General features: G+C 37.1%; 2 protein-coding genes across 4 annotated transcripts; one reads left to right on the top strand and one right to left on the bottom strand.

Moving 5' to 3' along the window:
• Nucleotides 1–39,094: 39,094 nt before the first annotated feature.
• On the bottom strand, nt 39,095–59,168 carry LOC121375795 (pirin-like). 2 transcript variants are annotated; one of them, XM_041503446.1, is made up of 9 exons: nt 59,084–59,168; nt 58,462–58,559; nt 54,961–55,053; nt 52,410–52,490; nt 50,367–50,573; nt 49,786–49,915; nt 48,642–48,727; nt 44,360–44,426; nt 39,095–41,444 (listed from the first exon to the last, which is right to left on the bottom strand). In XM_041503446.1, the coding sequence occupies exons 2-9, from the start codon at nt 58,549–58,551 to the stop codon at nt 41,323–41,325; spliced, it is 876 nt and encodes a 291-aa protein (XP_041359380.1). In that variant the 5' UTR covers nt 58,552–58,559; nt 59,084–59,168; the 3' UTR covers nt 39,095–41,322. The 2 variants fall into 2 exon arrangements, with proteins under 2 accessions (XP_041359380.1, XP_041359379.1); XM_041503445.1 differs by having other exon boundaries at nt 59,008–59,157.
• Nucleotides 59,169–59,224: 56 nt separating this feature from the next.
• LOC121375649 (F-box only protein 8-like) lies at nt 59,225–71,844 on the top strand. Of its 2 annotated transcripts, none has more exons than XM_041503204.1 (6): nt 59,225–59,316; nt 61,999–62,266; nt 63,972–64,101; nt 65,381–65,499; nt 66,747–66,931; nt 70,751–71,844. In XM_041503204.1, exons 2-6 carry the CDS (start codon nt 62,052–62,054, stop codon nt 70,945–70,947), a joined length of 846 nt encoding a protein of 281 aa, XP_041359138.1. In that variant the 5' UTR covers nt 59,225–59,316; nt 61,999–62,051; the 3' UTR covers nt 70,948–71,844. The 2 variants fall into 2 exon arrangements, with proteins under 2 accessions (XP_041359138.1, XP_041359137.1); XM_041503203.1 differs by having other exon boundaries at nt 59,257–59,363.
• Nucleotides 71,845–72,089: the final 245 nt, after the last annotated feature.

The raw sequence follows: 72,089 nt of genomic DNA, 5'->3' as shown, positions 1-72,089 counted from the left end.
GGGTCAATGTTACAAAAGATCCCCTGTACGAGACTTGTGGAAGTCAGTCAATGCCATCCCCGAGATACAGAGCATTCACTCTTATACAGCCACAGATAAGTCAACCATTGTTTGCCGACAAACGTCTAAGTCTATATTTCAGAAAGCTCATAAATTCCATGGTGAATAAAATAATGTCCTCTACTCTGTATAAACAAGTCATTTTTGTTGGTGATTATATTAATAAACCTATCATCGTTGTTTTATGTATCTATATAAATATGTTTCAATAACGTTTATACATTATTTAAAAAAATATTTTTATTTGATTGAATAAAACTCTTTTTTTTATTAGGTTTAAACTTGACACGGATACAATATTCGAAATATGAGAGCTGAAATAGATGGCATGTTGCTTTTAATATGGCGGACAAAAATGTATCACCCGTAACGTAACACCCGTAACAGTTATCACTGTGCATAATTGACTTAATATCTAGCAAGCAATGAAACCAGGTTCTATTCCAGTAATTACCTAAGGCCACCTACCCATATGATACAAGTTTTATTAAAATTACCCATACACATCACAGGATTTTGATAAAATGTACTTCTTAAAAAAAGATTTGTCCATTTAGTGTAATACCCGTAACGGAAGTTGGTAGGTATTTTAATTAGTACATAGAATTTTAAATCTTAAATATTTTATGGAAGTTGGGAGAGAAACATTTTAACTGTATAAAACTCAAATAATGGGGAGAGTGATACAAATAATATTCTCTGCAACTTCACTTTAAAACATTTACCCCCTTAAAATGTAACACCCGTAACGATGGATTTTACCTATATATATAAACCAATCGCCGACGCTGATCGCAATCGAAATTTATACCAGCCCGAAACCAGTCCTAAAAGTTTAACTGTTGCGGTAAAATGACTCGTTTTGAAAATTACTAGTACACTATCATTGTTTTTTCCATCATATGTTATACAACCTAAACCATATTTTATTTATAGTTTCAGATAGTGCCGCGAAGATATTTCCTCCAATATCGAATCCAAATTGATGTGCAATAGATATATTTTGTAACGACTGTTTACCGACAAAGTGTTCCGTTATGCCGCCTGCGCCGATCAGAATTGCAGAACAGACATGTCAATTTATCGGATGGGATCGTATGTTTCTTTTCCGAGCTTTGTTTACACAACATACACGTGTATGTGATGAATGCTTCGTTTCCAACCCATTACCCCCACAGACTGGAGGCATGCATCGGGCCGAGACGGGACTTTGGTAAACTCCAATTGATTTACTAAACGGTGTTCGAAGAGAAAACATGGCTTCACTTTTCTGGTTCTCAACAAACTGTGTATTGTGATCGAAAACCAACAACAACGTTTTATCAGTGCGATACATTTATCACTCATTGTAACAGTTCAGCTTAAAGGGACATTCCTGAGTTTGCTGCATTGTAAGATGTTTTCGACTAATACAATATTTCCACGATCAAACTTACATATTAAATATAATTTCTTGTTTTGAATATCAGTTTCGGTATTTTTTTTTAAATTAGGAAATAAAATGAAATCTAACCTAATGCAAATATTACAACGTTCAGAAACATGTTTTATATAGAGCCACTAATATTTTATGTAGAAAAATATGACGTAATTAAAATCGTTAAAAAGTCTCAGTTAGTTGATAACATCTTAAAAATTGCAACAAACTCCGGAATGTCCCTTTAAGAAAGGATTTTTTTAATTTTATATCCGGTCTGCAAAGAGACATTTTGCATATACCTGTATATTCGATTTTATTAAACTGCATCCAAGAGAAAACATGGCTTCACTTTTCTGATTCTCAAACTGTGTATTGTAATTGTAAACCAACATGGGTATACAACGTTTTATCAGTGCGTTTCATTATCACGTAATGTAAAAGTTCAGCTTAAAGGGACATTCCTGAGTTTGCTTCAATTTTTAAGATGTTATCGACTAACAGAGACTTTTTGATGACTGTAATTACATATAAAATACATTTTTCTACATAAAATATTAATGGCTGTATATTAAACGTGTTTCTGATCGTTCTAATATTTGTACTAGGTTAAATTTCATTTTATTTTCTAAAAAAGATTTTTTCGTACGTACGAAATTATTTGAAGACAAAATTCAGTTTGGGCTTCTTACAAATATGAAGACGACCAGAAACACATTGAATATACAGACACTAATATTCTAAACAAGAAAATTTATTTAATATGTAAGTTTAATCGTAGAAATATTTTATTAGTCGGAAACATCTTACAATGCAGTAAACTCAGGAATGTCCCTTTAAACTAACTCTGTATATAAAGGACATTTGTTAAGAAAGGATTTGTTTTATTTATACAGTTTGCAAAGAGACATTTTGCATATACCTGTATATTCGATTTCGATTTATTTTTGTTATTACGATTTATACATGTTTTTCTAAACACACACACACACACACACACACACACACACACACACACACACACACACACACACCATACCACCATATTAGTGTATTATTCCTGTGTATAAAGTTTACCTGCAAGTTGTGTTAAAGTGGACCGGCCTCGGTGGCGCAGCACTGGTGAAGCCATCGGGTTACAGGCTGGTAGGTACAGGCAGGTACCGGCTCCCACCCAGAGCGAATTTTAACGACTCAATGGGTAGGTGTAAGGCCACCTCACTCTTTTCTCTCTCACTAACCACTAACCAACTAACAACTAACCCACTGTCCTGAACAGACAGCCCAGATAGCTGAGGTGTATGCTCAGGACAGCGTACTTGAACCTTAATTGGATATAAGCACGAAAATAAGTTGAATTGAAAATGTGTTAAAGTATATTTCTCTTATATAATATATAGCGCGGAATCTAGCTAACCAAAGCTTGGCCGTGGTATGTGCTATCATGTCTGTGGGATGGTGCATCTCAAAGCTCCCTTGCTACTAATAGAAAAATGTAGCAGGTTTCCTCTCTCTCTGAGACCATATGTCAAATTACCAAATGTTTGACATCCAATAGCCGATTATTAATAACTCAGTGCGCTCTAGTGTTGTCATTAAACAAGACAAACTTTAGACAAACTTTAGCTCACTCGGTAGAGCGTTCGCTTCAGGTGCATGGGTCAATCCCAGTAGGTGGACCCATTTTCTGGTTGTTCTTTTCTGTACAAATCAGTGCAAGTATACCAAAGATCGTGATATGTGCTGTGCTGTTTGTAAAATATCCCTGGCTGATAACGGGAAAATTTAGCAGGTGTCCTGTAAGATAGTGTGTCAGAATATACAAAGATATATTGTAAATTAAGATTACAGAATCAAGTCGTAATAAAATCAGAAATTAAAAAAGTGTTCTCAAATGCATAGAACCCATCAAATTGTTGTAAATACCAAAATTAATATTAATGTAAAACGAACATTTTGAAAACCTATATCCCTGTAAAAATGTGAGAATAGTGGACTTTTGTTTACTGGGTCACAAAGATAGTGATTTTTGGAGTTGCAAGAGGGGTGAAATCTCAAGTGATGGATCTCCTTGGGAGTGGCAGTCCTCCTATAGATGAGGCACTAGATAGAGATTCATGGAATCAACGACTATTTTGCCAAAATGCCCACTCGACTCTGCATTGTACAGATTTAGCCCTGACCATGTATTGCGGTTTTGTTGTTCAGGGGCCGGTTATTCAAACATTAGTTAGCTTAATCAGTGGTTAACAGAGATGTTCAAAACCAAGAGCAGAACCAATACCAATAATAATTGAAGATATAGTGATGAGACTTGGTTTAAAACAAAGGTATCCATACATAATCAAACCTAAAGTTTATTTTGTATTTATGCAAAAATAATTACTCGAAAAGAGTAGTCCATGAAGTGGCGATAGCGCGTTTCCTCTCTCAATATCTGTGTGGTCCTTAACCATACGTCACCGGCCTCGGTGGCGTCGTGGCAGGCCATCGGTCTACAGGCTGGTAGGTACTGGGTTCGGATCCCAGTCGAGGCATGGGATTTTTAATCCAGATACCGACTCTAAACCCTGAGTGAGTGCTCCGCAAGGCTCAATGGGTAGGTGTAAACCACTTGCACCGACCAGTGATCCATAACTGGTTCAACAAAGGCCATGGTTTGTGCTATCCTGCCTGTGGGAAGCGCAAATAAAAGATCCCTTGCGGCCTGTCGTAAAAAGAGTAGCCTATGTGGCGACAGCGGGTTTCCTCTGAAAATAGTGTCAGAATGACCATATGTTTGACGTCCAATAGCCGATGATAAGATAAAAAATCAATGTGCTCTAGTGACGTCGTTAAATAAAACAAACTTTACTTTTTAACCATATGTCTGACGCCATATAACCGTAAATACAATATCTTGAGTGCGTCGTTAAATAAAACATTTCACCGGGCCCTGATTTATGTACACTTGACATGCGCAAGGCAGGACACGTCCACTCTTCTGAACACCTACATTCACCACACGTTTGGTAGTGATTCATGAGTGCATCTCTCTTTTTTTGCCCTTCAGATAAAATATTACGATACTAGATATTCCATTGAGAGCTCTTCGTAGACAATAACAACAAAGAGCGAACTATTTGTTTACTCGTAACAATATCCATATTGCAGCTCAATAAACTCGCACTGAGATTATCCCTTAATTGCGACACGGTTCAATGGAAGTACGGTAATAAAGATTATATGTCAACATGCAATCCTTAATAATCTGCTCATCAGGCGATACATTGATAGAATCCATACACCGTAACATGCTCACAATATTTGTTTATCAAAAGATAAGGGTATGCATTGTAGTTTTGTTAGTGCATCTAAAAAAAAAATGTGTAGAATAAAAAGGAGTTTATATCAATTCATACCGAGTTTTGGTTTTTGTATTTAATTATAGTAGTGTAGCCATTGATGTTCAACAGCTACCACTATAGAATACTCCTTTAAATGGAAATGAACATTAGGTTTGCTTTATCATAGGTTTTTATCAGTTTTGAATTATATAAAATAACAGCTGACAAAAGCAACGCGTGGGTTAGGATTTTGCGTCCAAACAACACAAAACATACTGCGCGAACCCACTGAAGAGTGATACATAGTTTAATACCAAGGCTATTACCATAGATGTAACCTTTTATAACTAAATTATTATAGTCATGTGTGGGAAGAAGTTTGTTTTGTTTAACGACACGACTAGACCACATTGATTTATTAAGCATCGGCTGTTGGATGTCAAACATTTGATAATTTTGACATAGTCTTAGAGAGGAAACCCGCTACCTTTTTTCATTAGTAGCAAAGGATCTTTTATATGCACCATCCCACAGACAGTATAGCACATAACACGGCCTTTGATATACCAGTCGTGCTGCACTGGCTGGAGCGAGAAATAGCTCAATGGGTCCACCGACGAAGATCGATCCCAGACCGACCGCGCATCAAGCGAGCGCTTTACTACTGGGCTACGTCCCGCCCCCGTCCTGTGTGGGTTATGTGGATGGGTGGATGGGTGGTTTGTGTATATGTATGTACGTTTTGAAAATGATCTAAATGACAATATTTTATATATAATACGACAAAGGTAATGAAGCGACATATTTATATTCTCCTCATCTCCCGTCTCCATCATGATGATGATCATCATCACCATCATTATCGTCGTCATCATCATCATCATTATCGTCATCATCATCATTATCGACGTCGTCGTCATCATCATCATTATCGTCATCATCATCATCATCATATTCTTCTTTTGAAGCCTCTTCCTTCTTTTTCTTCTTAATAGTATTTCATGTTTATTCGTGGTATATGCTATCCTGTTTGTTGGATGATGTACATAAAATATCACTTGCAACTTATGGAAAAATGTAGCGGATTTCCTCTCTAAGATTATATATGTCAAAATTACCAAAAATTTGACATCCAATAGCTGATGATTAATAAATCAATGTGCTCTAGTGGTGTCGTTAAACAATGTTTTTTTTTAACTTTAATTTTTTTCAAAATGGCAGTAATACAATTTGTAATATGTATCTATATAATAGCATAGAATAGATGTTTAACGACACCCCAGCACGAAAAATACATCGGCTACTGTGTTTCAAACTATTGTAAATGTAAACAAATATAATATGTATCTGTATTTCTACTAAAATGTGTATTTGGTAATCATTCACGATTTTTAACTGATTTTTTATCCCTTGTTTTTTTTTTCTTTTGTCGCGTGCCTAACCTACATAATGTTTGAATGCAACCTACTGAGCTTTTGACATCTATAATTCAAATATAAACTAAGGTAGTTTGGTGTGCCACTCCTGAGTTCGTGCACGACAGACACATTTTAAGTGGCACGACTTTCGACCCAACCTATGACTGTTGTTTATTATGGAATACTCGGTACAGCCGGCACATTGTTAATAAATAAAGACCGGTTATTAGCGCTGAACACAGAATTCAATTAGGCCTTCTCGACAACCTTGCCTTGGTGTTCAACTCTGGGTGATTAAACTTTCCAGCTTTACTCCTTTACGTATGTGCCGCAAATTATATTTCTTTTAGTCTCACACTCGCTGACCAAGATGTCGTGGGTTTCTTCAGATTTTCAGAGTTAATTTTTAATAGTGCCAAGACAGAATCGGGTCATGAAGCTGCCGTCACGAAAGGAAGCATTGTTGAGGAAGTAATTATAATCGTGTTTTATTTCATGCGCAAGTCAAAAGTGTTATTAATAATGAAGAGCCGGATTCGTTGTGTGTGGTGATCGCCATTGTCTCACGCGCTAACTCTCGTCTGAATTATGTATGACCTTATTGATACCGTTCACAAAAGGTAATTAAAATCTAAAATACTTAACTTCCAAGTTGGTATTTAGGTTTTTAAATTATCACAGATATATCGGGTCATTCATAGAAAAACAATGCCCCACTTTGTCAAGTTGAACAGTAGAAAAAGTATGCATCATAGAACACCTGTCGTGGTTGGAGAGACAAGGACTGGGATGTGGAGATGGACAGCGAAATAAGTTGAAAGATAGGATGTGTGGCCAGATCGGGAAGAAATGAGATGGAATTCAAAGGAGTGAAAGGAAAGGGGGAAGTGGGATAAAATAAAAATAAAATAAAATCTAAAATACTTAACTTCCAAGTTGGTATTTAGGTTTTTAAATTATCACCGATATATCGGGTGATTCATATAAAAAAAAGTCTCACTTTGTGAAGTTAAATAGTAGAAAAAGCTATGCATCATAGAACATTGGAAATTTACACAACATCGGTCTATTATGTTGTCTGCTGTTGATACTATTTAAACCCAAATATATATCTTAGTGATGAATATGTTTGTGGGATTTTTTCGTGCTGGGGTGTCGTTAAACGTTAATTCGGTATATTCTTAATATAGTCCGTCAGTAAATGTAAAAAAAGAGCTAATGTTCATATATAATCTTGACAACCATGTTAGTTCCATCTAAATTACAGTACTGATGAGAACAAATGTCGCTGCCACTTTTCCTGAGTGGTCTCAGGATATTTTTTGGCACAAAATAAACATTGGTGAGGAAAAAACCCGAAAATATTTGACCAGAAATTTATGTTCTTTAGTAAGCATACCATGTGACCCCTTAAAATGATCAGGATGATCCAGGCACAAAAGGAATGTGTTTCTAGAGATGCTCGAGCCCCTGTCTGTGAATATTATGCAGTTATATGCTATTAATGTATAATTATTCACTACAAATACCAGTACACAGTCTTAAAAACAATAGCATTTAAATTTCCATTCGGCACAGTTTTATATTAAGATTTGTGTAAGCATGTCAATCATCAGTCACTATCATTTTGAAGCAACGTTCCCCAGTTCAAAGCACATAAATGTACACGAGTGTTTGTTCCTTACATTACTCCTCTTCCTAATCGTGTCCGATTTTAGTGGGCTGTGTGTCATCGGATTTGTCTGAGGCTGAGCTCGGTACAGACAAGACTATGACGTCTACAACATCACCCACCTGAGTACGTCCTTTCTATGTATGTACAGCTGCACTGTGTCAGCTGTAAACCAGCAGCTGCAGCTGCAGTTGATGCTCCCTTGCTTGCTCGGCATTAGCACCAGTTGACCAGCTCCAGAGTATGGGATGACTAGGTCTAGGACCATGTCTTGTGACCAAACACTCGCCAGTACATGCCAGCAGCTGCAGCTGCAGTTGGTGCTTCCGTGCTTGCTCGGCATTAGCACCAGTTGATCAGCTCCAGAGTATGGGATGACTGGGTCTAGGATTATGTCTTGTGACCAAACACTCGCCAGTACATGTGCTCACCTTATACACGTATGCTCCAACAGTGCACCATGGGTAGATGGGAGTTTGTCTACTCCTTCTTCAAACTTTAATAGGTTCTTCGCCTGGTTGATGTGATGTAGTCAAAGACAGAATAGTAAGCATAAGAACTCTTCACAGGACTTGACCACTTCAATGAAGGGTTCTGCTCCTTGATGCAAGAAATGCTGTGCTGTGATGAGGTGTGGCAGGAAGCAGATTATCCATGTAAACCGCCCCCTTACAACAGGTCTCTTCAAGGATACCAAATGACACTCTCTTGTGTGTGTCCAGCTGCATCACAACTGGTTAGAGGATGTGAATTTTGTTGTCGTCTACTATGTATAATTATATTGCCTTAGAGTTGCCAGTGCGCCATTCTCATGTTGCTTCCTTCAGTGAAGATACTTTAGTATAGGTATCAAAGATAACCCTCATTTGGTCATATCCTAAAGCTTTTGAGTCGATGAGCTTGATATTTGATTTGCCAAGAGAACTGCAGTGAATGAAGTTCTTGAAGTTCAACTCCTGCAAGACTGCCATTCCATCGACTATGAGACATCATCCATCCTCTTCGGTGGGTAATGTATTGAAGCTTCTTGTGTTGTTTCACTATCATCGCTCTATACATGATTCTCCAGCAGGAGAATTACTGTGCTTTTGTCAGGTGGATTGATCCATCTGGTTTCATCAATACTCAGTTTGGGTATGCCAATCACTGCTTCTAAGTTAAGTCGGGCGGGACGTAGCGATCGCCTGATTAACATTCAATCTAGGGTCGGTCTCCAACGGTGGGCCCACTGGGTTATTTCTCGTTCCAGCCAATGCTGCATAACTGGTGTAACAGAGGGTGTGGTATATATTATCTTGTCTATGGAATGCTGCATATAACAAAGCCCTTGCTGCTAATCGGAAAGAGTAGCCCATTGCATGTTGGCAATGGGTTTTCTCTGTCATTATTTATGGTTCTTAGCCATATATCCGATGCCATATAACCGTAATTAAAATGTTGTTTAAAAAAACAGCATTCATTCCTTTTCTTGGTCCATAGGTTCGTTAATGAATCTCAAATAGGCACCCGTTCTGTTGACAGAAAATTCTCTGTGACATTTTGGAGGAATGTATCTCACAGGTGCTTGAACATGTGGCCTGTTACAACCTGGATCTCTTGAAAATATTGCATTGTGCCAGCACTGTCTTCATATAATAATGCAACACCGTGTTCCTGAGAAAGGCAGTGGTGCTGTTCAAGATCATGTGCTATTGCATTGTTGGATAGTACAGCCAGTTGTTCGGTCTCTGCAAAGAGGCATGCCAGCTCAGCGCCGGGGTAAAAATAGTAGTCTTCAGGAGATTACTCCTTGACGTTTTAGTAGGTTGGTTATAGTGCTTCATGGCTCCGTGCTCTAGCACTGGCTAGTCAATGTTGCTTCTGTGCACCGTCAAGTTGCCATTAACTCACTCCTGCTAAATGCCTGGGTCTGTGGTTTAGAACGAAAAGCGAAAAACAAGTTTTATTCAAGACATATTAAACTATGGTTATATGGCGTGGGACATATGGTTAAGGACCAAAGAGATAATTAGAGAGGAGGAACCAGTTGCCGTATGGCACGCTGAATCTGGAGAAACACCATGACCTAAGTTACATTTATGTGTACCCACAGGTGTTTCTCGTTTTCAGAGATTCCATCACTAAGGATGCCTGGTGTACAGTGTGGATGGCCTGGCTGACCCTGCATGTATCAGTCAACTCCTCTGCTGCTGACCATAGAGAATAACACACTGCAGAATGATTTTCCAGGAATGCAACCAGAGATCAAAACACAGCGCTTGCAGTGTTATTTGGTATCCTTGAAGAGTCCTGTTGTGAGGGGCCGGTTTACACTGATAATCTGCTTCCTGTCACACCTCGTCCAATCTGATTAAAATTAACTCTACTGGTCTCACCAGTAGATTTAACAGCATTGCGTGGACTCCCATGTCCAGGTGACATTTCATCTATAAATAACAGTTTAAATATCGACCAATTACACTTCACCTTTTATAACGTTATTCCGGAGCATACAAATTCTAAAAATATCGGTCGAGACTATTTATGCAATAGGCGAACTTGTTGGTCTGTTTCAACATTGAAAAAACAGGGGGAAATGCAATAATAAACTCTGGATTGTATACTAGTATAAACAGATTTTATGGCTATACCATCACGAGTTTATTTTTCGTCTTGGAACGAATTTTATATAAAAATTTATATTGAAATTAGTTTCCGGCATACTTCGTAATTCACCCAAATCATTTCGTATACCCTCGGCATAATCCCGAATGTTTTCAAATTCTTTTCAAATCACTGGCATGATTTTGCAAGTAAGGTTTTGATTGGTCGAATGAAAGGTCAACTGGACATGAGCTCCAACGGGCTGCTGTTAGATCCACATGTAATAGTGGAGCTAATTTTAATTAGATCGCACCTCATCATGACTGCGCCTCCAAGCTGTTCTGGTCAAGAATGGCAGGGCACATATCACAGTGTGAAATGCATCAGAGCATAATGCTCACTTCTTGTTCTGCGAGTCAAGGTATTCAGGTTTCAGTGCCCTGTTGTGCAGATACATAGTTGCCACTAGTTCGCTGACTGGTCCAGCCACAAGATCTTTCACTCTTGCCAGCTGATCCAGTGCTGTGACGAAAGTCGTAAGTTCGTGACCTACGAGTATAGCATTGACGATGGGAAGCCCAAACGCCTGTTGGAACATCCACGGACTGTTTTCGATCCTTGCTAACAGATATTGATGATTCTGCTTCATCTTCGTCTGTTAGCAGTGTTTATGGGCCAAACTCTTGAACACCAGGCCTGTCGAACACTATACCATCTACACAACGTCATTGGTCAGTGATCTGCTGTAACTCTCATCACAGACTCTCATCTGTCAAAGCTGATGCAGTGTGGACTCGTTTTTGGCTTTGGATTCATAAACATAAAAAACCAACTATATTTTGACTCTGAAGGCAAAACATACCTTAAAAGTTTATTCACAAATTTTTTTCTTCATATTTTACAAAATAATTTGGATGGACTGAAATGCATTTAAATGCATTTGTTAAAAAGTTTGACTACCCCAAAATTTAATCATATTTTTACGCCAACTAAATTTTATTTTTTCTTACTTTTGCTCTGAAATCACTTCGGGACCAAATAGAAAAACTGGCAACATGTTTTTTTATGTCCTGGATACTATTTAACGAATTTAAATGCATTTACCTAGATTGTATACACAAATATGACAAGATTTAATTGTTTGACATTAACCTATGGACTAATACTCTCGATGTCGTCCACATTTAAGATACATTTAAGAAAGGCTTCGCCTGGTATTTAATCATCTTCCAAAAGGATAGTGTCCCATATAACATTTTAATGGAATTTAATACCTTGAGATTGTAGCTATTAGAACAAACATTGGATTAATTTGTTCACGTTATATATCTGGTTATTAGTAATAAAACCTGTTTAAAAAGTCTGAAAATATAAAGCATTATGCAAATAAACCTGACATCTTTCAGACTCCTTTTGACCCAGTTATTTCCGGTTTTGTTGAGCTCTTGGGGAAAATAAACTGCTTTGTACTACAGTTAAACCCCTCTAAACCGGACACCCTTGGGACCAAGACAAATGTCCAGTTTTAAGAGGGATCCGGTTTAGAGAGGTTACGTTTTGTCCTGCTTTTTAGAACGAGACTCTCTAAGACGCCCTGTTTTTAGGGAATGCTGGTTTACAGAGGGTCCGGTCTTGAGGGGTTTCACTGTAAATTATTGTAGATACAAAGCCATGCTGATCTACGCCAAACACTGAATGCATTGAATTTACGAGTGATGTTCCAATGATCGATTATAATTTTAATCGATTGGGCTCTATCGATATAATGCCCGATTATAAAAATCCATAATCGATTGTCGCGGAAAATGTTTACTTAACTGGGGGGTTTTCTAGTTTAAATGATGCAGTTGATGAAACATTGGTGTTTGTGTTCATGTTCATATAAAGGAAAAACAAATTTAAATAGTTATTAACGGTAAAACTGGCGATTTATAGGGTCTATCATTCTTATGTTCATATAATTCTAACCAATTATGTAATCGAAAATTGATCACTTAGTGGAAACTGATTACAACTGACTATCGATGATGAAATTCCAACGAATCCACAAACCTGGAATTTACAAATATTCATATCCTAAGTAAGAAAATGTAAATCTATTGTAGTTTAATCGTTAAAAGACAGTTTACAATGGCCAAACAATGAGGATATACCTTTCAAAGATTCAAATACTGTTTGTAATCGTCAACTCTAACTTTAAGATGAAATGTGAGTTGCATATATTCTTTTTATTGTACCATATACCGATTTCATTCACTATAAAGTGTATTGGTAATAGATTTTACAATCAACCAGATTCATTTGCTTACATTGATTCGATATTTCGGCGACCTATACTCCATTTGATGAGATGCATCCTAAAAATAAACTTAACGATATTGTCGCAAGGTAAATGACATGCTGAATGACACAACAAAATAATGTCTCAAAATATATAAATTTAACTTGTACCTAAAAGTACTTCATTTAGTCAGCTATTTACAAAACCTCCGTTCATATGTTTTTAACGCTATCTGTTTAAAATGTTTCCAAAACAGGTTATTGTGACGGACGTTAGCTCAAAAGGAACCTACACGGTGTATATTTCAAGTCACGTAATCCGAGCCTCTTTGCTGTGAGAATGTGCCTTTAAAAAATGGTTACATTGACGGATGTACAACTTTCTGGTCAGCAGTTTGTGATTAAGATGCATTCACCTCGTGGACCGAACGTTAATTGCTGTTCGGCAGAAGCTAATAAAACATTTACAGACATCGCAATGATTCGGTTGTGGCAGGTTGCGAACTAGGATTAACAAACCAAAATTTAGTCAATAATGTGTTTAAATTGTTAATCATCGTGGCAGACCGCATGAATAGACCGGGGGGGGGGGGGGGGGGTAGCAGTACACGTACTCACCCTGGTCCAGTACAAGTAAAACATACGTAACACGTTAGTAGAAGTATTTCTTTTTTTGAAAATTCTAGGAAATATAATTGGAAACAACAAGAACGTCATAGATTGCATCTATAGTTTTTCCCACAGGGAACGCCTTTTTTTATACAATGGAATTTACTACAAGTTATTTACTTTTGATCCGATTTTTTTAAAATTGCACACAGAAATAGTTTTTTGTTTGTTTTATTTCAAAAACACTTTTACTTTTCTTCTTGTGTTAAACAAAACTGAAATTATTTACAAAAAAAACCAACAAACGTTTTGTAGGAGGACTATATGTGTTTCATACTAAAGTTCTTCAAAGTATAATGCATTGAATCTCTGTACAAGACAGTATGCTATCAAAAGGTGTTTATGTTTCTTTCTTTACTATTTATTTATTTACTTTTTTACATTTAGTTTTACATATGCATCCACTAAAAAGCAGGCTTTCTACTAGATCTGAGTCCAGCGACATAATACATGTATGCATTCTTGTCCAATTAGAAAATCGTATATATATATATATATGTGTGTGTGTGTATGTGTATGTGTATGTGTATATGTATATGTATATGTATATGTGTGTGTGTGTGTGTGTGTGTGTGTGTGTGTGTGTGTGTGTGAGTGTGTATGTGTGTGTATATGTATATATATATATATGTATGTATGTATGTGCGTGTGTGTGAGTGTGTCTGCGTGTGTCTGCGTATGTGTGCGTATGTGTGCGTATGTATGTATATATATATATATATATATATATATATATATATATATATATATATATATATATATATATATAATGACAAAGCTATTGTTTCTGGTCATTATGGTGTTTTTATAGTTTCTTACACACCCGTTGGTGAGAACACTATGTGTTACTTTTGATAACACATAGTTGTTTACACATGTACGTGTGTTAACAATTTCAAAACATACGACTAACTGCCCCTAGGTGATGACCAGGTCACCAGTGTCATACGTCCATTAAAAAGACAGCACGGTGGAAATCGATTACACTGTGACGTATAGTTAACCTGGCAATCAAGTGCCTGTGACGCCTAAGGCAGGTACAAGTGCAAAGGGTTGTAAATATCTGTTAGTCGATAAAGATGTTAAAATTTGCTCTTTTTTTGAGGATATGTAAGAAATAGAATAATACATTCGTGTCTGTTAGATACCATTTATCTCACAATTCGTTGTTTTACAACGTACCAAACTCGCTTTCGCTCGCTAGATATATTTTAAAACAACCCGTTGTGAGATAAATGGTATCTAACGGCCACTCGTGTATTAGTCTCTGTTTATTACCCCAGCAAGCACTCATAACGGGGAAAATAAAAAAAGCAATTTCTCACTGAGAAATTATCATGCATTGCTCTAACGAACAATACTATTGGGTGGTTTGAAACTTACAAACCAATGACCTTGTCGGTACTAAATATGACGTCATCGCGATCTGGCAAACACTCACAATGACGTCATGTAGTTTAAATAGTTTGCGTTTACGGCTGTCACTTTTTGGTGTAATATTTATAACAAAATGCCATTTTGTTGCAATTCATCATAGATTTTTTTTTACCAGAATAAAGAGAACTTTTGTTTTTGAAAATTATCTATGAACGAGATTAAATTATAAGGTTATAGTAATATTCAGAACAGTGCGTAAAGTGGTTTATATGGTTTCTATATTGGTGGTTTATATGGTTATTATTGTCCCTCGTAAAATAATTTTCATTTGTCACTCGCTAAAGCTTGTGACAACTAAAAATTATTTCACTCGGGACATAAATTTGATAAGAACTGGTAACTCGTTTATTACTCTCTATATAATGGACGGAACCTACAATGGTTGTGAATTTTTAAACATCCTTTTTAGATTGCCCATAAAAAAGAAATTGTTTTTTTTCTCTTCTTTTTTTTGGGGGGGGGGGGGGGGATGAGAAGATGTCAATAAATATTGTTTATACCAAAACTTTTGTATCTAATCGTTTATTCATCTCAACTGAAATAATAATTACTATGCATGTGAAATGACAACTTGATGCAACCATCAAACTGCTAGCGTCCAAGACAAATTGTTTAAATAGTCAAAGCTAATAAGAAAGAACGAGGCAACATCGCTCATAATGGACTCCACTTTCCATAGTCTGTATTGGATAAGAGAGTCAACAAGAAGAATAGAGAAAAAAACCTCTACTTAAATGATTAAGACGATGGCGACTGGACGACAAATCGGTTGTGACCGGTTTCCGAGAGTGTGCCGATCATGACGGGCAGTACCGGTCTTGTCACGTCTCGTGCTCGCGGCCTTCCTTCGTGTCACTCCCACACACGGTTACCTCCCTTTTAACGTCGCGTTCTCTCATCTAATTTCGTCGAACCAGTGTGTTGGGCTTGAATGTTTCGGGTTCAGAGGATTCTTCTGTAATTTTTGTTTGCAACAAAATTTCTTTTTTATCCGTCACGCATCAGCACACAAACCTTTCTGAGGATCGGAAGGCGAAGTGATCGAATCACTGATGGCGTGTTATTGTTGAGCTACAAATTAAGCAAAAATCATCTTGTAAAAGGCACATTTTAAATCACAAAGCGCAGCTACACGTGCCATTTGCAGCAGATTTCATGTTCTTAAGGACAAAGGCAATCTTCAAAGTAATGAGTAACATTAAAAGTAAAGAAAAATAATAAATTATATTTGCTCTACGCCCAGGAACAACAAAGAAAGTCAGATTTCGAAGATGTATTTGAACATATTTTACAACATATATATAGCAACAAATTTTAACAGATCCAGAGCTCGTGACGAAATAAAAATTCACTCCATTTTCTCTGTGGGATGCTGCATGTAAAAGACGCCTTGCTTCTAATCGGAACCATCGTGGACATTGCCTCGTGTGATTTATATTCACCTCCTTATAAACATGAACCAATATTTGTCAAAACAAAGTATTATGACAATACGGTTTAGTTATAAAAATGGAATATATGGCCTAGTTAGTATTGTAGAGAGATATAAACAGACAAATTGTTTATTAAAGTCTCACCTCAATTAAAACATAAAACTTCACTAAAAACAATAAAATCTAAAATAGCACTGAGCCACTCCATATGGAGTTACGAGAGACTATAAATATTAATAATCGACACATAAAATATACAAATATTACCTTAAAACACATTTAAAAACATTTAACATGAAATAAAATATATGGTGGGGGTGGGGGTAATAATTATCTCCCCTAATAACGTATCTCGCTGGCTTTATTTATCCAATAATCTACATGAAAAAAGTGTTTAAAACGAAAGTATGATGGTTAGATCTCTTGAGTTACTTAGACCGCCCATGTCATTTGAAAAACATTTGTCGGTTCTACCAGCCATTTGAAAATCTTACTAAGTGCATAGACCACAGTTTGTGAAAACAAAGTATTGTGGCAGCATTTGAAGAACTGAGCTCACTACAAAGGGTAGGCTGTGCGAGTCAGTACAAAAAGTAGTGTTTTCCTACATATGGCACCTACTTATCATATCTTTGTACAGAATAACGCAATGCCATTCTATTCATCTGCAACATTTCTCTCAAAAGGCGAAATTCTTTTTGCTGCGATATGCGCTGATTGAACAAACTAATGTAGCAAACATTCTATCATTTTTCCATTGAGGGGAAATGAGACTGCACTGAAATGTTTTACACACTAAAATGTGTTTGATTTCTGTCGACAAAATGCTTTTATGGAAATGGCATTTTGAAAAGCCACCTACAAATGGAGCCTTTTATTTAATGAAGTATGAAAACGGCGCGTTACTGCGCCTGGCAGTCTTCGAAAGAGCCCGAGACGGACGCGTTCGGCTGACGTATCGATTAGAGCAGGGACTGGCGTGAACAGCTACACACTTAAAGGTTTCGGTAGTAGGAAAGAGAAAGGAAAGTTTAAGGAAACTTCAGCACATTTTAAGCTACGGCTATTTGGCGTCTAACATATAATACGGTTACTAGTATTTCGACATTTGGTCCATAGAGAGAAAACCCGCTACTGCCACATGACTACCTCTACCAACAAAACAGCAAGGGGTATTTCATATGCATTTTCACCATATACATGACAGTACATACCATGGCATTTGAGGATTCCTATTGGGACGTGATAAAACTGAGTCCAGCGAGGGTGATCGATCCCGCGATCCATCGCTCCTCAGGCAAAGGCTCTACCACTGAGTTACACTGAGCTTGTAAATTAATATATTTACTTGTAAATATTTAAGGCTACATACTTGAAGGTATAATCCTTAAGTTAATAAATAATCTTGGTGGAAACCCGACGTTATGCAACTTTGAGATGGTATGGGACTGGCGCTTAAAATACTCTGTTATTAGATTTGGAAAATAATATCTCAAACTTCAACACTTTACTACTACTTGTACCAGTAAATGTTTGTTTTTTTGTGCTGGTAGCTTATGATTGTGACTGTATTTTGTTTTCAGTTGAATTTAATATTAATATCAATATCCAAGGTTTCATTTCCGGTTTTCCCCATTACAAGATGTAAAGGCTTATTCACATTGGGCGATTAGAGGAAACGATTTGATGCACGTTCCGAATCGTCTTCCGCAGATCACTGATCAGCACTTGAGCACATTGATTTATTAATCATCGGCTATCGAATATCAAACATTTGGTAATTATGACATATAGTCTTAGAGAGGAAGGAAGGAAATGGTTTATTTCACGACGCACTCAACACATTTTATTTACGGTTATATGGCGTCAGACATATTATTAAAGACCACACTAATATATATAGAGAAAACCTGCTGTCACCTCTTCATGCGCTACTCTTTTCGATTAGGAGCAAGGGATCTTTTATATGCACCATCCCACAGACAGGATAGTACATACCTCGGCCTTTGTTATACCAGTTGTGGAGCACTGGCTGGAGAGAGAAATAGCCCAATCTTAAAGAGGAATGAATGAATGTTTAACGATACCCCAGCACAAAAATACGCATCGGGTATTGGGTATCAGAAAGGTAAGTACATTAATCTGATTATATATATATATATATATATACATATATATATATATATATATATATATATATATATATATATATATATATATATATATATATATATATATATATGTGTGTGTGTGTGTGTGTGTGTGTGTATATATATATATATATCTATCTATCTATCTATCTATCTATCTATCTATCTATCTATCTATCTATGTATGTATGTATGTATGTATATATATATATATATATATATATATATATATAAACATTTTAAAATGATACAATTATGTACAAACACAGGGTAAAGAGTTGTGGGGAAAGGTACCGTATAATACAAAAATCAAAGTAATTATATTTTAAAACTTAGAAATAAAAATGTTTTAAAATCTTTAAAATTAAATCTGGATGAAATTGAAAAAATTTCGGCTATATTTCTGTTGGCAAATATATTGATTCTCGTCAGCGTTACACTAAAATGTGGCGCACTGGCAATGTACACTGGCAAAATGTCCACACTGAGGTGGAGGATCCTTTTTTAAAATAAATAAATGAATGTGTTAAATGTATATGGCCGATGCGAGCACTCTACAATACCACCTCATCCTTCCTACACCGTAATGTGGGAGGACTGCCACTCACCCAGAACTAGCTTGACAGGAGGAAACCTGCTACAATTTTCCATTAGTAGGAAGAAATCTTTTATATGCACCATCCCACAGACAGGATAGCACATACTACTTCTGATATACCAGTCGTAGTGCACTGATTGGAACCAGAAATAGCCCAGTGGGCCACACACGAGGATCGATTCTAGATCGACCGCGCCAATGAGAAAGTAATCGGTGTTCTCTAGTGGTATCGTTTAGCAACTTAAACTTTATGTTATCCTGTGTTCAAAGGAGCGCGGGTTTCAATCTAATTAAAATTAGCTCTACTATTACACGTGGTAGACCCAGTAGAGATAATTTTAATCAGATTGCGCGGGTTTGAGCATAAATGGATATAAGCAGGACAATTTATGAAAAATGGGGAGTGGAGGGGGTGGAGAGAAACATTTGGTTTACGTTTGTCGTTAAAATACTAGTATGTCGTCGCCTAATATAAACATATCTCAATAAATGCCGATTGTAAAGTCACAGCTCAGCTATTAATTCACCGAAGGATCTATTTGTACAGTAGACAGTTAAAGCGATACTCCTCGACAAATCCATGGCACTATTATAATAACCCCCAGAAGTCAGTGATGACGGCATCAGTCACGAATCTGACTTGAGATTAGAGAATCCACGAGTCTGGTCGGGTCCGTTTGTTAGGACTCTGATAACCACAGTGGAGACTAGGACTCGATAAAGTTAAATTTAAAGTTTGTTTTGTTTAACGACATCATTAATGAACATTGATTTATTAATCATCGGCTATTGGATGTCAAACATATGGTCATTTTTCCATTAGTAGCAAGGAATCTTTCATATGCACCATCCCACATTTGATATACCAGTCGTGGTGCACTGTCTGGAAAGAGAAATAACCCAATGGGCCCACCGACTGGGATCGATCCTAGAGCGACCGCGGATCAAGCAAGCGCTTTACCACTGGGCTACAGAGAGAGAGAGAGAGAGAGAGAGAGAGAGAGAGAGAGAGAGAGAGAGAGAGAGAGAGAGAGAGAGAGACAGAGAGAGAGGCTGGAACGAGAAGCCTAGAGGGATCGATCCTAAGCCGACCGCGCATCGGGTGTACTAGACTAGGATATATATTAGGACTCGAGTATAGAACCACAACTGAGACTACTCAGTAACTCTTAGATATTTGCCAAACTTATTGAATATAAAGTAAACAGTAACAACAACCCAAAAAAAAAAAAAAAAAAAAAAAAAATTACACCCACCCCACCCCCGCAATGATCGCTTACCGGATGTTGATAGTATAAAAAAGGCTAATCTCACAAGATGCGTAAACTGTTAGTCGCGTACTATTTTGACCATCTTGGACATAATTTGATTAAATAAAGTAAAATAAATATTTGTTAAATTATAAAATTACATGAACTTTACATATTTGATAGCACTCGCATGGTGGTCCTAAATACCGACTTTACTGATGCTATACTTACTGGAATTTTGCCATAAGTCTAGTTTTCGGTTCTAAATTTCACATTCTCGAATACATGTCCAGTTTACATCTTTGAGTATTAGTGTACAGAATTTTGGACTCGTGGAATCTCTTTGTAACCAGTCTTTTTCAATTTGCTTCAGCGTAACAAACCCGAGAATAATGTCAAAATGGGGATTTTCATCTTACATCATATTGGTGCTGGGGCGAGACGTAGCCCAGTAAGTATAGCGCTCGCTCGATGCGCGGTCGGTTTGGGATCGATCCCCGTCGGTGGGCCCATTGGGCTATTTCTCGTTCCTGCCAGTGCACCACGACTGATATATCAAAGGCCGTGGTATGTACTACCCTGTCTGTGGGATGGTGCATATAAAAGATCCCTTGCTGCTAATCGAAAAGAGTAGCCCATGTAGTGGCAACAGCGGGTTTCCTCTCTCAATATCTGTGGTCCTAAACCATATGTCTGACGCCATATAACCGTAGATACAATGTGTTGAGTGCGTCGTTAAATAATGAATGAATGTTTAACGACACCCCAGCACGAAAAATACATCGGCTATTGGGTGCCAAACTATGGTAATGCAAACCGATAAAGTGATGATCAACATCAATATAAGAATTCAAGATTTAAATAAAAACAGTGTAAAGAACTGTGCAAAAATACAAATATCACAGATAGATACTGACTTTTACTCAAAATTTCAATTTTGTGCTGTATTGGCCATTCTCAAAGAGAATGATACACCCCTGCACCACGTTGAGGTTACAGTATTGGATGTTATTATGGTACATGCCAAATAGTACCAATATGAAAGAAAGCGTCGTTAAATAAAACATTTCTTTCTTTCTTTCATATTGGTACTATTTGGCATGTACCATAATAACATCTGAATACCACACCACTATGTCAGGTTTTGGTCCAGGTTAATATAGAGAGAATATTACAAAATAAATTAATTTTAAAAAATTAAATTAAAACAAAAATATAAAAAAAGAAAAGAAAAGCAAAACAAAACACTCTAACAAAAAATCCTCGCGATACCTTTGTGCATTATCTTAACATCGTGAAAACTCTAAAAGGTAATATACGAGCATTCAAAGAGCACTATTTTGGTTGTTGGCGTATTTAGACAACATCCAAATATCGACTAACGTCATGAAAATTATGATTTACACATCAAATAAATTACAATATGCGAACAGTTTAAAGCACTCAGAGTTTCTTTGACGTTCACCTGGCTATTAACGTGCCGCTAACGGTCTAGACTTCAAAGATGCGAGCATTGATCGAGGAAGATGAGAGTTAGTGAAAGGAGGACAGATCAACGAGCGACATCCTGCACACATCTGAGTCTCCATCACGGCTAATGTCGGTGTGTCGTGCGGCGTTGATAAATGAACAGTTTTAATACACAAAATGGACGCATTTGGAGAATATTTCTATATAAAAATCACCAGTGCATGTAATTCATGTCAAGTGAGAACTCTTCGGAAAATGTTTATGTTTTTGCCTCTTCTTTTATTCTTTCTTTTATCTTTTGTTTGTTTTTTGCCCTTGGTTGTTTTTGTGTTTTTTTGTGTGTGTTTTTTGTTGGTTGTTTTTTGTTGTCTTTTGTTGTCTTTTGTTGTTGTTTATTTTGTTGTTGTTGTTTTTTGTTTGTTGTTATAGCATTTTATCTATTTGTTTACAGGGCCACACCTAGCCTAAAATAACAAAGGAAGGAACCAGGGCACATTAATAGTCTTCGGCAGCACAAAACCATACATACAACAACAACAACAACAAAAAGAAAGAAAGAAAGAAAAAAGCCTTCTTAATTAAAAAGAACACTTTTTCATATTTTTATCGTATTTTCATTCAATAAATTTTGGAACCAAACTTGCTCCTAACATGTATGGTTGTGCGCCTATATTTCCACATTTCAAAATCTCGAAGACTACACTGACAGTACCAGTTGTAATTTCCAGAAGTTAAAAGGTTGTGATAATTTTCACCGTGTAGAGATGGTCATGAATGGAGCCTGCCATAACGTTAAACGTTTTACCATGACTGGTGTGTCGAACATCCCTTACAAGTAATGTTCAGTGGTGCGTAAAAAGTATGTCGCAGTGACCTAGTTACGAAACGCGGCACACCACCATACCAAGTTGTACTTGCGTACAAGTTTTGATGATTCTGTATGAATTGATAACAAAGATATGCTCCAGAAAAGGAAATGTTTCCTCTGAAGACGACTTGTCAGAATTACCACAATTAATTAATCAATGTGCTCTAGTGGTGTCGTTAAAGAAAATCAACTCTAATTTTCCACTGGAATCTCAGGACTGTAAACAGAAGGCTGGCAAGAGGCAGTTTTTCTCTCCAGAAAAAAAACCCATAAGAAAACGTTCCCTTTTTTGTTAAATGTGCCCTTTTGGAACCTATATATTACCGTGTTTTTCGCTACCTGCTAGATATTCCAGACTTGGTACGCCTTTTATTATACTAGTGACCACTGCTTCGAATAATGCTGAACGCTTGTTCAAACGTCCTGAAAACAAGCGGATGGGTTGTATCAAACTCGTTCATACTTTGTAAATAGAGGTAGGCAGATTTTAGATATCTGAAATGCCCAGCTGCAGCAAAAATCGACAGACAGTCAGATACAGCTTGCAGGTGCATTATCCATGACCCCTTGCGATCAGCCTTGACAAACGTTCTAGCAATCTGTATCATTCTTTGGTAACCAAGCCATAACTGACTGGTTGTCGACCAAGCAGAAAGTTCAGTCTTCCTTTTGTCCATTTCTGTTTAGATTTTGGCTATCATTTCAGATGTTCTTATGGATTACAAAGTCAATTACACCCGCCAATGAAGAAGTGTACATTTCCTCGGACTGATTTACGAGTGATGCAAACACAGGATCATTATCCATCATGTCTGACATAATCATGCGATTAAGACATTTGTCCACAAAAACAAATTACCACGGAATGATCCCTGGAATGATTTTCCTGTCAGCATTATGAACAACAGAATTTTCACCATAAACAACGTTTGGAATGTTTTGGAGTCATGTGCCTTCCATCAGTGTACCGATTGCTACAAGTACATTCGTGAATGTGTGAAAACTGCTGAGCATCAAAACAATCGTTTTCAAGTTACTATTCTTTGATGCATTGCTGATAATTTCGGATGCCTTTCAATATAAAGGTTGGTTATGCTATTATTGGGGATACATAGTACTTCAAAGCTAGATTAAAAAGATAATCCAGTGTGAATGGAATACACGTCTTGTCTTCACAGTATATGTATAACACTGTCCAGGGTGAACATGACCTTGATGGACAATATGCACCATGCTCTGCCAATTTGGTGTCAGCTTGTTGAAACTGAACGACAGTTACCATAAAATATCTACTCGCCTATCATAATCACTGAGTTTGGGAAGATCTTGAAATTTGGCATTGCATCAGACAGAGTTTGCAAAACGGTAGTCTATTATTTTGATCTTTGTCTTTCCTGTTATGTTTAAATTAGACAGACGTTTTTCTTGGTACAATACGATTTGTCTTCTTTCCTGGTGTTAGTATGGCAATCATACCCAACCCATGAAATAGCCCCTTTCCATCTATTGTGAGGATGTTGTGGTCAATCTGGTCTGCAGCGAATAACAATGTTGTGTCTAACAGGTAATTATCCTTGCCTAGAACATCTGGGGCAACAGAATTAGCGGCATTCTTTTCAAACCGTTGCACTTCAATAGAAGAGGAGATAAACCCCATTTCATAAAGAGTGTCTATAATGAATCTAGATTGATTTAATGGTGCATCTGGGCAGCAAGTCTCATTTGTAATGGCACCACAAACAGCACTTGGCTTAACAACTTGAATAATTGACTGACCAATGACTGCCACTTTTCTCCGAGTATCTTTTCCAACAAATAGCAAATCCAGCATCGTATGAAGGGTGTCTAGAATTAATTGCAAAGCAGAATCCAGTTTCAGCATACAACTATCTGGACACTGGTCAGTAACAGAAGCAACATTGGTTTTTATGTCACTTTTGACTGGCAGTAGTTTCAAGTATATTGAGATTCTTCATCACCTTCCTTAGCACTTTGGAAGTAAGACCGAAGTATTTGTGCAGTTTTCTCTGTCATAGTCACTAAGTCATGAAGGCCTTCCCCTCCTGCTATGCTTTAGTTTGTCCTTAAGGTAGTAATGTCTATATGGAAGAGAATAGTTACAGAATAAAAATGGTTTTATTTTACACCTCAGGTCAGAAATTGTTAATTGTTCCTCATCATTACCTTCTAAGTAGGAACATATCTTGAGAAAGGCTTGCATCTGGTCTTGCATTTATGATTAGACACATTTCTTTTTTGATCAGTATATTCATATTTAAAAAAAAAGATTAATATATATAACAGCAACGCATATATAGTAATAATATTGTCTAAAATGTGTCATTGCATTGCATAACTTGCACTTAAATGTGATATAAACAGAATAAGAAATAGTTAATTGGCGGCCATATTGGATTGTGACGTCACCTGGCCATTGGGAGGTCATTGCCAGGTTGGTCCTATATCAAGCTTTACTCCCAGCTGCATGCAAAGTGGCATGTTTATCACATTTTGCACTTTAATACTATAAATGTTACTTAGCCAATTACTAAGTATATATGCATTTTCCATATACTGTCAATGTATACAATATGTTGGCAGCCATATTGTTTCTCTGTGGCCATTCAAATGAAATTTAGGAATGTTTTTATTATAATGGATCTCCTTAATACCCTAATACATCTTAAATTAGTAGTTTGTTTTATCACTAAATTCCTATGGGCTTACATAAGTGACTAAAGTAAACGGTTCCTATCGCATCCATGAACCATAGTGGCCATTTTGAATTTTTGAATTATTAAGTCACTGACGTAATAGAAAGATTATGCACTTATGATATAGAATCATTACTTGAAAATTAAATGAGTTTTACTTATTTGTTAAACATTTGGCTGATCTAAATAGTCATTTAATTAAATTAGATTTAATTTTACTGAGTGCGAAATCAGAAACGGCCATCTTGGATTTGACCCAGTTTTAACAGCTTTTTGCTAGTCAGATTTTGATAGATTTTTGATATGTTATTCCCAATGTCCAAGAGTACCAGAAACAATTAAAAAACCTTTTGTAGCAATTTTTGGGGGGTTAAGGTGTTTTTTTCTCACATATTGACTCCACTATACCGTTCAAAGCGCAATGGTTGGAACGTGAAAAACCCCAATGAGAGAATGGATTCACCGAAGAATTCAATCCTTCAACCCAAGCCCTCAAACGAGCGGTCTACCCACAGAGCTAAATCCCACCCAAACCCTTAGGATTACTACAACGTCAACATCCTATATGGCTGATGCTTGAATGTTCAAATCATGACATGACAGCAAACTTGGAGAGATCTGTGGAATTGTCTTAGTGGGCGTGTTGATATTGTTTTGCTGAGGTGTCAAAATATACCATATGTAGTCTCCGTAAAATAAATGTCCTATAACATCACTATAGTTAACTAGGGGAGGGTGGGATTGTTTTTGATGGGCGTGATGGTATTCTTTTGTAGGGGTTTCAAAAATATATTATTTGTGAAGTGTTTGTAAAACAATTTATGTCCTATGTCATCGCAATAGGTATGTAGGAAAGGGTGAGTCTGATCTTGGTAGATGTAGTAGAGTTGTTTTTTTAAGTGTTTAAAACATATCATTAGTGAATTGTTCGTAAAATAAATATCATATAACTTCATCTTCGACACAGACGACAGAAGGCCATTACGACAATAGTGTTAAGAAAGGAGATGACGCAAATAAATTTCTTATTCTTGTCTTCAATTGAATTTAGTTTATTGCACAATGGTGTCAGCAAACAGAGATAAGAATTATAGAACATCAATAACAACAACAAACAATAGGCCTAATAATAATATGTTTTAAATTAATAAATGTACAGTCCCAGAGACACGGGGTTTGTATTCCTATTTATAGGAATAAAATGACTATAATTATCAGTGGCGATTCCAGAAAATCCATTTAGGGGGGCCCCAATGACATGAGGCGGAATGCCAATGGAACATTGGGGAGGTTTGGAGGGGATCGTAAAAAAATAAAAATTAATATATAATAAAATGATAACTGTCTCAACATTTAGGGGGTGGGCGGGCCCCTGCCCCCCCCCCCTTAGATCCGCCTCTGATTATGTATTCCTATTTATAAAAATAAAATGTCTTGTGTCCAGTATAATGTCCTGAATAAAGGCTTCTTATATTCAAAGGTTCAAAACAAGTAAAAGAATGTATGCAATGAATTGTTTGATACAATGTTTTACCGAGATACAGATATCGTAGGCAAAAAAGTAGTTTGTTTTGGCTCATGATACCACTAGAGAACATTGATTTTTTTAATCATCAACAATTGGCAGGAAGGAAATGTTTTATTTAACGACCCACTCAACACATTTTATTTACGGTTATATGGCGTCGGACATATGGTTAAGGACCACACATATATTGAGAGAGGAAACACGCTGTCGCCACTTAATGGGCTACTCTTTTCGATTAGCAGCAAGAGGTCATTTATATGCACCATCCCACAGACAGGATAGCACATACCACGATCTTTGATATAGCAGTTGTGGTGTACTGGCTGGAACGATAGCCCAATGAGCCCACCGAAAGTGATCGGTCTTAGACCGACCGCGCATTAGGCGAGCGCTCGACCATTGGATGTCAAACATTTGGTAATTTTGACATAATAAGTCTTAGTGAGAAAACGCGCTACATTTTCCCTTTAGTAGCAAGGGGACTTTTATATGCACCACCCCACAGACATGATAGCACATACCACGGCTTTTGATATACCAGTCAAACTTCACTGGCTGGAACATGAAATAGCCCACTGGGCCCACTCTCGTCGTAGGCAACGTCCCTGAGCTACTGTATCTGTTATTCTGGTCGTGGTTAGGCCATCGGTCTACAGGCTGGTAGTTGCTGGGTTTGGATCCCAGTCGAGGCATGGGTTTTTTAATCCAGATACCGACTCCAAACCCTGAGTGAGTGCTCCGCAAGGCTCAATGGGTAGGTGTAAACCACTTGCACCGACCAGTGATCCATAACTGGTTCAACAAAGGCCATGGTTTGTGCTATCCTGCCTGTGGGAAGCGCAAATAAAAGATCCCTTGCTGCCTGTCGTAAAAAGAGTAGCCTATGTGGCGACAGCGGGTTTCCTCTCAAAATCTGTGTGGTCCTTAACCATATGTCTGACGCCATATAACCGTAAATAAAATGTGTTGAGTGCGTCGTTAAATAAAACATTTCTTTCTTTCTGTTATTCTGGAAACATACATTTTCAAAATAGTCTTCTTTTTGCCAGGTAGTTATATACATAATTATTTTTATATACATAATTATTTTTATCCTGCGCAATGTCATTAATTAGTAATCGTCTCTAATATTGGAAGTTTACGTGATGCGCTCTCGAGGCTTCAAGTGTTGAGCTTCAGGCTGTTTTCGCCATTTGTCGAGGTGAGTGTTTGAAGAAACATTATGAATTTATGTTGATTCTTTGTTTCGCCCGAGGAACCAATCTCAGAGCCCATTGATATTTCTATTAGGCGCAGTAAAAATCAAATCGATTAAGTCTTACAGCTATATTTTCATTCCATTGATGTACGGTTTTATTTAGTTAGTTGTATCCGATTGTTTGCAGCATTGTCCGTGCCTGTCAATACAACATACAATTGATGACTGATAGATTTCGCACTTAAAGCGATAGTTCTAGCTAGTTCATCATTTTGTTTCAATGGCATGAAAACAAATAGTAGCTACCCGAGTGACAAATTAATGAAAACAAATTTTCGGAATTTTCTATTTTCATGTTTAAGCACGTAAATGCAGTTTTCCAAAAATAATTTAAAGAGCGAAAAAAAATAACCCCCGCCCCTCAAAAACCCCCAATAACAACAACAACAACAAAACCCGCCAGTTTGCAAAACATAAATAATAAGGTGCAAAAATGCCAAATTTATTTACAAATTAACAACCAACAAAATGAGATATCAAAATATGTAATTCCTAAACTATAGAATGTAATGAGAAATGATTGATGGCAAATAAAAAAAGAAGAAAAATCCCAAATATTCGGCATCAATTCCGGAATTGCGAATATGGGACAAAAATTCCGGATTTTTCGAAAATGTCCGGAACAATGGTCACTCTGAACTACATTTGACATTTATAAATGCTAAACAAAGTATAGTTCAAAATAAAAATTGTTAACATCGCATATACCAGACATGGAAAATTGTAACGGGTTCAAGTTGCAGACCCTAGTTTCAACCCGTAAAAATGGACACCAAGTTACGTTAATTTACAAACCTGTAACACATCTGGATAAAGTTAAAACAGAGTGAAAGAAGAGTCTGTGACGTTAAAACGGTGAAATACGGTTAAAAATAGACTAAAACTCGACTCCATAACTGTTACTTCTCAGACGCACGTGCGTTTATAAAAATATGAAATTGCATTTTGTAATATTAAAAACACCAGGATGACCAAAAATACTTCAGATGTACGGGAATGGATAATCTAAACAATAAAATCTAAGTAATGTATGATTTCACTAATGAACAAGAGTACCGGTGAGGTACATGATACGCCCGTCAGGAGTTTGATGGAAAATCATATGATGTTCAGAATATAGACAAATTATTTGATTTATTTGTATCACAGAGACCCTACAACTGTATGCGACACACCACCATCCCAAGTTGTTCCTACATGTGAGGTTTGATGGTCCTGTATGCAAGATAAGATCCAGACATGGATTTACTGTTATGTGCAGTAGACCATGAAAGGTAGGTCACGGTGACCTAGTAATAGGACGTGACACACCACCATCCCAAGTTGTTCCTACATGTGAGGTTTGATGGTCCCATATGTATCTGTATGCAATGTATGGTATCAGACAATGATTTACTGTTATGTGCAGTAGACCGTGAAAAGTAGTTCACAGTGACCTAGTAATAGTACGCAACACACCACCATCCCAAGTTGTTCCTACCTGTGAGGTTTGATGGTCCCGTATGTATCTGTATGCAATGTATGGTCCAGACAATGATTTACTGTTATGTGCAGTAGACCGTGAAAAGTAGGTCACAGTGACCTAGTAATAGTACGCAACACACCGCCATCCCAAGTTGTTCCTACCTGTGAGGTTTGATGGTCCCGTATGTATCTGTATGCAATGTATGGTCCAGACAATGATTTACTGTTATGTGCAGTAGACCGTGAAAAGTAGGTCACAGTGACCTAGTAATAGTACGCAACACACCACCATCCCAAGTTGTTCCTACCTGTGAGGTTTGATGGTCCCGTATGTATCTGTATGCAATGTATGGTCCAGACAATGATTTACTGTTATGTGCAGTAGACCGTGAAAAGTAGGTCACAGTGACCTAGTAATAGTACGCAACACACCTCCATCCCAAGTTGTTCCTACCTGTCAGGTTTGATGTCCCTGTATGTAATATATGGTCCGGACAAGGATTTTCTATTATGTGCAGTAGACCGTGAAAAGTAGATCACGGTAACCTAGTAATAGTACGCGACACACCGCCATCCTAAGTTGTTTCTACATGTGAGGTTTGATGGTCCTGTATGCATCTGTATGCAAGATATGGTCCGGACAAGGATTTTCTATTATGTGCAGTAGACCGTGAAAAGTAGATCACGGTAACCTAGTAATAGTACGCGACACACCGCCATCCTAAGTTGTTTCTACATGTGAGGTTTGATGGTCCTGTATGCATCTGTATGCAAGATATGGTCCGGACAAGGATTTTCTATTATGTGCAGTAGACCGTGAAAAGTAGATCACGGTGACCTAGTAATAGTACGGACACACCGCCATCCCAAGTTGTTCCTACATGTGAGGTATGATGGTCCTGTGTGCATCTGTATAGTCCGGACAAGAAAAAGTTAACAGACGGACGTACTTACGGACAGACGGACGGACGGACGGACAACGCCATAACATAATACGACCCATCATAGACGGGCGTATAAAATGGCTCTAATAGTGAAAAAAAATGCTTTAGTGTTTAAAAACTATGGCCTGTCACTTCAAATGTACGCAGTGGTTAGACTTATTTCTGTGTTGATCTAGTCTTTAAAAACATTTTGTACCTGCAGTTATTCCATACCACATAATACTTTTTCTAGCATTGCCACTAATGCTGGTATGTTATTTGAATAAACAGAATAACACGGCTTTACCAGTCGTGAATTAGTAATTCCATTGGGCAAGAAGATGTGACAAATGATTGCCCAACAGGTACAGTGGGCTGAGCCTAGCTTACAGTTTTGGCTAATTTTTATTATGAATGTTCTTATTTTTCTGTAGTTGTGGATAGGGCTGCTTTCTACGCCTCTATTTGGCACTTGCGTACATTACTACACAATTACACTTTTCCATCTTATTACTTGTAACTCATATAATAATTATGGACAATAGGGACTAATATAAAGTTCTTTATCCTGAATATTCGTCCTCTATTTCATTTCGTTTCACATATGTAATGGAGAATGTACACCAAAGTGTGAATTCGTGAAAAATAATTAACGATGCACGTAGAGTGCATTCTCCAACTTAAAGGGACACACCCTAGTTACAGTTATTTGTTAAGCATTACGGCGTTGTTTTTCGCTATTAAACCCCATTTTTCACAAATAAAATTGCACTTTACTTACATTTTATTATTTAGAATACACATTTCCATTCACCTGAAGTGCTTTTTGCTAATCCTGATGTTTGTAAAACCACGAAATGCATTTTTTGCATTTTTTCACAAGACGTCTATCGAGAAAAAAACCGTTAAGCAAGCGAGGTCCAATCTATTTTTAGAGGGAATCTTCCTGTGTAAACGTCACAGATGTTGGTATACCACGTGACCGTTATCATTTTGGTTCGGTTTGTTTTCTCGTGCACGGTTCGCGCAATCAACATCCGATTTGTCGTTGTTCATTTGTGAGATTTTTCTTCACAGTTCGTGAACATTTTCAGTAATAATAAAGTTCAGACAAGTGTCTCAATACAAAACGTTACAAACCCTTAAAACCAATAATTTTGCTAAGTCTTACGATATCTGGAGAGGGGATACAACCAGGACAGAACAGTTGGAACATGTCTAGGAGAGGTGAAAAGAACGCACCCCTAGTCTGTGCGCACTCTGTGAAATTTGTCGTGACGTAGGCATTGTTGTGCTTCGAGCGACATCTACCGGTGACATCAGAATACAAACTTTCAAAATTATTTCAAGCAATTGGGACATGGGGATTCCCATGGTATTTATCGATATAAAACCTGCTTTTTCACTCCATTTGATAAAAACGTGATCTAAGTGTGTTACAGGTTTGTAGATTAACCAAATTATAATTTATTTTCGCTGGATGGAACTAGGGTGTGCGGCTTTAATTCATTATTCATTAACTTTTTAACGTAACTGCCAAATTAGCTGACATTTTATATTATTTAATGAAAATATGGCAAGGAATATTTACAAAACGTATAACCCAAAACGGCAGGATCCTTTCGGGCCTAACCTAAACGAACCTACTGCGCTATTTCTAGCTCCAGCCAGTGCACCACGACTGGTACATCAAAGGCCGTAGTATGTGCTATCCTGTCTATGGGATGGTGCATATAAAAGATCCCTTGCTGCTAATCGAAAAAGTAGCCTATGAAGTGGCGACAACGGGTTTCCTCCCTCAATACCTGTGTGCTCCGACACCATATAATCGTAAATAAAATGTGTTGAGTGCATCGTTAAATAAACTATTTCCTTCCCTTTACCTTCCTAAACGATTCGACCAGCAAATTCTCCGTGCATGGCCGATAGAGGTGGGCGGTATTGAAATTTGAGGTTCGGTATCGATATCGGTATTTTGGGGGTGATTTACCTCGGTATCGGTACGGTATTCGGTATTGACATGATACAGACATCGAGCGCTATTTTCGGTATACTCGGCTTTAAATGCATGCCTCTGTTATGACTCACCCGCTAATTTCATCAAAGTACAATTAAATTCCATACACAAGGCTCTCGTATGATTTATACCAACCCATTTTGCGTTCGTCAGATATATTATTAGTGCTTTCCGGGAAGTATTTTTCAATACAGAAATTTCGGTATTTTGAAATTTACTCGGTACGGTAAATCGGTATTGACATAATACCGATACCGAACGGTATATACGGTATACCGCCCAGCTCTAATGGCTGACAATAGCTGTGTTGCACGTGCTAAACGTGTAATTTGTTATTTCAGGATTTAGCATTAGACAGTCTACTATTAGGTTTATCTGATGCAGTTATGTGGCCTCGTTTGTGCCTTGTTCTGGTTTATGCTGTACAAATTTAGTTAGTTGTGGGTTCGAATCCCCGACTTGAACACACACAAATGTTCAAATTGCATTGTTCTCAACTGTGAATTCTTAAAAAAAAAAAAAAAAGTTAAAACAATAGTGTGACGTCACAGGTGTGGATTCAGCTTAATTACGCATACATTTCATCTTTTATTGGCTAACCAAATGTAGATCTTGTTGTCATTTCCATGGAAACCGTGTTTGAGTGCGACCTAGATTACTGGTAGGAATTTTAAGGAGGTTGAACTATGGCGAGCGAAATTTGTTTTGAGGTAGAGTCGAGAAGTATATTTAAAAAACAAAAAATAAACTTCGCTTGGTTCAGAGGGTGTCGACCCCCCCCCCCCCCACACACACACATACCCACCCACCCCTCCCACGCACAATTCTACATACTTAAGTATTAGAAATATATGCCAGACTGGAAGTAACAATGTCAGACAGTCAATACAAAAGCTGTGACGGGCTATTTAAACTGGAAATGACGTCAGCAGTGGTGAGATTTTATAAAATTTGCAAACTGCTACTGGCCCTGAGTGTAAAGTGAATCGCGTGTAATTCAAGTTAACTTTAACGTCTAGTGTGTAATAATTATATCATGTTGTAAGCCAACAAGTTTGCTGAAACACTGGAATTTGGAAATACAGTTCGACACGTATTCAATTAAATTGGCAAGCGTCCAGCATCGAAAAGTAGTGCCTCGTCAGCGAAGCCCTCATTATACCATCTTCTGGAGCGTAGCCAGAGAAGAAAAAACGCCGAGGTTAACCCAGACCTGTAAAATAAATATCAGTGTCATGGGGAAAATAAAATAAATCGGGGGAAATTCCAGACAAGGCAAGCGCCTCGTCTGCATCATGCTGGCTACGCCATTGATCTTCATAATGACATACTAATTATCTTTTGATAGACTACCATATAATCTTCTATTCAATATCATTCATTCATTTACATTTATTTTCGTGCCGATATCCAATTAAGGTTCAAGCACGCTGTCACGGGCAGACACCTCAGCTATCTGTCCAGGACAGTGGGTTAGTGGTTAGTGTGAAAGAAGAGGGTGTAGTGGTCGTACACCTACCCAATGAGTCGTTAAAACTTGCTCTGGGTGGGAACCGGTACCGGGATGCGAACCCTGTACCTACCAACCTTATGTCCGATGGCTTAACAACGACACCACCAAGGCTGGTTTTTCACTATCACTTGACTTAACTTGCGAACGGATCTGCACCTACAATAGAATCCTCTTGCCTGAGGCTGTACAAAGGTGTCCATTGTGAAGACAAGAGCATTTTGAAGTCCAGGTCGTTCATCAACCCCTGCAATAATTGTCCACGGCAATCAGCAATGCCGTGAAGATTGCTGTCGAGTTTTTAATTCTCTACGGTACTTTTTATTTTGCCCTGGACTATATCCATTGTCTCTGGTAGGTACTGGGTTCGGATCCCAGTCGAGGTATGGGATTTTTAATCCAGATACCGACTCCAAACCCCGAGTGAGTGCTCCGCAAGGCTCAATGGGTAGGTGTAAACCACTTGCACCGACCAGTGATCCATAACATGGTTTGTGATATCCTGCCTATGGGAAGCGCAAATAAAAGATCCCTTGCTACCTGTCGTAAAAGAGTAGCCTATGTGGCGACAGCGCATTTCCTAAAAAAAAAAAGTGTCAGATAGACCATATGTTTGACGTCCAATAGCCGATGATAAGATAAAAAAATCAATGTGCTCTAGTGGCGTCGTTAAATAAAACAAACTTTACTTTTTTTTAATATCCCTTTTTTTTTCTTTTTTTTTTTTTGCAATGGCATCTTTGTTTTGCCGTGGACATTTTCTTGTTGTTTGTGGTTGTTCAGAAAATACCACAAGCAGGCCCGTAGCCAGCCATATTTGCGGGGGGGGGGGGTGCGTTGAGATAATTTTTGGGTGGAACTAAATTTATATCACGAGTGCCCGAAGGCTAGATATCTAGGGGGATTAGGGGGCGTGCTTACCCGGAAAAGTTTTACATGTAGATGCTCAGAGGTGCATTCTGGAGCTATTTGTGATGGGTTTTTAACATTTTATTTCAGGTATTTTGAGGTGGTAGCGCGTACATTTTTTGATGACTTCAAGAGCAGCAGTAAACTTTAACTACATTAAATGCGTGACACGTTGTGAAAACCTACCTGTGCTCGACTATGGGCTAGGTACGACTGAGCAGTGTCGCACTCATAACATAAACCGATATCGTACTCCAGTATAACCATCGCTCAAAATATGAATACGATCATTGACAGACTTGGCAGAAGCAAGGGGCAAGACACATATTATTTTCTAAGACCAGCGTATAAGTGAACAGAATTAGTTACACTGTGAAACAATACATTTCTATTTTGTAATTGTAATCCATGTAAAATGCGTAGTGGGTTCGTTTGCAACCCTGTATAGCTGTTTGGTAGTGCTTAATTCAAATGTGAATAAACGTTATCGAGATTCGGACATTTTTTTAAAACCTCTAAATTCGGGCAAAACTCAGCCTTCCACTCCCCACCCCACCCTACCGCCGACAAATTGGAGCCCGTACGCCTGTGAGGGGCTGTATGATTATGGTAAGTATAATGTTATCATTAACAGACAAGGATTCAGTTTGTGAAAACAGGAATCTAAAAAAATAACAATAGAATCACTAAACGCGCGCGTGGTAAAAACAAAAAACAACAACAACAAACCAATCAACGTGTTTAAATTTTGGTACAGAGCATAGCTTTCGTTTTTTATTTGGTGTATCGACGGCATCGGAATATCTTTTTAGTCAGTTGCTCCCCCTTGATTGTTAAAGCGGCAGTCCCTGCAATATTGTTATTATTTAAGCATTTAAATAGATGATCCAGTTCTGTTTGGTACATGAAAGGTTCGCCACATCGCTATAGTTTCGCAATGCTCGCTTATCTACATTATCTACAAACGCAATGACCAGCTTTGTTTTTCTTCATTTAGCGGTACGCCAGTAGAACTGGAACTTTACTTGATTTGCGCAGGCGCTGAGCTTCTCACGTGATTTTGAACAAATTTAACTGTCTTTATTGCGGGGTCGTCTCATATCTTTAAAACATATTTATATCCATAGAGGTATGGTACACCTTTCCAGGGATCGGTGGGGGTAGAGGAAGATGGTGTTGTGTTCGAGTTACGTAACATTTATCAAGACTTTTTGTTATTTATATTCATTACTTAGACCTAAAGAGGTGTTTTTTTTGGAAATGCGCGGTCGGTCTAGAATCGATCCCCATCGGCGGGCTCGTTCCAGCCAGTGCGCCATGACTGGTATATAAAAGCCCGTGGTATGTGATATCCTGTCTGTGGGATGGTATATATAAACGATCCCTTGCTAAAAAAAAAAAAGAGAAAAACGGCGCATGTGCAGGGATTTCAGCGGGGTTGGGGTTAGACTGTGTTGAGCGAAGTTTATATATGGGGCCATGCTCCCCCAGAAAATATATTTCAATTTCAACTAAATAACTTTACCTTTCCAAACGAAAGAATATTTATTTGAATTTGTTTATTTTAACACACGTAAAATTAAGAAATGAAAACGTTCATTGTCTATGTTAGTATATTTTATTTTAAAAATATAAACATGATCAGTGTGTTACTAGTACACAAACTACACTTTGAAAGTTCTACTAACACTTTATAAAATATTAATTCTGAAATAGGAAGGTACGATTGTCGATAATACGTTGTCAAGATCAAACCAGTTTTAACAAAGAAAAGACTCTAGTGCCATATCCTTAACCGAACGTTCTTCGTACAACACAAGATTTCCATTTCATTTTTTGAGACGAACCCTACAATTTTAAATCCACAAGCACACGTGTTAACTGAAACTGACAACAAGGCGAGCTGTCGTTTGTGCTTTGCCGAGCAATGGCGGCACAGGCGATGAATCGAGCGTATACTTTGGACGATCTCCGTTCATAGCGAACACACAAAAGTTTTTTTAAAAGTGCATTTGAGCTTGTATTTCATATTTGTACATGTTATAGTATGGTAACCAGAGACTGTAACTTTAATGCAATCGAAGTTCCACCAATGACTTTATTCGAGACGGAATGAAATGTATGACATGTTAAACATGTTTACGGTACTGGTACCAATCACATGCCAGACACGGTTTGAGTTGAGAACGCATTCGACAATGTCAGCTGTTAAATAAATTCATCTCTAAACAACATGCAATATAAAAAGCAATTCGCCGAACGCAACAAAGTCAATAGTCATATTTAACTGACATTTTATTGTTTTTCGGGTAATCGTAGTTGATCAAGATATTTCGTAAACGTATTTATTTTATTGACCCGTTATATTATACCTTTTTTCTTTTTGCTTCACTATTTTTGCTCAGGTCGTCCCATGATAGTCGTAGTTTGTGAGTCGACAAAATAAGTGCGCCACAATTACTTACATGATAGACTGGTTCTCAATTGAATATACCCATAACCAAAATTCACTGGCCATGGTGAAAAATTCACTTGCCCAATTTTAACTGTTGATAACCTTTTCTTTAACTTTTTAATGTACATTTTGCATACTAAGAACAAGTTTAATCAATTTGTCAAGTGTAATAGCTGTATCATCTGCGTATTGCATTATTTTATATTTAAATTCTTTTATTGAAATTCCCTTAATTTCCTTATCATTTCTAATTAGATTTCCTAATATTTCAGTGCATAAAATGAAGACATATGGTGCTATCAGATCACCCTGTCTACTGAACTGAACTGAACTTTATTTACACTCAGGCCGTAGTCTACGGCATACGAGGATATATATACATACAGCAGTCAATATAATTGTATCAAGATGGTGGGTGTACATAAATGAACATAAATACAATAAACACATATTAATAAATACAAAAACTACACAGAATATCAGCCAGAGGATTTGAAAGTATTCATAATTAGATTACAAAAATAGAAAGTTTTCTAAGGACACCAGCTTTCTTAGAGTTGAATAATTTATATATATTTGGTTTAGACTGACAGAAAGATGGTAAGTAACGCTTTCTTTCATTCTTAAAAAACAAACATGTAAATATATAATGAAACTCATCTCCGATATCGTAATTATTACACAATGGACATATTCTATTTTGTAGTGGTACATTTTTCCATCTGCCCGTTTCAATTGGAAGATTATGGTTTGATAATCTGAAGCGTAATAATGGACACCAATGTTTTCTCTCTATAATTGTGATGTATGTCGCAAATTCAACAGTATTTTTAAATAATTTATAATTTGAAGCTTTGGATGAGTTATCAATATAAGTATACCATGATTGTAAGTATTGATCCGTAACCTTTGTATTAATATACGCTTTCAACATGGAAGCACTAGTAATAGCATTGCATTGTGATAACCATATATATGTACAACCAATATCATCTAAAACAGATTTAACATACATAATCCATTTGTGATTATAAAAGTTAACATCATTCAGTAATAATGTGTACACCAATAAGTTGGACTGTTTTCCAGTAATTAGTCGATAACAGAAAATGATCATTCTTATTTTTATGGTAATACATACCGGGTAACGTCCAAGTTCTCCATATAATATATACAATGGTGTAGATTTTCTTACAGGTAAATAACAATTTTATAAACTGGTTACATAATTTTTCAGTTAATGACAAATTTTCAAAACCCCATATTTCGCTGCCATATAATAGGACTGGTAAAACCATGCAGTCAAATAATTTTAGTTGGCACTGGATAGAAATACACACCCACCCAACAGAAAAGAAATCTGAGAAATAACCATTATGTCTTTATTCAATATATTAACCCATTTTATGATATCCTCTCCAAAATTAAGAAAGGAGAGTTTTCTTAATGGAACTCCAAGAAACAGAATCAAAGACTTTTTCAAAATCAACTAATAAAAGGAGTGCCAGAATATTATTTTCGCTAGTGTACTGCATCAAATCATATAATAATCCAGTATTTTCTGCAATACACCTACCTGATAGAAAACACTTTTGGGTTTTCATGAATTACTATATCTAAAGATTTTTTAAATTCTATTTGCTATATATCAAAATACGATGTTGTATGTTGTGTTGAGTAGTGAATTTTTTTTTTAATTCACGAGGTTTATTTCCATGAGGCAAAATAGTAATAATGCCTTGTTTTTGAGTTATTGAAAGTTCACCTATTTTTTAATACTAGTAATTAATACTTTTAATTAAAAAAATTCCTAAATCTTTCCAATTTTTTTTTTTAAATTCTGAAGTGAATCTATCGGGTCCCGGAGATTTATTATTTTTCATATTTTTAAATACTAACATTATATTAGTTTGTTTGGTGTTAATAGTTATATGTTCTATTGATTCTGTTTCTTTATCTTTATTTACTTTAGGAATATTCATATTTTTAGAAACATCTTCTAATTCAATTTCTATTAAGTTCTCATCTTGTGATTTATATAATTTTGAATAGTAATCTCTAGCTTCCTGTAGTATTTGCTTTTAATCATTAATAATGTTATCAGTTTCTGTGATGAGTTTGGTTATTGTTTTGTTTACATTGTTTCTTTTTTCTAGATTTAAAAAATATTTAGATGTTTTTTCTCCATCTTCTGTCCATCTAGCTCTACTCCTTAAAATTAGTCCCTTCATATATTCACTTCGAATCATATCTTCTTGTTTTTTCTTTTCTTCTAGCAATTAATACTGTTTTCTAATTCTTTTCTTTTGTCTTCCTTTTCTTTTTTAAGTTTTGAACTAAACTGGATTGTCATTCCTCTAATTTCTAACAAAAGCATTTTAAAAACGTGATCATTTATCATCAGACATAGATTCGGGGTCTGCATTTAGAAGATAGTTTCTGTCTAATGGAAGAGCAGCGTACTGCTCAATTACGCTAGAGATCAGACACTTTACATTTTTTACGTACTGTTCATTGTATAACCCCTGCAATTAAGAAAATATCCACGGCAAAAAAAACATGCCATTGAAAAAACCCTGAATATAGTTTAAGGTAAAAATGTGCCATGGAGAATTAAAAACTCCATGGCAATCTCCACAACATTGCCGATTGCAGTGGGCAATTGCAACGGTTGTATAACAATGAGTTATTAAATGTTCAGAATCAGTTTTATATCCACGAATTATATATATATTTTTTCAATACAAGATGATACGGTAGTTCCACAGATATATATAAAATTTTTTTTAATAAAGTCTAGCCTTTTTTAGAGGAGATTGTCATCCGTGGCAACCTCAGCGCTGCTGCATACTGCGACCAGGTGCTGGCCCAGGAACTTGTGCCTTTCATGGCAGCTCATGGTCCAGGCCTGATCTTTCAGCATGACAACGTCAGACCCCACACGGCCATCTTGATACGGGGATCAATGTCATGGATTGGCCTTCAAGGTCGCCTGACCTGAATCCCATTGAGCACGTCTGGGATGTGCTGGGAAGACCCCTGTCCACTCTCAGGAACCCTCTTGAATTAATACTAAAAGGATTCACAAAGCATTCATATCCCCACTGCGCTCTAATATAGGCTTTTTGATTTTCCTGAAAATGAGTGTCTTGTAAACAGTAGATAGAAAAGTCTAATTTCCTAAGGTAGTTAAAAACATCTCTACCATTACCAGCATTCCCAAGTCAAAGACAGTTCATTCATAATATTTTAAGTGCCATAATTTATGCTATTAAAGACTTGGATAAATATAATCACAAATATTCCAGTATTAATAGTTCAGGTACCACAGAACATCTTTGGTGTGTTGGTAAAAAAATATTAAAACATATAAAAGACAACATTTACACTGAAGGAAACAAAGTAAACTGATTGAGTGTATTCTACAAAATATGATGAAAATTGTCCATGTCATATTATTCTCAAGTATTAGCATAAACATAGTTATAGAGAGATAAACAAATATATCACACTTATGTGCATACTAAACACAAAATCACAATGGTGAAAATGGGGAAACAGATTACCGTACAACATATTCCGCATATTACTACATATTCCGCATATTACTACATATTCCGCATATTACTATATATTCTGTATATTACTACACTGGCCTCTCCCAGTACCTGGATAAACAAAAACAAAACAAAAAACTAATTAAAAAAAAAAGTAGTATGGGTAGGGCTGTCTTTGTTTTACAGACTTGTGTGCGACCAAAATCCCCCCCAAAAAAACCCCACCAATATAGGCAAAGTTGATACACTAATCGTGATATGAGAGAAGACTTCTCTATTTAATGTCTGTCATGTACATGTATTAAGCTTTGTCAACTGTTGATTGCCTAATGCAACATGGCCACATGTAGATCTATTTATGATTTACTTTTGACATAATCGGACGACCACGTTTTAGCATTTTCGAATCCATTCTTTCCAGATTTATAGTCTTGGAAAGCTGCTGTGATCTCCTCCTCGCTGTTCATCACAAACGGACCTGAAAATAAAAGTTTAAAGTTTGTTTTGTTTGACGACACCACTAGAGCACATTGATTAATTAATCATCGGCTATTGGATGTCAAACATTTGATAATTCTGACATGTAGTCATCAGAGGAAACCCACTACATTTTTCAATTAGCAGCAAGGGATCTTTTATATGCACATTCCCACAGACAAGAAAACACATACTAAAGCCTTTGACCAGTTGTGGTGCACTGGTTGGAACGAGAAGAAACCCAATCAGTTCAATGGATCCAATGAGGTGATTTGATCCTGCGACACTAGTGCCTCAGGCGAGCACTCAACCGACTGAGCCAAATCCCACTCTGAAAATGTAAACACTCATAATAAATAATAACATACATATATGTAGTATGTCAGTTAGAGCTCATCTACACTGGGTAGGTGTTTTCTTCAAGCATGGCATGTGTTATACAAAAATATATTTTGTAGAGGCTTGTAAATTATTGTATTTTGTGTGTGGAGGATAATAAAAGGATTGTACTGAGTTTGCTGTAGTTAAAATGTGGAGACTTTTTAACGACTGTAATTGCATATTAAATACATTTTTCTGCATACAATATTAGTGGCTGTATATTAAATGTGTTATAGATCGTCTTAGAGTTTGTACTAGGTCAAATTTCAGTTTATTTCCTAATTATATGTACATTTTTTCGTAGGTAAGAAATTATTGAGAAACCAGATCCAGTTTGGGCTAGTTAGAAATATTAGGATGATCAGAAACACATTGAATATACAGACACTGATATTCTAAACAAGAAACTATATTTAATATGTAACAGACTACTAGTCATTACACAATTTCATTAGTAGGGAGGCAAGATTTAGCTCAGTCGGTTGAGTGCTCGCTTGAGGTGCTTGCGCCACAGGATCCAACCACCTCGGTGGATCCATTCAGCTGATTATTTTTTTCTCTCGTTCCAACCAGTGCACCACAACTGGACAAAGGCCGTGGTATGTGCTTTCTTGTCTGTGGGAAAGTGCATATAAAAGATCCCTTGCTACATTGGGGAAAATGTGGCGGGTTTTCCTCTGATGACTATGAAGCACATCGGTGGATCCATTTAGCTGATATTTTTTTTCTCTCATTCCAACCAGTGCACCAAAACTGATCAAAGGCCGTGGTATGTGCTTTCCAGTCTGTGAGAAAGCGTATATAAAAGATCCCTTGCTACATTAGGAAAAGTGTAACAGGGTTCCTCTGAGGACATGTCAAAATGACCAAATGTTTGACATCCAATAGCTGATGATTAATTAATCAATGTGTTCCAGAGGTGTCGTTAAACAAAACAAACTTTCATTAGTGGGATACAATATGAATACAAACTCAGGTCAGTCTCTTTACATGAAATACTTCTCAGTCCTACCGCTATGTCGTCGTGTCTTTACGTAAAATACTTCTCAGTCCTACCGCTATGTCGTCGTGTCTTTACATAAAAGACTTCTCAGTCCTACCGCTGTGTTGTCGTGTCTTTACATAAAATACTTCTCAGTCCTACCGCTACGTTGTCATGTCTTTAACAGACTGGTAGACAAAGAAAGAAAGAAATGTTTTATTTAACGACGCACTCAACACATTTTATTTACGGTTATAAGGCATCAGACATATGGTTAAGGACCACACGGATATTGAGAGAGGAAACCCACTGTTGAAACTTCATGGGCTACTCTTTTCGATTAGCAGCAAGGGATCTTTTATATGCACCATCCCACAGACAAAATAACACATACCACTACCTTTGATATACCAGTTGTGGTGCACTGGCTGGAGCGAGAATTAGCCCAGTGGGCCCACCAACACTTTACCACTGGGCTACATCCCGCCCCTCTTTACATGAAATACTTCTCAGTCCTACCCGCTATGTCATCATGTCTTTACGTAAAATACTTCTCAGTCCTACCCGCTATGTCGTCATGTCTTTACATGAAATACTTCTCAGTCCTACCCGCTATGTCGTCATGTCTTTACGTAAAATACTTCTCAGTCCTACCCGCTATGTCGTCATGTCTTTACCTGAAATACTTCTCAGTCCTACCCGCTATGTCGTCATGTCTTTACGTGAAATACTTCTCAGTCCTACCCGCTATGTCGTCATGTCTTTACGTGAAATACTTCTCAGTCCTACCCGCTATGTCATCATGTCTTTACGTAAAATACTTCTCAGTCCTACCCGCTATGTCGTCATGTCTTTACATGAAATACTTCTCAGTCCTACCCGCTATGTCGTCATGTCTTTAAGTAAAATACTTCTCAGTCCTACCACTATGTCGTCATGTCTTTACATGAAATACTTCTCAGTCCTACCCGCTATGTCGTCATGTCTTTACATGAAATACTTCTCAGTCCTACCCGCTATGTCGTCATGTCTTTACGTGAAATACTTCTCAGTCCTACCGCTATGTCGTCATGTCTTTACATGAAATACTTCTCAGTCCTACCCGCTATGTCGTCATGTCTTTACGTGAAATACTTCTCAGTCCTACCGCTATGTCGTCATGTCTTTACATGAAATACTTCTCAGTCCTACCCGCTATGTCGTCATGTCTTTACGTGAAATACTTCTCAGTCCTACCGCTATGTCGTCATGTCTTTACATGAAATACTTCTCAGTCCTACCCGCTATGTCGTCATGTCTTTACGTGAAATACTTCTCAGTCCTACCGCTATGTCGTCATGTCTTTACATAAAATACTTCTCAGTCCTACCCGCTATGTCGTCATGTCTTTACATGAAATACTTCTCAGTCCTACCCGCTATGTCGTCATGTCTTTACGTAAAATACTTCTCAGTCCTACCCGCTATGTCGTCATGTCTTTAACAGACCAGTATCAACTGCAAATGTTTAGAAAATAAAATGAGACAAAAAGCAATTAGCTATCCAAACCTCACCTTTTTGGATTACTGGCTCATTTAGTGGCTTTCCTCCAACCAACACAAACTGACACATTTCTGAACTCTGAAAAATAGTATATGTGAATAAAAAAAATTGACAGCTAACTCTCGAAACTGAAGTTAAAAAGAGATTTCAGTAAAGTGGCACCAATGCTAACCGTGTACCGCCAAGACACTATCACACCTTCAGCGAAAAATGGAGCAGGATGTAACTCGGTAGTAGAGCCTTCATTGGAGGTGTGATGGATCAGAGACTCGATCACCCACAATGGACTCATCCCCGTCCCCACGATCAGCACATCAAAGCAGGGCTAGCTCTGGCACTCAGCACACCAAGCAGGGCTGGCACTCAGCACACCAAGCAGGGCTGGCACTCAGCACACCAAGCAGGGCTAGCTCTGGCACTCAGCACACCAAAGCAGGGCTAGCTCTGGCACTCAGCACACCAAAGCAGGGCTAGCTCTGGCACTCAGCACACCAAGCAGGGCTAGCTCTGGCACTCAGCACACCAAAGCAGGGCTAGCTCTGGCACTCAGCACACCAAAGCAGGGCTAGCTCTGGCACTCAGCACACCAAAGCAGGGCTAGCTCTGGCACTCAGCACACCAAAGCAGGGCTAGCTCTGGCACTCGCCAAATTCGCCAGTTGCGAATTTTAGAAACAATTGGACAATTTTATTTTAATTTGGTGAATAAATTTCATATAATAGATGTTATTTTATTGCAAAATAACTGGGTTTTTGCTATTTTTGAAGTTTAAAATGTTGATTTGGCGAAAGTCACCCAGAACTAGCCCTTCCAAAATTTGTGGTACCATCTTGTCCATGGGAAAACACATAGAAGAGAACCTTGGTGGTGCAAACAAGTTTTCTCTCTTTTTCTTTTTCGACCAAAAGTCCGACTACATGAGATACCGAATAGCCATAGTTTAAAGTGTGCTCAGATGGCCTTAGACAAACATTCCTTTCTTTTTATTTCTGGTGAAAACCTACGTATGGCAAGGTGTGTGTGTGTCTGTGTTTATGCGTGTGTATGTGTGTGTGTGTGTGCATGAGATAAAATACTATTTTTATGTTCTTAGGAAGAGGGAAGACGTAAATGAACATGTTTTTGTCCTCATCTATGCCAATCTTCCCACACACATAAGATATATTTCCTATTTAATCATTAGTGTGTCATATCAGTAAAGGTAGTACTAAACCAAATAACTTCCGGCTGGGTCAAAGTTCGAGGTGCACCGAACTTTTCATAGAGAAGTGAACACCACAAGTCCTGTGATTGGTTATAAATGTGAGTGTGTTGGTTGTAAAAAATAATAGTTTCATCTGGGTAAAAAAAATTTGCAATTTTATTTCATCTAGTACCAATGTGTCAAGTAGCCTTGTGCTTGAAACATGTATGGGGTACCTGTAAAAAAAAGTACTCGAATTTTGTGCGAAACTAGGGTAGTCATAGACGCTACCCGTTATCTCAGAAACGAGCAGCTTGACCCCCATTTTTTTCTGATTCACTTTAAGTGTAAGGGGTGGTAGTATTTATATCCGTGGCGTTTATGTCGGTTGATACGTTGCAGGTAGGAGTTTTAGCCACATATGTTACTATTGTCGTCTATGGGATTTGATTTGGTAGTATACACCCTATAGCACATATTCAGTGCATAATAAAAAATATTATGATTTTGTCATTTTATTTAATTAAACTATACTGGTTGATTAATTAGCCATCACTCGATCATGCAAGTTCACAATGACCTTGACCTTGACAATAATCTCTGTACATGGCTCTGAATGGAGTTAGCACTGAAGAAAAGTTGGTTTTGGCCTATAATTCATACTGTAAAGATTTCAATAATTTCTTTTTACATGGTATTTGACTTGCCATATACAACTGCTCTTAAATATGGTATTATATATAGGCAACCTGAACTAAGATTGTAATAGCAATTTATTTTTATATTAAAAATATCATGTGCCAATAGTGGGTTAATGTCTTTAGTTTCCATTAACATTGTTAATTTTTTATGTATGAAATTCTGAAAACTCAAATTTGTAAAGAAGTTGATTTTTGTTGTCATTTTGACATATTTATAGGGTGCTAAGTTATATTTTAGACAAATTTGTAGTTTTATGCACAATTTAAAGTAAATTTGAAGAAAAACTTTACCAAAACAATAATTAAATTTGTTGTCACTATTGTGCCTTCTGTTCTTATTTGTACATAACAATAAGGTTGTTAAACATATACTTAGATCTCCAGATCATTTTTTTTTCTTCTTAATAATCACTTAGTTAGCTCTCATGAAAAGCATTTTGAGTTTATACTAGATTCAGAATCAATTTTTTCAGATTTGATTATCTGCCTTGGATTAAGTTGATAATTTATTTTACTGTTAAAGCTGTATTACCTAATGTTACTAGCTAAATAATATGCTGGATTACAGATTGTAGGAATACATCTAATGTACATATTGTATTCATCCGGATTAGAAAATAATGCAAGAAAATAGATGTTCGGGTAATTTTGTCATTTAAAAATAGTTTTTTTCAGTAATTAATCAAATATAAATGTGTTAAAGCTGCATGGTTATTCCAGATATCACAACTATTAAAACCTCCAACTACGGTAGGCTATAAATAAAATATAGTCAGGAATATTGGTGGCTGCCAATAGTTTTGATGGTTCATTATGAAAATCAGCATGGCCGATGGATTTGAAATTCCCACACCTGGTAACTTGAAGACACCCACACCCAGCATACAGGATTTCCTCCCAACACTAATGTTCAGGACATTAAGTCATTACTTCATACAGGTACAGTCATGTTTGTGTTTCCTTCCTCAGACAGTGTATTTTTTTAATACTGATATTTCTTTGATGTGCCTGTTAAGGTCTTCATAATCCAGGGGTCAATCAAGTGCATGTGTTTTAATGGAATTCTTTAAAGGGGTAGAGGTACTCTGACTATCTTTGTTGTCTCTACAAATATACCTGAGTACACACACCCAACTGAAAGTAAATATCTTCAGCAGTTTTATTTTAAAACATTTTGTTGTTTAATATGACATATTGCATTTGTACAAAACTATATGCAATATATATGCTTTTTGAGGTGTACATTATATTAGGTTGCACTGTAGAAACAACAGTTTCAGTGAGGTTGTCAGTTTATGTCAGAATACACCAGATCCTGGTTGTCATAAAGACACATAGCTGGACACTTTTTGAAAAATGTATGTTATCAGTATAGGTAGTACTAAACCAAATAACTTCCGGCTGGGTCAAAGTTCGAGGTGCACCGAACTTTTCATAGAGAAGTGAACACCACAAGTCCTGTGATTGGTTATAAATGTGAGTGTGTTGGTTGTAAAAAATAACAGTTTCATCTGGGTAAAAAAAATGTGCAATTTTATTTCATCTAGTACCAATGTGTCAAGTAGCCTTGTGCTTGAAACATGTATGGGGTACCTGTAAAAAAAAGTACTCGAATTTTGTGCGAAACTAGGGTAGTCATAGACGCTACCCGTTATCTCAGAAACGAGCAGCTTGACCCCCATTTTTTTCTGATTCACTTTAAGTGTAAGGGGTGGTAGTATTTATATCCGTGGCGTTTATGTCGGTTGATACGTTGCAGGTAGGAGTTTTAGCCACATATGTTACTATTGTCGTCTATGGGATTTGATTTGGTAGTATACACCCTAAATGGCTGTAGTGACAAAACAATTTAAAGGGACATGCCCTACTTTCAACCCATAAAAAATAACACTAAGTTTAGTTAATCTACAAACCTGAAACATATTTGGATAAAGTTACAGTTGAGTGAAACATGAGTCTGTGACTTTGAAAATGGTGAAATATCCTCTAAAAACAGACTAAAACTCGACTCCGTAACTGTTTCTTCACAGACGCATGCGCGTTTTTAAAAATATGAGAAATGTATTTTGGGATATTAAAACCATCAGGATGACCAAAAAACACTTCGAATGTACGGAAATTGATAATCTAAACCATAAAATCTAAGTAAAGTATGATTTCAGTTGTCAAAAACGGCTGTAATAGTCTAACATATATATACCTTAGTGTTTAAAAACTAGGATATGTCCCTTTAACATGGCTCACTAATATGTACAAAAATCAAAACTCGGTGAGTTTTGTTTTGCATTCCTAAATTTGAAAGAAAGATTAGCTTAAAACAAAATCAAATTTAATATTTCAAAATACATATGTATATGATTCTAATAGATATTGAGTCTCAGATTTATGAGTAGTAAAAGAAAACATTACCTGGTTTTTTGCCTGCAGGTTTTCTTCTTCTGAACTCAGTACCAAAGTGTGGTGAGCTTTTCCTTCAATCGGGTTGTCTGGAGGTCCTACAAGTCGGTTAAACAATTTGCTGGGTCATAGATAACCGGGACATTTGGTGGGAAGGGGTGTAGGGTCTCCACGAGTTCAAAATATTGTATTCGAGTACTCGAGGGTCAAACTCGACCCGGGTCTGAGTACCCGACACGTACACTAGATGATAATGTGACTAAGGAATAAAGTAAAATAGCACTATGCACCTTGATTCCAGCACTGAACATGGATGCCAAATAATGCCATTGTATTGCATTCCTCACATTCAATTTTTTTTTTCCTCCATGTCTCAAAGCCCCATAATGTAACCCGCGGAAAGTATATGGCTAAATGACGTAAAACAAATTAATTAAATGAGAGTGATGTTTATTGCACGGGTACTCAAGTCCTGTGAACAAACTCGAGTCTTACTAGACTCTGCCCATGCCCAAGTACTCGAGTACTCGTGGATACCCTAGAGGGGTGCTGCTATCATGATATCAACAACTAACAACTAGTGATTTCCCTAGAAATTAGGCAAGGCATGGTAGATCCAACACTTTTGGGGCATTTTCGCCATTTTTCGGGGCACTTGTTTTTCATTAAAAATAAAAAAAAAATTTTTTAAATAAACATTAATGTAATTTATGTGCTAGCTTTAATAAATGAATGGCAAAAGATATAAAAGGCATATTTTATTAATTAATAATACCTTTTTGGGTGTTTTATAAAGGCAATTTTAGAATTAATTACTGAAAAAGGCTTGTTTAATCTCAGGGCAGCATGGCGCTGATTGAGGCATGATGGTGCTAGACTATTGAGGCATGGTGCTGCACCTTTCTAAAACAAGCTAAGGAAAACACTAACAACATTTATTTCAATTTGAACAACCTCATGATCCACCGTTAGAATTCATAAATATATACTAGTATATATTTGTATCTTATTAAAATGTAATACATCTTAATTTTTTAAATCTATATTATTTCTTTTTGTGGTAAATAGCTACATATAAAGATGATAACACCTGTCTTTATAAACTTGACATTTACATGAAATTTAGGTTTTAGTGCTGAGCACGTGGTGATCTTACCAAACATTGCGGTTCCGGTGATGACGTAAACAAATGCTGTCCATCCAGATGGAACTGCTTGATTTAGAGTGGCTCCTGGCTCCAGCTTAACGTCCAGATACATTGTCGGTGTTCGTGTATAAATAGGCGACTGAAAACATACATTATTATCAGCTTATATCCATTTAGGTTTGCTTGTTAATGTCATTAACCATTACTTATAAATATACATCAAACTGACAATGTATCACTGGTCTGTATACTGAACTTTTCATTGAGAGTGCGTACCGGTAAGTCCAGAAAATGAGAATCTATCCCAAAGTGTTGACCTACTAAGGTAAATTACCTCAATGTATGGATAATAACGACTAATTATGAAAAGATATCTAAAAGAAATGTTAACGTATTTACTTTTAAAAATGTGTAACAATTATACATTATAGATATACCTTTGACACCAACTTCTTTGTTTTGTTCATTTAGGAGTGTCACTAACCTCTCATCCATTCGCTTGTTCATTTATTAATTCCTTCATTTGTTAATCGTCAATTCTCCCATTCATTTTTTTCTAATTAATTCTATTCAGTCAATGTAATATAAACCTTGATTCCATATGATTCTCCGGCTATAACTTTTGCAGTGACTCCATCTTTTGTGACTTTAGGTATATCCTTGTCCAACAATTCTTGATATGTTGGCGTCACCATTTTGTTTTTGGCAGAAAGGTTGACCCACAACTGTAGTCCGTAACACTCTTCGTTACCTTTCGGCACTTCACAGTGAACAATGCCCCGCCCAGCCGTCATCCACTACATACAAATGAGAACATGAACAATTATTCATTGGTATATACAATTACGAATGTTGACACTTTCAACAGTGTAACAAATAAAAGTATCAAAATTAATTCACATTATTTAATTTACACACCTCAGAGCATTAATTGAATATACATAGGTTGTAATTGTTCTAGTACTTTATTTGCATATGCATTTTTCTTACATATGTATACGAACTATATACATGCGGTTATTTCATGAAATTATTACACCAAGTTAAAATCAAATGTTCCAGTTGTTTTTATAATTTGTAATTGGTGAATTTGATGAGTGGCAGAGCTACCCTTGGAGACTCAGGACGCAACCCTGTGGTACAGCACTCGCTTTATGCGTGGTCGGTTTGGGATCGATCCCCATCGGTGGGCTATTTCTCGTTCTAGCCAGTGCACCACAACTGATATATCAACGGCTGTGATAAGTGCTATCCTGTCTGTGGGATGGTGCATATAAAAGATCCCTTGTTACTAATGAAAAAAAGTAGTGGGTTTCCTCTCTATGACTGTGTCAAAATGACCATATGTTTTACATCCGATAGCCGATGATTAATAAATCAATGTGCTCTAGTGGTGTCTTTAACCAAAAAAAAAGAAACCAAAAAAAAGAGCTAGCCTTGAAATTTAGAACTCCGTGGAATTTAATCACAAATTATTAAAAGGATACAAAAATAATTTGTGATGTAATATTTAAAATTAAGATTAATATTTTAAAAAAACACCCAAAACAAAAACAACAAACAAACAAAAACACTACCATTAAATTTTAAATAATAATAATAACAATAATACATTTTCAATAAATAAAGTAATAAAGTGACTGATCTGTGGCATGCTGTTGTAAATTGGATTTTAAACAAAAAAGGAATTTGAATAAAATTAAATAAAACAATTATTTTATTTGGACAAATTGGCAATACAAAAGACATATTTATAAACTTGCTGTTAATAAATATTAAATTATATATATACAAGACAAAAATGGATTTTTTTAATATATATAATAGCTGCTCAAAATGTTTTGCAAAATAAATACGAAATAGAAAAATATATTCTTTTTAAAAACTGTAGATATGAAGAGTGTTTATAATACAATCTGGGCACTATGGAAATGAATTTTAAATCAAGAAAGTAATTTAATAGAAGAAAATACAAACAATTATCAAACGAGCGTTTGACGTAAATTTTGACATTATTACTTATCACTATAATTACTACTACAGCTTTTCTTTTTAACAGTCCTTCTTTCTAAACTTATATTTATTTTATATCCCCATTACATCAACCAGCCTATTTAAATATATTCCTATTAACTAGCCATTTATAATGTGTTATTAATATTACTATCTACATGTACATATGCATTAGTATTAAATATATCATCATCTAAATTATTTGTATTACTACTATTACTATAATCAGCATAATGCCACAATGTGTATGTACTCCTAGTATTTAGCGTGTATAATTTAATTCATCTTCTGTGAGGTGATGAATCAAGGCACCCCAACCCTGGCATCGTCAAAATGAGCTGGGGACAATAAAATATTTTAAAAAATAATAATAATAAAATAAAAAATAGTAATAATACATTTTAAATTTTTAAACATGCATCAAGATGAACATTAAAAATTCAACCACAAACAATGTTGTTTTTTTTATCTAGGACTTATAGTTAGTGAAAAATATGTACCTAATAGCGAATATTTAAAGAAGCTACATGCAAAAGTTAACACTGTTATCATCAAAAAATGTACTGCCGCTATTTTGCATTTTTATTTCAATAAGGATAGACAAAACAGGTACCACTTACCTGTAGGTCGCCAGCACCAATGACACCTTTGTGTCCACAGAAATCTTCGTGAGACATGGCGCCACGCATCATGTAGGTTACCTTAAAATGGAAAGAACCATGAATGAATGAATGAATAAATGAATACATGGATGGATGGATGGATGGATGGATGGATGAGATATGGCGCCACGCATCATGTAGGTTACCTTAAAATGGAAAGAACCATGAATGAATGAATGAATGAATAAATGAATACATGGATGGATGGATGGATGGATGGATGGATGAGATATGGCGCCACGCATCATGTAGGTTACCTTAAAATGGAAAGAACCATGAATGAATGAATGAATGAATAAATGAATACATGGATCGATGGATGGATGGATGGATGAGATATGGCATCACGCATCACATAGGTTACCTTAAAATAGAAAGAACCATGAATGAATGAATGAATGAATACATGGATGGATGGATGGATGAGATATGGCGCCACGCATCATGTAGGTTACCTTAAAATGGAAAGAACCATGAATGAATGAATGAATGAATAAATGAATACATGGATCGATGGATGGATGGATGGATGAGATATGGCACCACGCATCACATAGGTTACCTTAAAATGGAAAGAACCATGAATGAATGAATGAATGGATGGATGGATGGATGGATGGATGTTTAACGACACCCAAGCACAAAAAAATACATTGGTTACTGGGTATTAAACTAAGGTACCGGTAAATACAAAAATTAAGTGATGAACAACATCAATATAAAAATTCAAGAGAAATTAAAACAGTATACAGTGCATAAAATTTGGCACGCACGATTTTGTCGTTCATCTGTCGATTATACAAAACCAATATCAACATAAACAATGGATATTTCGTGCAATAGCTGTAATCGTTCATCAGAAAATCTAAAAAGACGTGTTGGCTAATTTTATCAGTTTGTGGAAGAAAATAATATTGCCAGTGTGAGAAAGATACAATTTATCTGTTTGAAATCAGCATCGCAGTTGATACAAAGTTGGTACTGTAGTGATACAAAGTCAGCGCTATACCATTAAGATCCGAGAAATCCCTGTCTATCATCGTTTCATTCAGACTATTGTTTGGCGCCAACAAGTACTCCTCTGTAAAAGAACCGATGGGGTAGTGTGCTAAAATGTAAATGTCAGCTTTCAAGTTGGTCCTAGCATAATTTTTTTGTTGTTGTATATATACAATAGGAAATTTGATGGAGAAAAGCTATGAAAATCATTCATATTAGATTCTCATTTGATTAACATTTTTATTTGTATCTGAACGACTGAAGAAAATCATTTGTGTAAACACTAAAACCACACAAACGACAAATCGGTTGTCTGAAAAATTAAAATTTTATTGCCCTGGTATAAACAATTTAAAAAAACAAACAAATATTACAAATAGGTCAAATAAAAATTTATAATAAAATTCAGTATCATGAAAACATTTAACAAAAGTTCAGGATGGCATCAACATGATTCCTGGAAACAACCAGTGACCAGTCTGCATTAAGACAGACGACATACACCTTTATACCAATTATTTTCAGATGTACAACGATATAAAGGTAAATATATTTTAAAATGAAACAAAGAGGTTAAATATTTGCATGTGCATGAGCAACTTTACACAAGAAGCAAATTAGTATGGAGTCGGGAAGTTGAATGTGTACATGTAAATGTATTTTTGCATTTGTGTAAATTTACTGAATATTAAACAATTTCCAATTTCTCCCACAATTTCAATCTGTTTCGATCCCTCTCTGTCAGTTTCCTCAAACCATCCTGTCCACACCATCACATACCTGACTCAACTTCTTCCATGGGTGCAGTCTCTGTGTACTTCTCTGCACCCACCTTGGATCTTCGTCCTCTGCCGGTAATAAATGAGGTCTGACACATGGCACTAACTAACGACCACTGGTAGTAGGTGGTTACAAGTGCCTCTTCACAATGCTAGAAGTAACTACTGAACACTTCCCGAAGTGGTCGCACTAAATCCACAGCTAAAGATGATGGGAAGTGGCATGTGTGTTGCACAGATAACCACAAGAGACAAATACCTGTCGCGGTTGGAGAGACGAGGACTGGGGTGTGAAGGTGGACAGCAAAACAAGTTAAAAGATGTGAGTTGCTAGATCGGGAAGAAATGAGATGGAATTCAAAGGACAAAAAGCAAAGGGGACAGTGGGATTAAAAATATATAATAATAATAATTAAAAACAATTGCTGTATATGAAAATACATGCGAACTCTTGTTCCGTGCATTTAATTGTAAAAGATTAGTTTAAAGTAGTATTTTATCCGAATGTTACTCATAACTGTTGATGACTGCAATAAATTCATGACATATATATCCAGCAAATGACCAGAAATATATAGCATCACAAACTTGATACCTAATACCATTGTGACCATGTCAAAACATCCTTTAGACTGCATTATACAGAGTTACAATTCTGAAGCATACAATGGGTTTTGTCACTGCGGTCCACTGTTTCAATGCACTGACACTGATTATGACGTGATACTCACCGTTTCAAAGCCTCTGTGTGGATGATCTGGAAATCCTGCGGGTGATTTCACCTTGAACTCGTCCAGTAGAAGAAAAGGATCAAGGTTTGTCAGCTGAAAATGATATACAGAATGCACTATGTCGTTGTTGTTTTTTTCAATTAAATGGCTCAGTCACTACAAAACAATTTGAACTAAAACAAGAGTACCGGTGAGGTACATGATAAGCCTGTTATTTGTATCACAGTGACCTAGTAATTGTATGTGATACACCACCATCCCAAGTTGTTTCTACATGCGAGGTTCGATGGTCCTGTATGCATCTGTATGCAAGATATGGTCCAGACAAGGATTTACTGTTATATGCAGTAGACCGTGAAAAGTAGGTCACAGTGATCTAGTAATAGTACGTGACACACCGCCATCCCAAGTTGTTCCTACATGTGAGGTTTGATGATCCTGTATGCATCTGTATGTAAGATATGGTCCGGACAAGGATTTACTGTTATGTGCAGTAGATCGTGAAAAGTAGGTCACAGTGACCTAGTAATAGTACGCGACACACCGCCATCCCAAGCTGTTCCTACGTGTGAGGTTTAATGGTTCTGTATGCATTAAGGTACGATTTGGACAAGAAAAAGTTAATAGACGGACGGACATACATGTACAACGCCATACTATAATACAACCCATCACAGACGACGGGCATATAAAAACTATACTGAAATATAATATATTAGCATGAAATAACTCAAAATGCATTTCTGAATATCTACGACCCTTCAGATCACTTCCATTTCATATCCTCAACTAACTAAGATTAATGTGCTCCTGAAAGGAAAGGACAATTAAGTCATTTTGCCTGGTATGCATATTCACCGATATATAATGCACATTATTGCTTAATATCAACAAGTATAATCATATAGTTAATTAATACAATGGTTAAATGTAACTAGCACAGCCATTTTGTACCATCCCAGTGAATACGCCCTCTGGCGAGCCGGTGGTTACGTAATACCTAACATGTCACATCAGGAATTAGTCTTAGAACTGAAGAAACAAAACATACCTGATTTTTGCGGATGCATCGCAATGTTCTGAAATAATATCCATCCCAGTAAGCCAGTAATAAGTATATATTATTTTTCAATACAAAATAAACCATCATTGTCAAAGTGTCGAAATAACTGTATTGTGTTTTGTCCCTACATTAACCCATGTACTGAAATAATAATCGGAGTGTTTTGTAAGTAGTTAATTGGTCTTTTCTCTCCGTGGCCTGTACCTGTGGTTCCTGATTGGCAGGTGTATATTTAGACAGTCCCCAGTCAATGTGTCTAGAAACACAAAAAATATGTGCACGTTTTATAAAGATCACAGGGTATTGTGGGGTAGCCGCGTGGCTACCTCATAAATGATAAATGATAATGGACATTACCAGCCATCCTGCTTTATTACTGTAAATAATTCTGTGAAACCCTTAATTAAGTTTCCCATCTAAAATAACAAAACTGACCAATTACGTAGTCCCAAAGAAAAGAAAATTATCACTTTTGTATCGTGAGTTTTTACTCCAAAGTACCCTACCAATAGGCCTAATAATATGCATTTTTTCTATGGATTTTTTTAAGAGAGAAAAATACTATAACCTTGTGCACTTTTTATGAGGTAATTTGGAATGGTTCATTGAAAAGGAATGGAGCTATCTGAGTAATTTTGACTTAATTTGCCAAATTGTAGCTCTTAAAAATTATTGGATTTATACACAGTGTTGCCAATCTTTATTGAATATGAACATGTGATGTGATGTTTCAATCCACCAATTGTGTTTATTTCCTTTGCACTCGAATGCAAAAGGAGATAGTACTTAAACCGCATAAAACATGTTGCATGTGGATTATTTTTTTTATTATAAAAGGCTCTGAGGATTGTGATTGCTCAGTCACTTGCTGACTTGTAGTTGTAGGGTGCCGATTAACATTGAAGGAATGACTAAGAGCAATAGGGATGATCCAGGCTGGACAAACACAGACTTACACAGGTCATCAAATGAATGTCTCTTGATCAGTTTGTCATTAGCAGACTATGGGAGCAACATAGAACAGGTAGAGTACAAGACAGACCATGAAATGGACATCCAGCTGCCACCAGCAGACGCCAAGACAGACTCCTTATCACCACCAGATGCCAAGACAGACTCCTTATCACCACCAGATGCCAAGACAGACTCCTTATCACCACCAGATGCCAAGACAGACTCCTTATCACTATAGCCTTCTGTAATCGGCATATCAATGCAACTCAGTTACAACAGCAACTCCAACAAGCAACAGGGATTTGAGTCTGCATACAAACAGTTCATAACTGCTTGCATGCTACTTTGTGATGTGCCCATAGACATACATTCCTTTAGCTTTAACTGCAAGACATTGTCAAACTCCTCTGGGATGGTATCAGCGTCATGTATGATGGACACACACTTGTTGGTCAAATATCAAGTTTAGTGACAAATCCAGGTTTAATCTGGACTTCAATGACAGTTGTGTAAGAGTTTGGCGTAGACTGGGTGATTGCTACCAAGAGGCTACTAGGGTACCTCATTATCAGTATTGAAGTGGGTCAGTAATGGTGTGGGGTGGCATCACCATGACACGCAGAACAGTTAGATCTCCATATTTGTCGAGAGAAGAGTTGCAGGTCTGTACTACACAGATGTAACATCATCAATCATCATGTTCTACCATTTGCTCATCGTCATGGCACAGGATTTGTGTTCCAGGATGACAGTGTCAGAGCTAAATGATAAATGATAATGGACATTACCAGCCATCCTGCTTTATTACTGTAAATAATTCTGTAAAACCCTTAATTAAGTAGAGTTTCCCATCTAAAATAACAAAACTGACCAATTACGTAGTCCCAAAGGAAAGAAAATTATCACTTTTGTATTGTGAGTTTTTACTCCAAAGTACCCTACCAATAGGCCTAATAATATGCATTTTTTCTTTGGATTTTTTAAAGAGAGAAAAATACTATAACCCCATTTCGTTCTATTAATGCAAAATGAAATATATTTAGTTAAATAGTTTATTATATTATCAAGTCATTTATGTTGTTTTACAAGTCAGGTTGATAAAATTGAAGCGTCTTGTCGTAAATGACTGCCTTTGTTTATGTACTTTGCATACTGAAGTTGGTCGGAGCTGACGTCACTTCTCCCCAAGCTAGAATTCCTGATGCACCGGAAACAAAAGAAAATGACTGCCCCCAATTAGCAGGAATAATCATGTTTTTTTTTATTAACTCTAAAATTACACGTTTTTCATTTCTTAAAGTGTTAGTATGTGTTAGTCATCCGGGTATGCATCTTTCCAACACATCAGGCTCATATTTGAGTTGACCCTTCCTTTAAAGATATCGCTATGCTCAGAACTTTTTTTTTTTAAAGTATTTTGTGCCCAAATTAGTGAGATTTAAAGCCCTGCACCACACCACCTCATCATCAACACCACCACTGACCTCTTGTCGCCCAACACTGCGACGAACACGTGCCCCGACTCCTTCGGTTTGCTCAACGCTCAAGACGATTTTCATGACACTTCGTGACATTTTGTGATCTTGAGTAACAGCCCAGTACAGCGATGATGTCACAAGAAAAAAGGAAAAAAAAAAGAAGCAGTTTGGTTTAGTTTAAAGGCATACTGTCACTGACCACAAACCTATTTAATGGTCTAACGAAGTATTACCTGTGCAAAAATAATTTGATTTGTCCTTAAATATACTTTATTCGACCATCTTTATAACCACCATACTCCATTTATTAATGATATTTTGTAAAAATAACTGAATTATGGCAATGGTCCATAATTCAAAAACTAAAATTGCCGAGAGTTGATATGGATTTCACTCCAACATGGTTCAGTTAAGATGATGCAATAGCTAAATTTGGTTTCTAACAAGTAATGTAATTTCTATGTATTATCCTCTTCTGTTTGTTTTTTGAAAAAAGGTCCTTAAATCTGTGACAGTATACCTTTAACGATACCACTACACCTGACTACTAACTAGAGCACATTGATTTATTAATCATCGATCGGCTATTGGATGTCAAACATTATAGTCATCAGAGAAAACACGCTACATTTTTTCTAATGCCTCTATTTTCTTTAAGATCCAGACAACCTTATGCGTTATTTACACGTTTCTGAATGTAGGGAATTCCCATGTTACTCATGTAAACATATACGTCCTTGACATTTACGTTCAGGTAATTTTGGCGAATGGAAATCGACGATTTTGTTTGCACCGATACAGCTCCACGTCAATTTCGACACTGTGATGGAAATGTCATCGAAGAAATGTTCGAAACTAACGGTTAATATCATTGTTTGCATTTTGCAGAATGATTACTTTGCAGACAGGTGGGTTAAGGGTTTGTTAATAATATATTGTATATGTGTCGTTGTTGGTGGAATATAGGATTATTTTATTTGTTATTATGATAAAATCTGACATTTTATCGAGTAAGAAGGTCTCATGCCACAGCTTCTAACCGGAATCTAAAGTTCACCAAACAAGGTAATATAACGCCTCTGGGTTTTTATACTATCAGTGTCACTTATTTGTTTCATTTTGAGTATAGTGCCAGCAGTGTCATTCTTCGGTAGAGCTTAATATTTATTAAGTTTTTATTTATATACTGCTCACAAAAACATGGGGATATTGAAATATTTGTAACATTAACATGTTATGATATTTAGGATATTTAATTACAATTTATGCACAGGTCAAGTCAGGTCATAGGGCATAATGTACACATTCAGATCACGCTGTTGTAGCGCACACCTGTCCAGGACAGGAAAGGGGTTTGGGGTAGGTGGGAGGAGGGACCACCTGCACTGGCAGGTGCAAGAGAGCACCAGCAGCTCAGCCAGGGTTGGTAGTGAGCTGGGGCACTTGTGGTGCTATTGAATTTTGAATGTCCTGTAGGATTAAGTCCAAAATATTTTTAAAATATTGTGCAGTTTTCATGAGGTAATTTGGAATGGTTCATTGTGTTTATTTCCTTTGCACTCGAATGCAAAAGGAGATAGAAATGTACTTAAACCGCATAAAACATGCTGCATGTGGATTATTTTTTATCATAAAAGGCTCTGAGGATTGTGATTGCTCAGTCACTTGCTGACTTGTAGTTGTAAGGTGCCGATTAACACTGAAGGAATGACTAAGAGCAATAGGGATGATCCAGGCTGGACAAACACAGACTTATACAGGTCATCAAATGAATGTCTCTTGATCAGTTTGTCATTAGCAGACTATGGGAGCAACACCGATCAACAGGTAGAGTACAAGACAGACCACAAAGTGGACATCCAGCTGCCACCAGCAGACGCCAAGACAGACTCCTTATCACCACCAGACGCCAAGACAGACTTCAGACACCAAGGCAGACTCCTTATCACCATAGCCTTCCGTAATCGGCATATCAATGCAACTCAGCTACAACAGCAACTCCAACAAGCAACAGGGATCTGGGTCTGCAAACAAACAGTTCATAACTGCCTGCATGCTACTTTGTTATGCGCCCTTTAGCTTTAACTCTGGGATGGTATCAGCGTCATGTGTGATGGACACACACTTGTTGGTCAAATATCAAGTTTAGTGACAAATCCAGGTTTAATCTGGACTTCAGTGACAGTTGTGTAAGGGTTTGGCGTAGGCTAGGTGATTGCTACCAAGAGGCTACTAGGGTACCTCATTATCGGTATTGAAGTGGGTCAGTAATGGTGTGGGGTGGCATCACCATGACACGCAGAACAGTTAGATCTCCATATTTGTCGAGAGAAGAGTTGCAGGTCTGTACTACAGAGATATAACATCATCAATCGTCATGTTCTACCATTTGCTCATCATCATGGCACAGGATTTGTGTTCCAGGATGACAGTGTCAGAGCTCACCATGCACATGTTGTCACAGATCATCTACAGAGTCGTCAAATCTGACTATTCGCCCGTATATAGGACACGTGTGGGATATCCGTGGTATATGTATTCAGCAACATCAACAACCACCATGAATGCTGGTAAAATTAGGCAGGGCACTGCAGGAAGAGTGGCATCAGGTTCCACAAATGACGATAGGCCACCTTTTAAGTACCATGCAACAAAGGTGTAATGTATGTATTGATGCTAGAGTAGGTTGAACACTACATGTATATTGACATCTTGTGATTTTCATGACGCCACCCGTGACAGGCATTACATTTATTGTGGGACCTAAAATAGATTTGATGTTGTCAAAACCAATGAAGTTCAGTGCATATGTATGTAAGTTATGTTAATGTTGAAAATTATTTTTTAGTATGATAGAGTTTTAGTAATTTTGGGAAATATCTCCTACATTTTGTAAGCAGTATATATTTACTTTTTATTAACAAATTACACAGACTAATAGAAATTTTGTTTGTTATTTCCAAAACAGTTTTCCTTTTTTATATATGTAAAGATAAAGTGGAATTATATTAACCAAAAAATCCCACTGAAAATATTGGCTATTGTGAGGTATTTAACTGGCTTAGAGGACTATAGAGTAATTTAAACTGAACTCATCCACAGCAATTTCTAAATGCCTGGGGTAAGAGGTGTAATGTTAGTTTCTACCACTGATGTCACCAGACATAAAGACACTTGTTTTTTCTGTTACAGTAGGGGGCGGGACGTAGCGCAGTGGTAAAGTGCGGTCAGTTTGGGATATTGGGCTATTTCTCATTCCAGCCTGTGCACCACGACTGATATTCAAAGGTGGTGGTATGTGCTATCCTGTCTGTGGAAAAGTGCATATAAAGGATCCCTTGCCTCAGAAAAAATGTAGTGCGTTTCCTCTGATGACTATATGTCAAAATTACCAAATGTTTGACATCCAATAGCCGATGATTAATGAATCAGTGTGCTCTAGTGGTGTCGTTAAACAAACCAAAACATCTGTTACAGTATTTTGAATCTCATCTTTATGTTAAGAGTAATTTTGATGTACTTATGTCACCATTATTTTTGCAGGTTAACAGATTTGTGAAAATGTCAGAATTGCATTTCAACTTAAAAGTACTGTGATGGGACAGATTCTGAAGAGGTTACAAGAGCTAGATCCAGTCTGCAGAGGGTTAGGCGGTACTTCCAGCTCACAGAACAGCAATGGCTTCCCCGACCTCTCTCAGCTACCCCCAGAACTGGGACTGGCCATCCTGTCTCACCTCAACCCCACCGATCTGTGTCTGGCAGCGTGTGTCTGGCAGAATCTGGCCAACGATGAACTGCTCTGGCACGAGTTGGTGTTTCTCTTCTTTTATCTGTTCTTTATTACTGTTAGGTTTATTACTATTATATTTATTACTGTGATGCAGACCTCGCCATGAAAAATAGTAAGTTGAGTGATTATTTACTCCCCTAACATAGATAATGATTGACATTTAAGATATTGCCATATAATTATTGAAACCATTTAAATTCACAAGCAAAAGGGAGTTAAAAATTACTCTCCTTGAACTAGTCTCGGGAGTGATGGCAATGAAAATGATAGCTTCTATTAATTTTGTAGCTTAGCTTTAGCTTAGTAACTGGTTTAATATGTCCTTATACCACTAGGGTTTCGAACACGCCTATTCCGAGTCAGGCCTTCGATAGGATCGGGGGTCTGACTCGGGACAGGGATTTAATTTTGTAAATAGCTTATCATGTTCTGTTACAGATCTTGGGCCTAATTCACAAAGCCCTCTTAGGCTCTGCTAGACAACAAAGCCTGCTCTTTGCAAGTCTTTTTGCATTCCCCTGCGAGATCGCAAAGTTGTGAGAGTTTAGTGAATTAGGCCTCAGGTTTGATCCATAGTTATTTTCCCATTTGTCACAGAGTTACGGTCCTTGAATTTAGAAGTTATGAAAGAGAGAACAAAATGCAGACTTTATTTTTGCAATGCCTAAGGAAATTAAGATGAATGAAATTTTGTATATAGGTGTTACAGATGAAGGTTAATTTTCATGGTGATTTACCTATTTTTCACAGAGTTATGGTACCGGCCTCGGTGGCGTCATGGCAGGCCATCGGTCTACAGGCTGGTAGGTACTGGGTTCGGATCCCAGTCGAGGCATGGGATTTTTAATCCAGATACCGACTCCAAACCCTGAGTGAGTGCTCCGCAAGGCTCAATGGGTAGGTGTAAACCACTTGCACCGACCAGTGATCCATAACTGGTTCAACAAAGGCCATGGTTTGTGCTATCCTGCCTGTGGGAAGCGCAAATAAAAGATCCCTTGCTGCCTGTCGTAAAAATGAGTAGCCTATGTGGCGACGGCGGGTTTCCTCTAAAAACAGTGTCAGAATGACCATATGTTTGACGTCCAATAGCCGATGATAAGATTAAAAATCAATGTGCTCTAGCGGCGTCGTTAAATAAAAACAAACTTTACTTTACAGAGTTATGGCCCATCAACTTGGGAGATACGGAAACATTTTGGGCCCTGTAGGGGACATATGTTGCTTTACTAAAGCCTTTAACAGTACTCTCAGAATGCTTGTTCATTTACTTTTTGTTTTTCAAACATGATACACGTATTAGCAGATTGCAAGTGATGGTTTTTAATTTTAATACAAGTATATTTTTCTAAAGAAAGGGTGCCAGAAATAGGAAAACATCTTGAAAATCTTCAAGACCAGTACCAATCAAAATTTACCAGTTCACCAGACTTTCTACTAATCTGTCAGCCTACACCACAATGTACCTGTAGTTTAATATAATAAAAACATCCAGTAAAACCAATTTTTTTTTTTTTCTTGCAACTTTTGCTTGTATTGAAGTAGATTCAGAAGAAAATAAATTCTTTATTTGAACTGGTGGTTATATTTTTAACTCGTCCATCATAATTTTGACTTCATTTCGTGAGCAGACTAGTATTTTCTGCCCATTGTACAGGTCATTTAATTAACTTAATAACTATACATGTTATGTATAACAGTTTAAACATTTGACGTTTTTCAGTTTGTGCAAGAGTGTTTGGGGTTATGTGAGCGTCTATTCACACTGTCGCCATGCCATAGGATTTTCATACCGCCGTATGTTTCTGCAGTTAGACGAGGCATCTCTTACGTTCAACGGAGATCCCTTTGAAGTGAGTATCACATCATGGAATCTATTACATCAGTGCTAACAATCTTTGAGTCTTAAAATATAAACTCTCAAGTTTTTAAATTCCAGTTTGATTTCATATAAAAACAACTTTCAGGAACCTTTTCAACCTATTTCTAGAATTTTTATTTTTTAACAATTATATACTGATGTCCATAAGAAATTTTACCTACATAAAATCTGAATACTTTGAAAAGTTTGACATATATTGTTGCTAATCAAAAAGAACCAATTTAGCAACAACTTTTCAAACATGTTGCATGCATCACAAAGTGCATTGTGACGTTTAGATGTTGAACTACATGATACTTTCATATCCAACCACAGTGTTTCTACCAGAAAGAACGTTTTGGGTTTGGCATTATTGAATTGAAGGCAACCACAGTCAACAGAGGGTATGGGGATCCTCCCCCCTCCCCCAGAAAGAAAATGGCTAATGTTTAGGGTTATGGTTAAGAAAATTATACAGTAATGATAAAGATTCATTGATTTTGTCAAAAGGTTAACTTGAAAAAATAAAATATGCCAAAACATTTGGGTATGGCGCCATACCCGTTTTATCCTCTGGCAGAAACCCTGAGTTACCATACCATTTGTTGGTTTTCTATAATACAACTTCATGCCTTGTAAATTTCATTTTCGTGCTTAGAATATTATTGTATATGTGTATTATGTGTCTGGTATTGTAGTAATGTTTTAATATGTAATGCCATATGGGTGATCATATATTTTTGTATTAACTTGCATATTAATTACACGTTATTTCTTAGAATATCAGTGTCTGTATGATTCTAAGTTCTAATATTTGAAGTAGTCCAAACTTCACATTTGCCTAATACTAATATTTTTAATAAACACTAAGGCATAGTTTTGATTATTTGAGCAGTTTTTTTGATAACTGAAATCATACTTTACTTGGATTTTATTATTTAGATTATCCATTTCCATACATTCGAAGTGTTTTTGGTCATCCTGGTGTTTTTAATATCACAAAATGCATGTCTCATATTTTTAAAAACGCACATGCGTCTGAGAAGTAACAGTTATGGAGTCAAGTTTTAGTCTCTTTTTAAGAGGGTATTTCACCATTTCAAAGTCACAGACTTACTCATTTGTAACTTTATCCAATTGTGTTACAGGTTTGTATATTAACTAAACTTAGTGTTAATTTTCAAGGGCTGAAACTAGGGTCTGCCCCTTTAATGTTTGTAGTAGTTCAAATTTGACGTTGCCTCATACTAATGTTAATTTTTTTTTTGTAGGGTGTGGAGTACCTAATCCATTATGAGCTTGTGGATGATGAGCCTTTGGAAATTGCTAAATTTCTTCACACTGCCAAGAATCTATTGCCAGAGAAAAAAAGAGAATTTCTAGACAGAAGGTACATTACAATATTTGTTCTAGTATCTTTATGATTTTATCATAAAGCATATAATTAGATTCTTAAACTGCTTGTTCATTTTGTCCTCTTTGTCAGTTACTGAAATTGCAGTAAAGAAATGCATTTCAGATTCAAATTAGAGTGTGCAGACCCACAATAAAGTCAACTAGGCACAGAATATAACTGGTGATAACTACTTTATGTACTTATGGTCATCTTAGCACTTAAGATTGAACTCCTGCAAGTAAGAAAATGTACATGGCAAAAAAACATGCTTTTGAAAAAAAAACCTAAATAGAATCCCAAGGCAAAAACGTGCTGTGGAGAATTTCAAGCTCCACAGCATTGCCGATTGCCGTGGGCCATTGCAGGTTTTGAGATTACTTCATGGAAAGGGCCCCTCGCCCATAGGAACCAGATTTGATGGCATGTCAATCCACACAGTCACAAAGCCTTTTTTTTAATTATAAATATACTGGCGATAATTGTGTTTGTGAGCTGTGATGTTCACATTTGATGGTGATTATTGTGTATAAATATACTGGCGATAATTGTGTTTGTGAGCTGTGAGGTTCACATTTGATGGTGATTATTGTGTATTTTAGTGTTCATACATGTTATGTTGCCAAATGATTAAACTTTCAAAATACAGCACTTACATCAAGTGGTGTTTTGTGTTGTTTTTAGTAATTAAAAAATCTTATTGATATACTATATGCACACATTGTTTCTATAGGCCTCTATAGATGGCCATCTAGAATATTTCAAGCCTGATTCATCTGTTGTCTGTGTGGATGACAGTGTTTCTGCCAGAATACATTTTTTGGGTATGGCGCTGTGAAATTGAATTCAGCAAGTCAACAGGGGGTATAGAGGACCTCCACCAGAAAGAAAATTGGTTAAGTTTAGGGTTAGCGTTAAAGGGACACGCCCTAGTTACGGCTAGTTGTAAACCATTACGGCGTTGTTTTTCGCTATTAAACCCATTTTTTCACAAATAAAATTGCACTTTACTTACATTTTATTATTTAGAATACACATGTCCATTCACCTGAAGTGCTTTTTGGTAATCCTGGTAATCCTGATGTTTGTAAAACCACGAAATTCATTTTTTGTATTTCTTAAAAAGCCGCGCGCACTCGAGAAAAAAACGTTAAGCAAGCGAGGTCCAATCTATTTTTCATTTGATCTTTTATGACAACTGTTTTCATTAATTTAATATCAAGTGGTGTTTCATTATTTTTCAGAAGAGATGTTCTTGCCCACCTATTAAAATTACAGAACTTTGAGAGAATGTTTTTGCCGAATGCTCTGCGTCAGTTCTTTGCGGAGATTTCGGCACCCAATGACAGGGATGGGTTTCTTGCTGAAGTAATTGATCGATTTTCTGATCAGTTTACGTCATGTAACCCCAGTCTTGGTCTTAGCAAGGGTATGTTTTTGTAATTTTTCTTCAAGTATATTATAGCCATGTCTACCTTTGTTCAGTTAAAATATAAATTGGACTTATTATTATTAAGGGGGACAACTCTGTACAAAGTTGTAAAATATTTCATCATGATTTAGCATGGTTTCAGTTAATAATTTTTATCTCACCTGTACTACGTAAATAGGTGGCATATAGATATTACTTTTATGGTGGCGGTGATGGAGTCGACGTTTGCATGGAAGTTAAATGTTAAAATTTCATGTTTAGATCAGTTTCACGCAAACTATAAGTTCTAGGTCAGTGAAACTTGGTTTATAGTTGTACATGTACCTATGGATGTTCATCACAATGTACCAACAAATGTTACAGTAGGTGAGACATTTAATCCTGCAGAATTCTTGTATGTCCGTAGCCTACGTTATTTCTGGCTGCCAGCTAATTGGACAACATCAGCTTGAAAGTAACATGGGTATATGTTTTATTTATGAATTTAGACCCTGTCACAAAAGTATGAATTTTGTACAGGCAGTGGCGTAGCATTGGTTGCCAGTGCCCAGGGCAAGGCAAGTACTGCACCCCCTAACCAGTGGACTGTTAGCACTCCCCGAGTCCCTTCCACCAGTTCAGAATTTTGCGCCCAGGGCAGCCACCCCGGTGGCCCCACCCACGTTACACCACTGTGTACAGGGTATTTTATATAATTCACACCACTTTGTTACCTCCATCTATTGTTTGTGAAGTTGATATAGCTCAGTGCTAGAGTGCTCATGTGAGAGCAGTGACTTGTAGGATCAGAAGTTTGTTTTGATTAACGACACCACTGGAGCACATTGATGTGTTAATCATCGGCTATTGGACGTCAAACATTTGGTAATTCTGACTCATAGTGATCAGAGAAAACCCACTACATTTTTCCTAATGCAGCAAGGGATCTTTTATATGCACCATCCGACAGACAGGATAGCACATACCACAGCCTTTGATATACCAGTCGTGCACTGGATGGAAAGAAAAATAGCCCAATGGCCCACTGACGGGGATCGATCCCAAACCGACCACGCATCAAGCGAGCACTCTACCACTGGGCTACGTCCCGCCCTGTAGGATCATTCAACTTTAATGGGGTCCCTCATTTTCTTGCTCACCTGAGCCAGTGCCCCACAACTGGTTTTTCAAATGCTGTCTTAACAATCAACAACTAACCCAGTGTCCTGGACAGACAACTCAGATAGCTGAGGTGTGTGCCCAGGACAGTGTGCTTGAACCTTAATTGGATATAAGGACGAAAATAAGTTGAAATAAAAATGCTGTCTTGTCATGAACTTTGCTTTTTGTAATTTTGATTAGCGACAGTTGGTGATCAGTTGAAAATTGAGTAACAGCTGCTATTTAACATTTTAGAATTGTGTGGAGACCTCAGAAATTTGTATAGCGAATTGCGAAGCAGTACTGAAAAAAAAACATTCCCTGCTTGTCCAGGAAAGTGGATATAAAAGATCCCATGCTGCCATTTAATAGGAGAGCCACTAATTTCTAAAACTATATGTAGCTCTCTATCTTTACCTTTTGGCTGACTGTTCAAAATTGCACCTCACTTCCTTCATCAAAAATGTGCACCCATTCTTGGCTTAATCCTACAGGACATTCCAAATTCCAAGCACCATACCACCCTCCGCCTGTTACCGGCTACGATCGGACTGCTGGTGCTCCCTTGCACCTGCCAGTGCAGGCGGTTCCTCCTCCAACCCACCCCACTCCTTTCCTGTCCAGGACAGGCATGCGCTATAACAGCTTGTTCTGAATGTGCACGTTAAAACACTCTGACCTGACCTGATTTAATAGGAGTAGCTTACAGGTTTCCTCTCTATCAAGACATTGTGTGTTAATAACCATGCCATACATGTATATCAAATAGCTCAAGTTTATAAGGTGCTATGATAATGTTAAAAAGTTAAAGTTTGTTTTGTTTAACAACACCACTGGAGTACTTTGATTAATTAATCATCGGCTGTTGGATGTCAAACATTTGGTAATTCTCACTTGTAGTCATCAGAGGAAACCCGCTACATTTTTACTAATGCAGCAAGGGATCTTTTATATGCACCATCCAACAGACAGGATAGCACATACCACAGCCTTTGATATACCAGTCGTGCACTGGATGGAAAGAAAAATAGCCCAATGGCCCACTGACGGGGATCGATTCCAAACCGACCACGCATCAAGCGAGCACTTTACCACTGGGCTACGTCCCGCCCTGTAGGATCATTCAACTTTAATGGGGTCCCTCATTTTCTTGCTCACCTGAGCCAGTGCCCCACAACTGGTTTTTCAAATGCTGTCTTAACAATCAACAACTAACCCAGTGTCCTGGACAGACAACTCAGATAGCTGAGGTGTGTGCCCAGGACAGTGTGCTTGAACCTTAATTGGATATAAGGACGAAAATAAGTTGAAATAAAAATGCTGTCTTGTCATGAACTTTGCTTTTTGTAATTTTGATTAGCGACAGTTGGTGATCAGTTGAAAATTGAGTAACAGCTGCTATTTAACATTTTAGAATTGTGTGGAGACCTCAGAAATTTGTATAGCGAATTGCGAAGCAGTACTGAAAAAAAACATTCCCTGCTTGTCCAGGAAAGTGGATATAAAAGATCCCATGCTGCCATTTAATAGGAGAGCCACTAATTTCTAAAACTATATGTAGCTCTCTATCTTTACCTTTTGGCTGACTGTTCAAAATTGCACCTCACTTCCTTCATCAAAAATGTGCACCCATTCTTGGCTTAATCCTACAGGACATTCCAAATTCCAAGCACCATACCACCCTCCGCCTGTTACCGGCTACGATCGGACTGCTGGTGCTCCCTTGCACCTGCCAGTGCAGGCGGTTCCTCCTCCAACCCACCCCACTCCTTTCCTGTCCAGGACAGGCATGCGCTATAACAGCTTGTTCTGAATGTGCACGTTAAAACACTCTGACCTGACCTGATTTAATAGGAGTAGCTTACAGGTTTCCTCTCTATCAAGACATTGTGTGTTAATAACCATGCCATACATGTATATCAAATAGCTCAAGTTTATAAGGTGCTATGATAATGTTAAAAAGTTAAAGTTTGTTTTGTTTAACAACACCACTGGAGTACTTTGATTAATTAATCATCGGCTGTTGGATGTCAAACATTTGGTAATTCTCACTTGTAGTCATCAGAGGAAACCCGCTACATTTTTACTAATGAAGGAAGGGATCTTTTATATGCACCATCCCACAGACAGGAAAACGCATACCACGTCATTTGTCTAGTTATGGTGCACTGGTTGGAACGAGAAAAAACCCAGTCAGCTGAATGGATCCACCAAGGTGATGTTAGAAGGAGTTTCCATTCCATGATAAATAAGTTTGAAAGAAAAATAAAATCGTTTCCTTTCTATTGATCGTATATTTGTGTTTTAGAAACCCGTCGTGTTGATGACGTCTTCCTCGTTACAGTGGGCGGGACGTAGCCCAGTGGTACAGCGCTCGCTTGATGCATGGTCGGTCTGAGATCGATCCCCATCGGTGGGCCCATTGGGCTATTTCTCGTTCCAGCCAGTGCACCATGGCTGGTACATGTATATCAAAGGCCATGGTATGTACTACCCTGTCTGTGGGATGGTGCATATAAAAGATCCCTTGCTGCTAATCGAAAAGAGTATGGTGACAGCGGGTTTCCTCTCTCAATATCTGTGTGGTCCTTAACCATATGTCTGATGCCATAAAACCGTAAATAAAATGTGTTGAGTGTGTCGTTAAGTAAAACATTTCCTTCTTCCTCGTTACAGATGCTGTGTTTCTGCTGTGTTACTCTCTCATCATGCTGTCCGTCGATCTATCCTCACCTCACGTCAAAAACAAGATGTCGAAGCGAGAATTCATCAAAAACACCTGTCGAGCCACCGCAGAAGTCAGTAACGACCTGGCAGGTCATCTCTATGACAACATATACCTTATTGGCCATGTTGCCCCTCAAACATCATGACATAAAATGTACCAGTGTTTTGGTACATTCTAGGGGGCCAATTTCAGTTATCGACATTTTCACAAATGTAAGAACCAAATGCTAAGTGGTGGGATGGAGGAAGGGGGTGGGGGGTCATTGTCAACATATGTTTTTAAAACAACAAGAATCGGAATGAAAATATTCGTTATAGATTATCTTTTTGAACATATGCTTTTAGTAGGGGAGGGTTACTAAGAATGAGTAAGGATAGTGTGTTTGTGAAAATGTTGATAATTGTGAACGGCTCCTAAGCTGTTAAAACTGTTGAACAGTCTTGGGACACAGAATTATTTTAACACAGAAATTAATCATATCTTACAGGATTAATCGGAAGCAAATACATATTACAAATGTAGTTGGATTTTGATAGTAAACTAACTTACTAACGTACTTAACTTGAGTGAACATTGCAAAGCTGATTAGTGTGTTACCCTGAACTGTGGGATTGATGAAAGTTATTCATTGTCACGGGAAGTTTCCTTAGACCAGCAGTAGCTTTGTGAATGTTTTATGTTTAAGCATTGCAATTCTTGCATTTCCACGTTGCTTGCTTTAACCTGAATGACTTGGTGACAAATCACCCATATCACTGTCCTTTTTTTTTTTCGTCTTTTTTTTTCATTGCTTAAAGTTGGGTTCTTATGTATCTGCATCCTCTAACTACTAAACTACTGTCATTACACTGAAGTGAAAGTTTTGTTTTGTTTAAGGACACCACTAGAGCACATTAATTATTCATTAGCTGCTGGATGTTACACATTTGATAATTCTGACACACTGTCTTCAGAGAAAACCCACTACATTTTTCTGTTAGCAATAAGGTATCTTTTTACAGTGGCGTAGGAAGGTACCAAAACATTGGGGGTAACACACACATATATATATACAGTGAAACCTCCGAAAACCGGACCCTCTGTAAACCGAAATTCCCACAAAAACAGACTTTTTAAATGTTTGTACATAAGAGGACCTCTCTAAACCGGATACCTCTTAAAACCAGACTTTTTACTTGGTCCCGGGGGTGTTTGGTTTAGAGGAGTTTCACCGTATATATATAAATATAAATCATCGCTGCTGCTACTGTTGCACTTGCCTGCCTCCCCCCTCCCCTATGCCAGTGT

This window comes from Gigantopelta aegis, chromosome 6 (assembly GCF_016097555.1).
Source record: "Gigantopelta aegis isolate Gae_Host chromosome 6, Gae_host_genome, whole genome shotgun sequence".
NCBI lineage: Eukaryota > Metazoa > Mollusca > Gastropoda > Neomphalida > Peltospiridae > Gigantopelta > Gigantopelta aegis.
Note: the sequence above shows the minus strand (reverse complement) of the source record. Positions and strands in the feature narration are given on the sequence as shown.

Coding starts and splice junctions, on each gene's coding strand:
- LOC121375795 (XM_041503445.1), bottom strand. CDS start 59,032: ATGATTAATAAATCAATGTGCTCTA. Junction 58,560..59,007: donor TAATAAATCAATGTGCTCTA/GTTAGTAGTCAG, acceptor CTGTTACTCAAG/ATCACAAAATGTCACGAAGT. Junction 49,916..50,366: donor GAGAATCATATGGAATCAAG/GTTTATATTACA, acceptor GTATGTTTTCAG/TCGCCTATTTATACACGAAC.
- LOC121375649 (XM_041503204.1), top strand. CDS start 62,052: ATGGGACAGATTCTGAAGAGGTTACAAGAGCTAGATCCAGTCTGCAGA. Junction 62,267..63,971: donor GATGAACTGCTCTGGCACGA/GTTGGTGTTTCT, acceptor GACGTTTTTCAG/TTTGTGCAAGAGTGTTTGGG. Junction 66,932..70,750: donor CAGTCTTGGTCTTAGCAAGG/GTATGTTTTTGT, acceptor TCCTCGTTACAG/ATGCTGTGTTTCTGCTGTGT.